Here is a 67,805-nt window from a genome sequence, read left to right on the forward strand (position 1 = left end):
CAATCAATCTCACCCAATTATCCTCCTTATTAACATTTACATCCCATTTTTTCATGCAGGTCACATAATCTCTAGCATAGCCTTTTCTAGCAGTAGCCTCCCTTTCTCAGCAGCAGAAAAGCTGGTTGAATCCATCTCATATCTAATTATTTCTGTTAGTTCATCCATATTTACAGAGAGCAGAGCCCTGTGTAGCTTCACTGAGGGGATATGTTCTGGGCTGTGAGATGCTAAGTAAAGAGTTGGTTTGAAAGAAAATGAGCATTCACAGCAAATAATAACCTGAATGAAAATATGTGGCCTTCCTTTGAGTAGAAAAAGACAAAGGAAGTGACAGATATATCTACAGTAAGGTGACCAGACATCCCATTTTTGGCAGGACAGTCAAGCTTTTGAGCAATTTGTCCCACGTCCCGTGGGTTTTTTTAATTCTCCCGGTTTTTTTAAGGCTGCCGCACTGCCTTCTGGGGTGCTCCCCAGCATCTTTCCCACCAAACCAAAAAGCTGATCTTAGCTTTCCTCCTGTGACAGGGCAGGAAACCAGGGAGTGCCGCAAAAGGCAGTGTGCTCCTGCGGCCGCGTGCGTGCGCGTCCCACGTTACAAAGGTGAAAATCTGGTCACCTTAATCTACAGTTCAGATTGTAACTGGTCTAATATCAGCCCAGTTTGGATCATATCCTGCACCTACATATAACAGAAGAACATAACTTACCTCTAGCTTTATACTGTTGGCTCTAACTCCCAAGCTCCAACTGACCGTTATAAAGCTGCAGGCTCCAGAGAAGTCAGCTTCAGTCAGAGTGAGGCCGGGGCCAGGTTCAAACGTGCCCCTGCAGCTCCCCCCTCTATATGGAAATTGGATGGGGGGCAGCCCCACACCCAACCTCCAGAGTGGGCAGCCCAACACCTTGCCCTCCAGAGAGGGGGCAAGGCAAGCCAAATGGAGGCCAGGTGTGGGGCTGGGCCCGACTCACTCACCTTCAACTGTGCCCCCCCCGCCCAATTTTAGGTAGATAAGCCTCTAACGAGACACTTTGTGAAGTTAGTGACTGGTGAATGTAATCACTATGACATAATAAGCAACCACCCAGAATGTTGTATTTGGCAATAGCTATTTAACAATGTTTTACTAGTCAGATTTTTGATATCCTGCTGATCGAGAATTTAACCCCACTGGGAAGACTCAGGAGCCGAGCCAGGCGTGAGTTTGGCCTCAGGCATAGAGAAGAATGAAATGAGGTAATGCAGTCATTTAATTGACTTGGCTTCCCAACTCAGGAGAACTGTATTTAAGCCTCAACAAAGACATTTGTGTCTCGCCACTGTGAATTCCCAATGTCAGCCCAAACCAGGAGGGAGGGAGGATTCAGCATTTCTGGGACTTTGCTGGTTTGTTATGGTTTCAACCATCCTGGTTGTCAGTCTCTCCAAACGTTAGGTCAGCGATTCCCAAAGTAGCACTCACTGATGTGTCTTTTGGTATCCATTTGCTTGGAAACTGAAAGCAAACAGCATCTTTCCCACCAAACCAAAAAGCTGATCTTAGCTTTCCTCTCCCTCCTCAGCTCAGGAGATATCACCTTGGTACCAGCCAGCATGGTGTGGTGGTTAAGAGTGGTGGGCTCTAATTTGGAAAACTGATTTTGATTCCCCACTTCTCCATATAAGCAGCAGATTCTTATCTGGTGAACTGGATTTGTTTCCTACTCCTACACATGAAGCCTCCTGGGTGATCTTGGGCTAATCACATGTCTCTAGTACCCTCTGAACCCCACATATCTCACAAGGTGTCTTTTGCGGAGAGAGGAAGGGAAGGAGTTCATCAGTTGCTTTGTGAGTCCTTTTGGTAGAGAAAGGCAAGGTATAAATCCAAACTCTTCTTCTTCTTCTCTCAGCCCCACCTAGCTCATAAGGTGTCTCTTGTGGGGAGAGAAAGGGAAAGAGTTTGTAAGTCACTTTAAGACACCTTTGTACCAGCCAAATGACATAATGGTTGAGAACAGTGGACTCTAATCTGGAGTACTGGGTTTGATTCTGCAGTCCTCCACATGAGTGCAGTTGTTGGAGTGAAGCTATGGAAAATGCTGCTCTTTCCTCTTTCTAGTGAGCCTTTTCTAAATTTGCTCACATCAGCTATCTGCCAGTCTGTTCTGGCCTAAGATCTATCAAAATATTTGAGGTCAACTAATCAGACCTAGGCCGAAAACTCTTTGTTTTTTGGTACAGTCTACATTCTGATTGGAGTCTACCAAGAAATACCAGGGTTGCTATGCAGAGGAAAGCAATGGCAAACCACCTCTGGCCCTTTCCTCACTTACCTTAAGCCCCACGCTACTCTCCTCAAGTAGCGCGGGGTCCCCTGGCACTCCCCACTACAGGGGCGGTGACAATGCTGCCGTCCCAACGCTGCCACTCTCGCGTCCCCTCAGCGTGCAGTATCCCTGGCGCTCCTCGAAACGGTGCCTTTTGATGACCCCGCACAGAGCGAGGGGTCATGGGGACGCCCGGGCGCACGCCAGAGATGCTGCGCGCTGAGAGTAGCACGCAGCAAAGGGCAGCAAAGGTAAGTGGGGAAACGCCCTCTGTTAGTTTCTTGCCCTGAAAATCCTACTGAATTGCAATAGGTTGGCTGTGCTTTCACAGCACTTTACACAAACAATCAGACAAGACAAATGAAATAAACACAACTTATTTTCAGTGCATGGCAACCCCTTATAGACCTGTCCTCGAGGAATTCTAAAATGGCTGCCAGGATTAGTTTTCTTTCTTTTTCCCAGTCTCCAGAAGATTCCTCCATTCTTGTGTTAAAATCAAGTGGCATTCAAATAAACATTGGGATGTTTGTGCATTTTTCTAATATGTCAAGATCAGAGTCTTAAGACTCATGTGGTCAATGTGCAAGGTTGTGCTGTGTGAAACAAGAGGTGATGACAGAATGAAAAATGTTTCTGAGAAAAGGACAAATAAATGGTAAGGGAAAAGAGCAAGAGAGGCCACTCAACGACCGGCTGAATAACCTTGCTTGTTTGTCCTGTCAAGAGGGAGGGTGTGATGTCCACGAAATAAGAAATTTTGATCTTGGCACATTGAGATTTATTCTAACCATAGTTGCAAACCACCCCCTCCCCAACACAGTCCCTCAATTAAGGGAAATGAAAATCTTTGATTCAGCATCTGACCTTTTAGCTCTGAAGTGGTCCTTTAAAAATTCATAAAAGTGGGCCTTGGGGATTCCCCCTTGAAAGGAAGACTGAAGAAGTAGAGCTTAGCACTTCTCCCCACTTGTCAGATCGGCCTTGCTGGGTCACTGGCTGTGTGCTCATATGACAAACCTTGCCAAATGCCTTCTTTTTATTACTATCAGTGGTGACTCTTGGATCGTCTCTGACCTCTTGGGCAGCCCTAAAAATGCAAAGCTAGCAACACTTGTTACAAAAAGTGAGTTTGCATGCCAATAACTCCACATTTCTTCCCCTATGGAGGATATTTGCGGAAGAACAAGGATAACAGGGGAAATCCATTATTCATTCCGCACATGTAAATTTAGCACAAGGCTTCCATGGCTACCTTGCAATATCCGTTATAACAGTAAAGCCATTATCTAGTACATCTGCCATTGGCCATAGATAACTGAGTGTCCACACAGAACTACCCATCTTCCTGAATGTAAAGTGCCTTGCCAAGGAGAACGAATCTATCATATCCTCCCTCCATTCTGTTTCATCACAGGTTTGCTGTGATACCTATATTAGGAACCCAAGGTTTTAGCAAACCTTATTTTGCCTTCAACCAGTGGTGGGATCCAAAAATTTTAGTAACAGGTTCCCATGGTGGTGGGATTCAAACAGTGGTGTAGTGCCAATGGGGCTGGGCAGGACACTACGGGGACGTGGCCAGGCATTCCGGGGGTGGGGCATTAATAATTTCTCTGTTACTGTAAAAAACTCTTACTGTAAAAAAAGTTCCTAATTTCCAGCTGGTATCTTTCTGTCCATAATTTAAACTCATTATAGCAAGTCCTATCATCTACTGCAAACAGAAACAACTACTTCTCCTCTAATTGATTGCCTGTCAAATACTTAATACTTTCAAATACTTAATTTTGTTTCTCGAAATCAAAAGAAGGATACTTTCCTTAAACAAGGAACTTTACCATATTTCTAAAACATGTTTTTAAAACAGCCCAACAGGGAGAATTATCCCGGTTTCTACCTTCGCTCACCAGCCACATAGGAAACAACAGGACTTTATGATTTTTGGACCTAGTGGAATTTTTAACGGAAAAGCAGACCCAATTAGTAACCCCCTCTCGGCACACACAAATAATTAGTAACCCACTCTCGGGAACTGGTGAGAACCTGCTGGATCCCACCTCTGCCTTCAACCTAGAAATTGCAATGCATATCTTGAAGTGGATTTCTGAATCTGGTTTACAAAGGCAAACTGTGGCTGCAGAAACCATAGCTTGCCCATTTTGAAAACTTTGTTAACAATTCTATGCTCAAACGAGGAAGTGAGAGAGGGAATCAGAGCACCTGAAGGAAGAATGGAGGGAGAGGTAGGAGCACACAGAGTTTAGGCACAGTCCCTGAGCTGGACCAGTGTTTAATCTTGACCGTAGTCGTTTGTTTTGCTGGTTTCACCTGGGAGGATGTGTCTGATTATGTATAGTCTCCCTGCTGGATTTTGTTTCCTGCATTCATTTCACTGGAAGAAAATAATAGTCACAAGTATCACTTGACATCACTGCGTGCAAATGGTTCTCAAATTAGAACAATGGCTTGAGAGATATCAAAAACATTTGTTCCATCAGTAGTCTGAGTGTATGGAAATCACATTTTATATGATTGCATTTACATGGGGATGAGAGATGCACACTGTGCATCTAGCTAAGTAAAAGATTATTTTACTAAAGGATCAAGCCATAGAGATACTATAATTAATGAGTTTGGCATCCTTCTGGTTCATAGTAAATGGTGCAATTTACCTTCTGCATCTCTGCTGGAAACAGGAATTTGGGGATAACATTTAGGTCCAGCATTTTAACACATGCTGTGGTGACCTGTTAATATTTTAAAGGACATGCAGAATATCACCCAGATGTCTCTGGCTTATGGCTATTCTGCCCTGCCATTTCAGATTTGGAAAAATACTTTTTTTCCAGCTAGAAACAAAAGCAAGTGGCACGAAACCCCATTGCTCATTAGCATAAAGTGCATGAGCAGAAGGATATGAGAGCATTCCAGCCTAAAGGATATGAAAGGATTCTATCCAAGGGGAGTATAAGGCCTTTGCTATACAGAACACGTCCAGAGCTGATGGTAAAGTGATGTGCCCGTGTAACCCATGCCATTTTAATATTTGTATTCATTTTTTTGGAATGCTTGGACTTTAGGGCCTAGGGAACAGGAGCTCACTGAACACGAGCAGTTGGTAAGTTTGCTCATATATTACCAACTACAAGAGCCTCCCCCCGCCCTCCCAGTTAATCTGCCTGCAGCAGCAGAGGGACGGGCCAGAGCTTGACTGAGGGAATTGATCATTTCCTTAAAGGCCCAAGGTGGAGAAAGACCAGCAGCAACCACAGCCATCACAGAAAAGCAGCTGGAGATGAAGCAGCCCTGCCCTTCCAATTAATATTTTGGACTTCCCCCTTCTTTTATTACTGGGCACTGTTGGTATTTGTTTAAGGTGAACAGATTTTCACCTTTTTAAAGCGGGACGCATGCACATGCGGCCGCAGGAGCGCACTGCCTTCTGGGGCGCTCCCCGGTTTCCCGCTCTGTCACAGGGTGAGAACCGGGAGCACCCCAGAAGGCAGTGCAGCAGCCTTCCAAAAATCGGGACATTTTAAAAAACCCCGCGGGACGCGGGACAAATTGGTTAAAAGCGGGACTGTCCCGCCAAAAGTGGGACGTCTGGTCATACTATTTTTGTTACTCTTCCTGAAGGGCTTTAAAGATTCTGTATATCTGAGCTGGACTATAGTTGTAGCCACTGTGATTTAGTTTTCATTGTAATGATAAAGTTGTTGCGTTCATATTAAATGTTTGTTACTGTGAATGTTGTTGTCCTGTTGAAGCAAGTTCACATTTGTTTAGCAAGCCACAAGGTGCTGTCATTTTATTGATTGTAAATTCCCCCCCAAGTCTTCAACAAAGATTTATGTGGCCAGGGATCTGCTAGGTTACACTGGGATTTTTATAAAGGGGAAACTCAGACTCCTTCTACACATGCAGAATAATGCATTTTCAGTCCACTTTCACAATTGTTTGCAAGTGGATTTTGCTATTTTACACAGTAAAATCCAGATGCAAAGTGGATTGAAAGTGCATCATTCTGCATGTGCGGAAGAGGCCTCAGAAATAAGAGAGTCAATTTTTCAGTTTGCTAATTACCATCCATACATCTATGGGAGGGAAGGCAGCATGTATAGACTGATCTTGTCAGATCTTGGAAGCTAAGCAGGGTTGGTACTTGGAAGGTAGACCATAGAGAGAAAGGCAATTGCAAACCACTTCTGCTGTTCAGTCCTTGTTGGGATCAACATCAGTTAGCCATGACTTGTAAGCACTTCTCACACACAACCATGCAGGTATGTTTAAGATAACAGTCCAGATTTTTTTTGAAAAAACAATATTGAAAAGAACTGTTTTTCACTTACAAAATGTTAAATTAAAACCTTTATGTGTTAAATTAAATTTTCACTTACAACATTTTCACTTACAAAATGTTAAATTAAAACCTTTATGTGTTAAATTAAAACTTTCATGTGTTCCCTCTGCAATAGTTCATGTCACTCTGGGGAACAGTGCCCTTTGGAAGTGAAAGGTTAGCGTCATTCTCCCGACCTTGCGTGGCCCTCATCTGAACTGAACAGCGCATGTCTTTAACTAACCTTTCAAAAGTTATCTGAGATCTATGACTGTGATGTCTCCTTACATCCTGACTTCATGATGTTGGGGTGAGGTGATACAGCCCCATGGTCATTGAGATATGCCTTGTTGGGGAAGTTTTGAAGAAGTGGGAGCTCAGTGATTTTGTGTCTTTTTCCCAATTGAGGCAAAATGAATTATTCAGTTTTAATTTAATTCTGGCATGACATCCTTGAGGATGGGATTGAGAGCAGAGAAAACGTAGGTTATTAAAGGCCTGCTGCTCCTCTATCATAAACATGCAGAGGCGTAGCAAGGGGGGAAAGCGCCTAGTGCACCGGTGCATCCTCCGCCCCTGCCCCAGAATGCCCCTACCCCCAGAACACCCTTGCCACACCCCCACAGGGGCACGCGCCCAGTGCGTCGCCCCCCCCGTCCCCTTGGAGCTATGCCTCTGTAAACACGTGAAGCTGTTGTAATCTGTGTTAGAGCCTTTATCTAGCAAGGTTAGTACTGTTTATTTTGACTGACAGCAACTCTCCAGGGTCTCAGGTGGAGGCCTTCCACATCGTCTATTCATGATCCTTTTAATTGGGGATGTTGGGGACTAAACCTGGAACAAATGTTCTTCTATTGAGCAGTGACCCTATTTGAAACATTGCCTGATTTGTAATGCCGCTGCAGGCTGGCCCAGTAATTTACTTGGTTCTGGGATGATGTCAAGCTCATGTAGGGGTGCTGACACCTTGTATCTTCAAGATCCAACAGCACAGGGGGGTAGGGAATGAACACTCCTAGGTAGGTCTACTCATAAGCAAATCCCTTTCTATAATGGGTCTTGCTTCCAGGAAAGTCGAGGGCTGGAATCCTAGGCATACTCACAGAGCACTGTGCCCTATCAAACCCCATTACACTTTTGAGTATGCCTGTGTAGAGGATTGCGCTGTTAGTCTGTTACAGTATAGCTCTCACACCAGTGCAAATTGGTTCTTTTGCAAATGTACTTTCTGTTCCAGAATAACTTTGAAGAAAATCTGCTGATTGAAATTCTCATGCAAGTACTTTGTAAATACCGACAGAATGCCATTATTTATTTCCATGGTTAACTTACTCTAATTCTTTAACTTCTTTAAAAATTCGGTATTTCCATTTCTATTGCTTACTTCTACTTACTTCTACCACTTACTCTACTCTACCTACGCATTACTCTACTTACTTGTTTGTTTGTTTGTTTGTTTGTTTGTTTGTTTGTTTGTTTGTTTGTTTATTTATTTATTTATTTATTTATTTATTTATTTATTTATTATTGTAGCGAGAGTACTTTTGTCACTTCTACCCCGAAGGGCTCTGGGCGGTGAACAACATAATTATACAGCATACAATTAAAACCCATTAAAATAAACACAGCGGTCAGTATAATAAAACAGCGTCAGCAATAAAACCCTTATTAAAACCCTCCCAAAGGGGGGGGGGGAAAGGGTCCCATAGATGGTAAAGGGACCCCAAACACAGGAAACTAAAGTGGGGGCACATCAGCGGCTGGACACTCCAAAAGCCCAGTGGAACAACTCCATCTTACAGGCCCTGCGGAACTCACCAAGATCCCTCAGGGCCCGGACGGCTGGAGGAAGAGTGTTACTAGATTTAGGCTGTAGAACAGCATTTCCCAACCAGGGTTCCGTGGTACCCTGAGGTGCCGTGAGCATGTCCCAGGGGTACCACGGCAATGCAACCGCCTCCCCTCACTTTTGTGGTGTCTCCAGCTGGCACCAGCAAGGACATGATGCTGACCCAGGGGGCAGGGCCTGCCACAAGGTCAGCAGCCACTCCCCCCCCAGTGAAGGTGGGGGGTGGTGGCAAGCAGGAGCACTGGGAGGGGAAGGTGGGGGGATGGCAGGGGTATCGTGAGATATGGAGAGTGAGGTCAAGGGTACCATGACGTTGAAAAGGTTGGGAAACACTGCTGTAGAATGTACTTGTCCTGTCTATTGCATGTAGGTTCACACACAAAGAACCTTTATTGGCATAACAATATTATATAGCATGTAGGTTCAAATGAGTGTAGATTAATTGCTAGGACATGTGCATGTGAATGCTTGCATGTATGTACAAATGTGTAGGAAAGTGAAGTTGCTTTTAAAAAGGCATTTCCATCCACACAGCAGATGGTTCCAATCAAATGGTGCCTGCTGCTAAGGCCAGGGCCTTTTCTGACATTAACAGCACTGCTGCCCATTGGGGGTCTTGTTTCCACCAGCCTGCCTCTGCAAGACTGAATCCACCGGACAGCATGGGATAATCAGAAATGGCCGTCTGTTATGTGCCCCATTAATTACCCCCTGCCATTCTGGAGCTGATTTTGATGTAACGGGCTCAGTGCGATAAGATTAATCTGGTTTCAAGGGCAACTTTCTCGAGCCATCTCCCTTCTTTTTCTCTTCACCCTAATCAACATAAGCAGCAATAATGGGCAGGATTAACTCAAGGATTCTTCAAGGGAGGGGAAAAAAGTAAAATTAAGAGAACATCTTAAATATGGAGCAGGCTAATTAAATTTATGCATCCATGTACTGAATTATGTAATGCAGCTTAATGAATGAGAGTCCCCTGAAGACAGTCCTGATACACGAAATGATGAGCTCTGCTTTAGAAAGATTGCTTCCCAATGAAAAATTCTTCAAAGCTTCTGCTGTGTTTTCTTCTCATTCTGCTTCATGAAACTCTGTGAAGAACCCCATGACTTTTTCATGAAATTAACCATGTGAGTTTTAATGAAATTAAAAGCCTCAAGAAAGAGAAGGGCCCTTTCCGCACAATACAAATAAAATATTTTCAGACAGGGAATAAAACATTTCCTTCATGGAGTTCCATATGGTTTTTAGCCCAAAGCATTTTATTTCCAGCACGGATGTAAGTAAAGGGGTTTTTTCCCCTCAAATTCAAACCCCTCCCATTACATGTCTGAAGCTCCGCCCCAATTTGTGTTTTTTTGTATTTTTTTGTGTTTTTTCTGTTTTTGGCCTGCAGGGGGTGCGGTTTTTTGGCTAGCAGCACCAGAATTTCAGGGATTTGTTGGGAGACTCTCCTGATGATACCACCCAGGTTTGGTGAGATTTGGTTCAGGGGGTCCAAAGTTATGGACTCCCAAAAGAGGTGCCCCATCATCCATTATTTCCAATGGGAGCTAACAGAAGATGGAGGATACACTTTTGAAGGTCCATAACTTTGGACCCCCTGAACCAAACTTCATCAAACATGGATGGTCTCATCAGGAGAGTCTCTTAAAGATACCCTGAAAGTTTGGTGCTGCTAGCTTAACAATTGCACCCCAGACAGCAGGCATCCCCAAATTTCTTCAGATTCTCCTTTTAAATCCACCCCCTTCAGCAGGGATTTAAAGGGAAAATCTGAGGTCCCCAGTTTAAACATTGAAAGTGATGCTGTTTCAGGGTGGGGGATAATCCACCCCAAACCAGCATCACTTTCAATGTTGTTTTAACTAGGGAACCCAGATTTTCCCTTTAAGGTGGATTTAAAAGGAGAATCTTTAAAAAAACGAGGGGGGGGGGAGGAAATTACAGATCAGTCAGTTTGACATCTGTTCCTGGTAAATTAGTAAAATCTATCATTAAAGATAAAATTATAAAACATGTAGAAAAGCAAGACCTGCTGGGGAAGAGTCAGCATGGCTTTTGCAGAGGCAAGTCCTGTCTTACAAACTTAGTAGAGTTCTTTGAGGGTGTAAACAGGCATGTGGATAAGGGGGAACCAGTGGACATTGTCTACTTGGATTTCCAAAAGGCTTCTGACAAAGTTCCTCACCAGAGACTATTGAGAAAACTCAGCAGTGACGGAATAAGAGGGGAAGTCCTCCTATGGATTAAAAACTGGTTGAGGAACAGGAAGCAAAGGGTGGGTGTAAATGGGAAGTTCTCACAATGAAGAGATGTAGTGGTGTCCCCTAAGGATCCATTTTGGGACCAGTGCTCTTTAACCTATTCACAAATTACCTGGAAGGAGGGGTGGGCAGCATGGTGGCCAAGTTTGTGGATGATACAAAATTATGTAGGGGGTGAGAACCGCAAAACATTGCGAAGAGCTCCAAGCGGACCTTGATAAATTAGGTGAGTGGGCTAAGAAATGGCAAATGCAGTTCAATGTAGCAAAATGTAAAGTGATGCACATAGGGGCAAAAAATCCAAACTTCACATACACGCTACAGGGGTCAGTGCTATCAGTCACAGACCAAGAAAGGGATTCAAGCGTCTTAGTGGATAGTTCCATGGGAATGTCAACTCAATGCATGGCAGCTGTGAAAAAGGCAAACTCTATGCTGGGGATGATTAGGAAAACAATTGGTAACAAAACTGCAAAGATTGTCATGCCCTTATATAAAGCCGTGGTGCGACTGCATTTGGAGTACTGTGTTCAGTTCTGGTCGCTACATCTTAACCTTACCCCCTCTCAGACAAAAACTAATACTTCACAATTGATTCACGAATACCCTGAAAATACCAACTGGCTGAGAGAGAAAGCAGTCGGTCATTAATTAGGCTGGAAACCCACATTAGTTTGTCCAGACTGTGTTGGTTGGCACTTCATTTGCATTTTAAATTACAAATCCCAGCACAAATCAGGTCTGAAAGACAGAAAAACACCCCCCCACCCCCCCGAATATACTGGAATGCAATGGGCTGACTATGACATCACCTAGATCGTCTGTAATGTCTGAATGAACAAATCATGGTAGATGCAAATTAATGGCTAATGTAGAGCCAATCTACTAATCCAGGAAACACTGTGTAACGCTGGTGTATCTCTGGCAATCACAACTGTCGCTTCAATTTGGACACCCAGATCTGAGCACCTGGAGTGCTTTTGCCTAGTTAAAATGAGCTGATTCGTTTTAATTAATGCTGAGTTGTAACACACAGTGAATCAAAGATCGTAAGACGAGGCATGAAATTGGGAGGCTGTGGGGGGAAAATGAATGAAGCAGCAGAGCAAGCACTTAGTTGTCTGCGCCTGTGTGCACGCTTTGGTGGCAGTTTTCCTGCTATCCAAGGAGGAAGCGTTTGGAAAAAAAATGCCCATTCTGAAAGATCGTATTAAATTATCTATACCTGTATTCGATAACACTCACCATTTCATTGCTTCATTTTGTACGCTAATCCAGCCAGCCTCTGGAGCTGGAAATATTGCACAGTGAGGGCTTCAGGTAAGCAGGACACACCAGCCGAGAAGGACAAATATACAAGAATGTCATTTGCTACCAGGCAGGAGTTGTAGATATTCTTCTTCCCCTTTCATTTTTTTACAGCGCTGGTCAATTTCACAGCCCATAGCAAGACTGAATGGGGAAATTGGAAACGTCTGCAGAATCGATTTGCAGAAGTGAGGTTCTATTTTCTTTTACAGCTCTTTCATCAGAGTTGCTACCGCTCCTGTGTTATGAGGCATTATTATCAAAAGCAGCCTGGGCACTGGTGATAATTGCCAAGAGGGGGTGAAGCCATTCTCTTAAAGTGGAACCACACTGCTGCAGTCCTGAATTGTACTTTGCAGACAACGCTTAATTTCAAAAACAAGGAGCTAGCCTGAAACAGCCACTTTTATAAAAAGCATTTGTTGATCTTTTACGTTTTGTGTATTAGTAATTCCCACAGTGATCCACAGTTCTTTTTTTTTTTTTTAGCCCAACTAAGGCATTTTCGGCAGGAGTTGTTCACAACCTATCTTACCGCCAAATGCTATGTTTATTTCTTTTAATACTTCAGGTATTTTCCTCCATTTGGTTCCAGAAATGCTTTGCAAACTTTTACTGTGAAGGGTTTTTTTCCTATCCATTTCTGAGCCAGCTTCTCTTGAGCGTGGGATCATGTGGAAACAGTCTTTATTGGAGCACCTTCCTTATGAAGAGAGGCTGCAGCGTTTGGGACTCTTTAGTTTGGAGAGGAGATGTCTGAGTGGGGATATGATTGAAGTCTATAAAATTATGCATGGGGTAGAAAATGTTGACAGAGAGAAATTTTTCTCTCTTTCCCACAATACTAGAACCAGGGGGCATACATTGAAAATGCTGGGGGAAGAATAAGGACTAATAAAAGGAAACGTTTTTTCATGCAACGTGTGATTGGTGTTTGGAATATGCTGCCACAGGAGGTGGTGATGGCCACTAACCTGGATAGCTTTAAAAGGGGCTTGGACAGATTTATGGAGGGAAGTAGATGTATGGTTACCAATCTTGATCCTCCTTGATCTGAGATTGCAAATGCCTGAACAGACCAGGTGCTCAAGAGCAACAGCCGCAAAAGGCCATTGCTTTCACATCCTGCATGTGAGCTCCCAAAGGCACCTGGTGGGCCACTGCGAGTAGCAGAATGCTGGACTAGATGGACCCTGCTGGCTTGGTCTTACGTTCTCACGTTCTTAAACATCTGGCCCTTATCCATGCCCCCATGTAGTCGCCCAACCTCACCTTCAGCCAGTTTCTCCTCCCCCTCCTCCTGTTTTCAATTTTTTTTTTCCCTATTTGTCATATCACAGTAGCAATGTAATGTTAGCACAGACTCAAACCAGGTTGATTGTATCAGCTTTGTCAATTTAATCTCAAATGAGCAATGTAATGCTAATGCAAATATACACTGTGCCTGCAGTTAGGAGTGAGTGAAATTGACAAGCTAAGTTGTTTTTGCAGAAGAAAATTGACAAGGTACTGCTGCAGTAATGATCATGCAATACAGCAGCTCTAATTTGGCTGAAAAATATTTGTGTGTGCCTGGGGGGGAGGGGGGGACTACATATTTCTGTTCCTTCAGGTAATGGTGACTGATCCAGTAGTTCGTTCGTACTTTTGTTCTTTCCATTTTGAGTGGGTAGTTCTTAATGGCTGTAATGGAGGTTGTAGCCTTAGGTCTGTCACAAACTCTCAGCCTGACCTACCTCACAGGGCTGCTGTGAGAAAATGGTGGAGAAGAGAATATTATAAGCCACTTTGAGTGGAGAGGAAAGTGGGATGTAAATAAATACATGAAATGCAAATATTTTCCACTTATTGTGGTGGGTTTTCCAGGCTGTATGGCCACGGTCTGGTGGATCTTGTTCCTAATGTTTCGCCTGGATCTGTGGCTGGCATCTTCAGAGGTATATCACAGACTTCCCTCTGTGATACACCTCTGAAGATGCCAGCCACAGATGCAGGAGAAATGTTAGGAACAAGATCCACCAGACCGTGGCCACACAGCCCGGAAAACCCACAACCAGTTGAATCCAGCCATGAAAACCTTCAACAATACATTTTCCACTTAGTTTAATCACTGCAGCTTCCACCATGCTATGCTTCCACTCCAACCAAAGACTATTTTAAAAAATCCAAGAGTATTATGCAAGAAAACTGAATTACCATTTGCCCTACCATCGTACATCAGATACTGCATAGCTACTTCTTGAAAAGAAGGGTATGCCATTGCTGTATTACAGAATATCTTGTGGTGGTAACTTTATAACAGAAATAATCATGCCTTTATTACATAGACTTTTATCCTGCCATTCCTGCCAGGGGTTAATCACCCCAGCCACACAGGAACCAATTCAAGTGGTGATCTAAATCAGCCAATGGATGCAATGTACTGGGAGACAGGTCAAGATCTGACCTTCAGGGTGTCAGTTAGGTTTTGTGGGTTGAACATTGTGGTAGTGAGAGAAGATAGTTTAGGGAAAGATTCAGCATAGCAAGAGATTGTTCTCAGAGTCCTAGGATTAGAACCATCCTGAATCTGAGATAGTTACAGAATTACAGCAGAAAGTTGCCGATTGTGTGTTATGGGTTATCAAGAGTGTAACAAGGAGTCCATCTAGAACGTGTTTTTCCATGGCACACAATATTTACACTTGAAACCTTGAATCATTTTTCTTGATTGTTTATATTGAGCTCAGTGAATGTTTCTGAATAAACTTTGATTTTGTTCACTCTATACTTCTCACTCTCCCATTACTTTAACCTTTCCCCAAAACTCTCTTCTCTTCCCAGAGCCCTCAAATTCTGTGTTATCTGTATGTTGTCAACTCATAGCTGACTTATGGTGACTTTGTAGGATTTTCAAGGCAAAAGACATTCAGAGGTGATTTGCTATTGACTGCCTGTACGTGGGCTCAGAGTGTTCTGAGAAAACTGTGACTAACTCAAGGTCAAGGTTTACCATTATTATTATGATAGAATGATTGTGCCTAAAGTGGCTGAAGAAGACATAATAGTCGAAAGTATTGTTTTTTCCCCTGGGTCAATACTCCCACCTTCCATTGACCATCAGTCAAGGATGTTATCAACATCCTGATGTGTATACGTTCATCTATGAATACATGAAACCGATCTACGGAAGTTGAGTATTTGAAAGGCATCAGACATTGGTATCCTTCACTTCTACACCATTAGTGGATCTCTTACTGCATTACAGAGGCTTGATATTATTGTATTTGGGATCTCCTGTGTGTGCATTGTTCATTGCTTTGTTGTTGTTTACAATATGTATGTTTTTGTTGTTGATTAAGAGTTGTGGTTCTGATATATAAATGTTTTAATTATTTTCATTAAAAATAGAGTTTTTAAGTTCGCACTAGAGCCAGACAGGTTTTTTTCCCTTCTGAAAACTACCGTATATACTCGCTCATAAGTCCAGTTTTCCGGGCTGAAAAATGCCCCCCTCGGCTTATACGTGAGTCACGGAGGCTGCCCAACTGGCTGGGGAAGAGGGGAGATCTTCCCCTCTTCCCCAGTCAGCCCAGCGACCTCCGTGCAAGAGAGGAGCCCCAGCTAGCAGCTCCCATACGAGGGCTGCAGGCTGGGGCACCCCTCATTTCCACGGAGGCTGCCCAGCTGACTGGGGAAGAGGAGAGATCTCCCCTCTTCCCCAGCCACTATTGGAGTCAGATCAATTGTTCACCCATTTCCTTGTCTCCTATCCCTTGTTCTGTGTTTGGTGCCACCCCAACAAACTCTGTGTTTTATAGTGGAGTGTTGATACTGTATGTTGTTGTGATGCCTGGGTTCTGTTGGTGGGTCTTCAGCCTGGTCTGTGGAGAGGTACATGGGAATGGCACTTTTGATGAGTTCATTTGGACTACACTATTGATAAGACTCTGAAAGTTTGTTGTATTTATCTGTCTTTTATGGACAATTGTTTTATTGTAATTTGGAATGCCAATAAAGGCTTGTCTACTTCTACTAATTTACCAGGAACAGATGTCAAACTGACTGGCCAATAATTTCCTGGGTCCCCCCTAGATCCTTTCTTAAAGATTGGTGTGACTTTGGCCATCTTCCAGTCTTCAGGGATGGAGGCTGATTTCAGGGATAAGTTGCATATTAAAGTGAGAAGATCAGCAATTTCATGCTTGAGCTCTTTAAGAACTCTTGGGTGAATGCAATCTGGGCCCGGGGATTTGGTAGCATTTAGTTTATCAATGGCTGCCAGAACTTCTTCCTTGTCTACCACTACCTTCACTAGTTCCTCGGATTCGCCTCCTAAGAAGCTTGGTTCAGGTACAGGAATTTTCCTCACCCCCTCTTGGCTGAAGACAGATGCAAAGAATTCTTTCAGCTTCTCTGCAATCTCCCTGTCATCTTAAAGACTGTAATCATTCCAGACTCTCTGTCTGTCTGTCTGTCTGTCTATAACTAGAGATATTATAAATAGACATATTTGTTATCAAGTATGCACAAATGTAAGTTAAAAACACATGGCCTGAAAACCAGGCTACACCTTACAAGTCAGTAAAGACTGCCTGTAACAATTCCAAATGCTACTGCTCACTCATGTCAGTGACACACATGCCTTTCAACCAGACGGTTGCTAGGGCGACGGAGAATCTAGGGCCTTGCCCCCTTTGCATTGCCGAGCTCAATATCTGCAACCATCACAGTGCGGTCGGGGAAGCAGCAGAAGCCTCCATTCCAGCGCTGACACAATTGTGGTTCAACGGGGGACAGTAAAAAGCTTTCCGGACTACAACTCCCAGCAGGCAATTGGGGGCAGGTTCGTCGCAGAGGAGCGCGGAGGACTACATTTCCCAGCAAGCTGCGGATCAGCGCCAGCTCTCCCCCATCCGCGCTCGCGAGCGTGGCGGGGCGTTCTTCGCGGAGCCGACGGAGGCCGCGCGGGCGGCGCTGCGATCAGCGCTCGACGGAGACGGGGCCCCAAGTGGAAGTGGTGGCGGCCCCCGCTGGTGGCAGCCTCGCCTGGGCATGGCTGCCCTGGGAGGTGGGCGTCGCTGGGCCGGGGCCTGTGCAGAGGGAAGGGGCCGCCCGCGGGGGGCTTTCGAGGCCTGTTTGTAGACACCCCCCCCCCTCCCTGCGACTGTCCTAGGGGTGGGGCTGCATGAAAGACCCCTAGGGAAGGCCCGAGTCTGTGTGGACGGATGGGGAGGAGGGGTCGAGGCTTTGAGGTGGGGGCTCGAAGGGAGGGGATCGCAGAAATCTATGGGTGGGAACATATTTATTGCACTTCTATAATAATGTATGATTGTATAATATAAATGTATACTGTATACGGGGTTGTTATTCTGCCATCATAGCACTCAGGGTGTTGTATTTGAGGGGTTTCCAGGTAATCTCAGGTGTTGTCCAGGTCCACCCATGCTGAAATTTATCCTGCTCCTTCTAGTTTAGACGCAGGGCCCTTCCTCTTAACACACTTCACTTGGGATAAGTAGTCACGCATTAGTCAAATGCAACAGGAGTCGAGTGGCACTGTAATGAGTAACACAACTTATTTCAGTGTGAGCTTTGGTGAGTCAGAACATTTAGTGAAGTGAGCCCATATTTGTGGAAGCTGATTCTAAAATATATTTGTAGTGCTGTGGGGTTCTTGTTTTATTTTTACCCTTCACTTTGTAGCCTTCAATCTACGTGATGACTTATTACCTTGTGCTTTAATGTCTTACATGGGCATCCTTCAGTGTACATGATGTCTTTAACGTTCATTCAGATTCTACTACAATGTACTTCCCACCCACAATTTACTTCTTGTTTATGCGGTCCTTTATATTATGTGCTTTAAAAAGGTGAGTCTCACTTCTTGAGGCACCTCTTGGCCCTGTCAGTGCATAAAGGAGAGGGTCCACAAATATATTTGCTATGGCAACTGCCCTTTTCTCCAGTGGTGAGTCTGGTGGTCTCCTGATGCTAGAAAGAGAGAGGAGATTGTCTGTGATAACATGTTTCTCTTTGGGCTGTTTGGAGAGTCTCTTTGATGTGATATAACATCAAAGACCCTTCCTTGATGGAGACTTGGCAGAGGTAAACACAAACGTTAACTGGCTACCAAGGTCAATAAGAAGTGTGCAGTTCCTCAATTACTGTAATGCCCCATACTGTCTTATAAAGTTTGTGAAAGTTAGAAGGGTAACTGTTTATGACTTGAACAGGATTGTTAATTTGTCTGGCTTGGTGAAGGTCTTGTAAATCTTTGGTCTTTATAGAGGGACCAGGAGAAATATTCTGTTAGGATCCAAGTTGTGCTGAATTAGAAATTGTGCTGTAGCCAGTGTGGCAAGTTATCTCTCTCTTCCTCTCCTTGTTTTTTTTTTTCTGTAAAGCATTGTGACTGCTTCCTGTTTGGTCAGTGGTGGAACCTGAATTCTAAATTTCAAAAGCCTTTTCTTTTCTGTGTTACAATCCCTGCTTGTTTTCATTGCCCTAACAGAACAGGTTTTGTACTTGAATGTTGTTCATCTGTCAGTTCATTGAGCACTCCTTATGTGCTGTTTAGGCCATGTTCCTTTTCTTATTACGTGGCAGAAGTGCTTCAGGCATATTGGATTCAATATAGTTATATCAGTGATTTTAAGTCCTATCATAAGTAATGTAATATGGGCAAGCTCTGCTTTAACAGATGCTAAGAAATGGGTGAGTATAGCAGCTTTGTTGATAAATACAAAAGATCAACAAGTCAGCCCTTTTCTACCAGTATGTTCCAGGCTTTACGCTTTTTTATTTAATTTAAACGTTTTCTTTCCTCCTCATTAGGGTCTACAAGGCGGTCAATATAAAAACAATTAAAAATACAGTTAAAATATAAAATTCAATTAAAGATATGAGATTACAGCACTAGAAGGGGAGACAGTACTTTTAGTGAGGCTTTGCCAGATGAAACTAAAAGGTTTTCACCCATTGGTGAAAGACACTGATAGAGGGAAACCAAGAAATCTGGCAGGGGTGTGGGGAGAGTTCCAGAGTTTTGTGCCACAATAGAGAAGGCCCTTTCTTGGATTGCTTTCCATTTCATCTTAGACTGCATGGGCAGCCAAAGCAGGGCCTCTGAGAATGACCAGAGTGAATCAGTAAGTTTGTATGGAAGAAGGTGGTCCTTAAGGGATTTAAAGGCTTTCATGGCCGGATTCAACTGGTTGCCGTCTGTGTGGCCGTGGTCTGGTGTATCTTGTTCCTGTTAGATAAAAGGGTTTAATTCCCTTTAAAAAACACATTAATCATTTGACCATTATCAGTCATCAGCAGTAAAGTAAGGTGCTGATAAGGTTTTAATGTCATCTCAGTGAAGCCAACCTTTGTTATGGAATCCCTCATAGTTTTATATTGGCTATTACAACTTGGATAGATTTTATTTTAAGTCAAGCCTGGGAAGAATATTGATTTTATGCTGTCCTCTTCAGAATGCTGTCCTCTTTATGCTGTCCTCTTCAGAATAAATGTATTTTCCTCTCCATCCCCAGCAAAGGATTAGAGGCCCAAGCTCTTTGAGGTTGACTGGGTATATTGACCATGAATTACCACATCTAAATGTATGGTTCACCATGCTACAGTGGCTTTGCTGAAGCGGTGTACTTTTTGTTTGCTATGTGTAAAATTAATACAAAGTAATTTTGTGGAAATTCTTGGAGCTGAATGCGTACAGGCTGTACTTTCAGCTCAAAGTCCCTCCTAACTCTCTCTTCCACCTATTTCTGCCCACTTTCCTTCAAGATTTAGTATTTTAATCAACTGCCACATTGAGTTACGAGTAGATTTCAATGGGGTTGATATGTTGTTTTAAATGCTGCTTTAAATAGATTTTATTATTTTCAATTCAATCCTGAAAGCTGCCCTGAGCCCATGAAGGGAATGTGGGCATTTAAAATGAATGAAATAAAACAAATAACTAGCTGGCCAGCAGTGCTTCTTAGGGGCAGGGCTTAGATCTGAAAAGTGGATGTATTTTCAGTGTGCAATATAATCTCCACCCCAATTGAAGGATGGGCTATCTGCTTCAAACATGATCATCTGGCTCCCCGTGGAGGCGTGAAGCAGAAGCATCAGATGGGCTTTCCCCTCTAAGCGTCTTCTCCCATCATGGTCCTGCATATGGGTGAGAGGGTTGGAGAAACTGCCAGGCAGTTGCAGCAAACTGTTGAGCAAGGAAAGCCTCAGCGTATCTAATGAGCCATTTCTGCTTGCACAAGGCATAGCAGGAGCAATAAACTGTTGACCTAAATATATGTTTGTGCAATAATTATAATTTATAGTTTGAAAATGTTGGCAAAGAGTGTATTGCTAAAGAACGAAGAATCATGCCATGCCAAATGGTACCACTTCTGCGACCCTTTAACTGATTGAATGCTGCTTACTTGAGGTTGAACTCTGTTGACATTTGTTAAAGACCCGCCCAGGCCTTGGGAATGGTCGCAATGCCAAGCCTTGGGTTCTGAACCAGTACTCAAAACGCAAAGCATATTTTTTATTTAAAAGAGAAATTGTAAAGTAGTATCTTTTTAAAATGTGCAGTGAATACAAAATCATAAAGTCAATTTCCAGATCCACCAGAAAACAATAAAGTACACTTACTTACTAAAAGAAATATTGGCTAGAAAATATTATAGACGCCCTCAGTGCTAAAGCAAAGTTCTTCAATCAAAGTAGGAGTGAAGTAGACAATAGGCAAAGCAAAGATGGCTGCTAACTCTAATGAGATTAATTTATGGCATAAGCTGGCCTCCCCAAATAATTAATTTATGGCATAAGCTGGCCTCCCCAAATAATTTATGGCATAAGCTGGCCTCCCCAAATAATTTATGGCATAAGCTGGCCTCCCCAAATAATTATCAATTATACCACTAACTTTGGTATCAAGTTAGTGAGAAATCTCTGGAAGACGAGCAAGTTACGCCTGCCCTTTTGAAACTTTCAATTAGGGCTTTAGCTGACTGGTTAGATCCATAATAGTAAACTGTTCCTCTTTCTCTGAGGCCCCTTTATGTGTAACCTCCATAGGGCAGTGGTTCTTCATGGGGAGAGAGGAGCTGGTGCATACTTAGCCAGTGATGTGTGAGTTGTGTGCAGTGGTCAACCTCTGTGCTGCCATCAGAAAACATTTGGGGGACAAGGTAGGCAGGGATGTTACTTGTGGCTTGTAGTGGCAGATCTCAGTGAAAACAAAAAAGTAATCTAACCAGAAACATTGATTGATATCTGGGAGAACCAGCATGGCTTAGTGGTTAAGATTGGTGGACTCTAATCAGGAGAACCTGGGTTGATTCCCTGCTCCTCCACATTAAGCCTGCTGGGTGATCTTGGTCTAGTCACAGTTCTTTGAAACTCTCTGAGTCCCACCTACTTCACAAGGTGGAGAGGAGTGTGGAGAGGAAGGGAAAAGGGATTTGTAAGCCACTTTGAGACTCCTTCCAGCGGAGAAAGGCGGGGTATAAATCCAAAGTCTTCTACTTCTTCTAGGCTGCCTTTCCCCTTTTGGGCTCAGGGTGGCGTACAATAAGATTAATTTAAGCAAACGTCAACTACATGACTCTAGCCATGTCACCATTATTACTAACCCTTCCCCCCCCCCCTCCAATGAATAAGAAAGAACTGTCCACAAATATACATTATTTCTAGGAAAAAAATGATATAAAATCCATTATCACATTTATGGGTGCCGTATGTGCCAGGGATCAATCAAACCTACTTCAGCCTTATAGGCTTTAAGTGTAAATCTTATCAAAATATATTCTTTGTGTGGGGGTGTGCTTCAATCCAAAGCTGTATGTACTATGTCACTGAAAACATCCCCAACTGTTATTCATATGTAAAATATATCAAGTGGCCGAAACATCAGTTGTGATTGGAGAAGCCACGTTTGGACCAGACACATTAATCATAACAATAAAAGAATCTGATTTTCATTACTGAAATAATAAAGGGACCAATTAGATCTGTAATCATTTGCTGTTAAAAAATAAGCTTGTATATCAGTGTAGCAACACCTTTTGATAGATTGGATGTATTGGTAGCATATACTTCACCAACCCAATCCTTACATAAGTAATTCAGATCCATTATATAAGTTCCTTGTAAAAAAAACCATATCAGCTTTAAGATATTTTGACTTGGAAATAACCTTTTAATACTTCTTAAAATTCTTCAGGTCAGAGTGGATAAAAATCAATGATTTTTTGACAAAAAAACAAAATCAGATTTTTAACATTTAAATTGATTTTTTAAATAAAATGCTTTTTGAGGAAAAATCCATTTAAAGATAGTTTAAATAGCTTTATCATGAAATGAGTAGTTTTTAATTATGTAGCATGTGACTGTATATTCATGCAATATTTAAACTTTTTGGTAAATGAATTCCATTAATCCATTCACAATGGTATGCTCATCCAGAGGTTTTTGTAAGATTTTTGGGCAGTTTTTTTTCATCTAGAAGATATTATCATAGGTGCTAGGTTTTTCAGTTCTCAAAATTGTAAATCTGTGTCTGAAGAGATCACAGGTCCCTTCTTTATGGTAAAAATGTATTTATTTTAATACATATGGAATTGAGAAAAAGACTTTAATCCCATTGTTCCTTTGCAAATGTATGTATACAGAATCAACTTGCCTCTATAAGTGCTGTTTCAAGAGGTTCAATTAATAGAAGATTGCTTGGAGTGGAATAGATCTGCACAAGGAGCTAAGTGAGAGGAGGGAGGGACAAACAAATGAAAGTGAAATGTTTTGAGCAGAATACTCCACAAGTCTTGGGATCTTTGTGTGTGTAGCCTGGAAGAGAAAATCTACAATGGCAGCAGGTCGTAAAAGAGACTCAGTTTGGGCAACATTTTAATGACATTCCTCTACCTATGGGTAAGACAGGCTTGCATGCAAAATGCAAATATTACAACAAAGGACTGCAAGACCTTCGGATCCGAATGAAACTGAAGGCAGTAATTTGCAATAATTTCATAGTTATCTATTTATGTATTTTAACAGTATAACCAAATCAGTAATTTTTGATATAACTGTGAAACTAAAAAGGAAGCCTACATCTGATTGCAAATGTTAAGATTATACCAGCAAGAATGAGTCTTTATGTAGAAAACCATGTCTTAAATCAAGTCTTACTGACCAGTAAAATTCGATTTGAGTCAAATTAAATCTGCCCGCTTCAGGTCACTAACATTTCATGATAGCATGTTGAACAGAACATTTGAAAATAATCTGATTCACAGAGCCCAATTTCCTGCCACAGAAAAGTTACAAAGAATCTCATGGAGAACCTTGCCACCTATAAAGTACTTAATTTAAAAATATTTTTTTAAAAACATGTGAAGTAAAACACAAACAAAAAGAGGAAAAATATCTTTGTAAACTAACCACCACTTATGCAAAAAATTATTCATGTCCCTAAAGAAAAAAGAAACAAAGAACAATCCAATTGAACTCCAAATCTTTTTAATTTTGCTTCCAGGTAAGATGCCAGAGTTTCATACAGCTCTCAACTTTCCCATCCATTTAACTGTATTGGTATATATGTACTAATGCCAATAATGACAACGTAAATCAAATTAAAGGGAGGAATAAGGCATACATATGTTCTTTAAAGCCCAAAAAGTAATTTAAAAAAAAAGGGGGAGAGAGAGAGAGAAAGGGAAAAATACAGCAAGACACCCAGACTGCTATCTATAAGCTGGCAGTAAGACTGGACAGTTAAAACCTGATATTGGAGACACAGAGAAGAAAAATAAATTTAGTTCAACTCTTAAGTCAAGCTGATTAATATAGAAGAGCTAATCTAATATTCTTTGAATGATTGTAACTAGCTTTCCCCCCAAAAAAGCCTTCAACTCGGTATTAATTTCTCTACCAAACAGCCTTAAAGGTTTGAAACAATGGAACATTGATCTTGCAGACTAGTAAGAAGTGATTCTGTAGCCACTGGAATCTGAAACGTCGATAGTGCCTGCAGAAAATGACAGAATATTTAATATAATATTGCGGATTCATATATCTTACAAGACTTGGTGCTGTTTCATTGATACTTTTTTGCTGTAATCTGGATAGAGTAGGATTTGATTTTTGATAGGACCTCCCAAAAGATCCTTTTTTTTCTGTCTTGCAAAGGAGAGGAGGTCTCTTATACTCGCTCTCAACAACTACACAATGACAGGAGCTGACTTATTTGTGTCGCTAGATACGTGAGGGATCCAATAAGCTTATTCAGTTTGCAGCTGAAAATCTGATGGAAGCTGCAAACTCGCATTAAAAAACTTCTCCATAAATTCCGCCAGCATTTGCTGGATCACCTTATCAGGCTTTTCTGAAATACACAGATGTTAAACTGATGAGTATAGCTCTCGAGCTGGGATATAAAGCTGGAGAAGAAATGAAGATACGAAGCTGAATACATACAAGACTTGTCAGTTACCTTTTGATCTGTGCTAAAACATTTTGTGTTGATCTTTCACCAGAACAGAGCAAGTTTCTGCAAACGCTGAATGGAACTCCTGCTTCAAGCACAGTCAGTGGTGGGATGGATCCCTTTCATGCCTGCAGCCTTCTCCAGCAGCTCAAAACCATGTACGATGAAGGCCAGCTGACAGATATTGTGGTGGAAGTGGATCACGGGAAAACGTTTTCTTGTCATCGTAATGTTCTTGCTGCAATTAGCCCTTACTTCAGGTACGTCATGTTATTTTGTTAGTTAACTCCTCTATTGTTTCCAATGTTCATTGAAAATAAACCTAAATGAACCTCTTGTGAGACCTGAAAGACTAGTAATAAAATGGTACAGACTAGGTCTAGTCCACAAAAGTTTACTTTCGGATAAAAATTTACTAATCTTTAAAGTGCTGCTAACAAGACTTCTGTTTAGGATTATCTCAAGTTGGTCTTTCTTGTAGTTGGTGCACTGAATAAGAATAAACTGGCAATTATTGGTTTAAAGGCTAACTTGGTAATGGAAGCTACTTCTAAATGATGAAACTCCTTGATCATTTAAACTCTGAAAAGGATTCGCTGATAGATTTCTGTGAACAGAAGGGCTATTTTTGCGCTATTTTTGCTAATTCCACACCATATATTGCGCACCTCGGATTCAGACTTCATGCTTTTCTGTAGGGTTCCTGTTCTCCAGGAGCAGCATTTGGGAAGTTTTCAGTCTATAGTTGGATGGGGAAGATAGGGAAATCATGTTCGATTGAAACAATCAATGCCATTTGATAGTCTAATAGCGAAGTTTGCAAATCTTTTGATATGTAAGTCTGGTGACTGGAGCTGTGACTAGAAAAGACAGAAATTAAAACACAATAAACCTAAAATTAATACAGCAAGTAAGTCAGATGTGCCTTAACGGCAAAGAAAAATGAACTGAAACTTCCCAATGGTGACCCAGAGCAGCTGACAGAATTCTCCTGTACTCCATTTTATGCTCACTATAGTCCTGTGGGGCAGGTTAGGCTGAGAGCAAGTGACTGGCCAAAAGTCACCCAGCAAGCTTCCAAAGCAGTATGGGGGTTTGAAACGGGGTCTCTCAGATACTGGTCTGATACACTAAACGCTACGCATTGGATGCTTCTTGCCTGTTGGGAAACTGTGTTTCTCAGACACTGAGCTTGATAGTATGTGTGCCTACCTGCTGTACATTGTCCGCCCAAAAAATAAAGCGTGGTTGCTTTGGTTATGTGTGTGTGTTTTGTTACGTGGTTTAATTGTTTTCTAACGCTCTATTGCCTGTTTTGGCAATGCAAAATTAACCTTAATTAACTGAGGGCTCCTACCAAATTAATACAGGCAATTAGGCACAACTCAGGCACCTCATAATTTTCAGCAGCGGTTGCAAAAGGCATCTTGTTTGTCATGCTGCATTCTGTCTTGAGAACAGATGTTGTATTAGATACTCAATACAGGGTGCCTTAAACTTGGTTGTTTGGTTGTTTGGTTGGTTGTTTCAGAGCCAGTCTTATTTTAACTATCTTGTGTACCCCCAAACAGATACAGACTTAGTACCATATTTTCCGGCGCAAAAAGGCGACTGGTCATATAAGACAACCGCCAACTTTCTGGCTCCTGATTCTCATTCGCCTCCTCTACCAACCATCCTCTCCAGTTTCTTCCCTCCACCGGAACCCTCGCTTGCTCGCCACGTCCCTATTTAAATAGGCCTGCATGGCCTTCTGGGGAGTCCCGCAGCTGTGGCAAGGTTCCTGCCGCCTCGCGCCCCATGTCGCCCCACCCCCGTTGCACCCTGCCTCGGGAGACCGAGGCAGAGGTCCGAGCTGCCGCTGTCGGCGCGTCCCGTTCACCGCCCCGCCCCCGTGCTAATTGGCCGGCCTCCGTTGAGGCTGTGGCCATCCGAGGTGCTGTTGCTGCCTCCACCGTGGCTCTGCCCCGCCCCTGTCGCACTTGGACTCGGGAGGCCGAGGCAGAGTTCTGCGCCGCCGCCGTTGGCGGGTCCCATTCGCCGCCCTGCTCCTATGCTGATTGGCCGGCCTCTGTTGAGGCTGCGGCCATCTGGGGTGCCATTGCCGGCTCTGCCCTGCCCCCTCAACCGATCGGCCTCTATTGAGGCCGTGGCCCCGCAGGGTGCCGCTGTCTAGCCATCCGGGCTGGGTACGGCAACGGGGATCGACACTCAGCGTATAAGACGACCCCCAACTTTTGAGAAGATTTTCGTGAGTTTAACTGTAAGAAAGCTGAGGTTTGCTTAGTTGAATGTTGAGTGATTCTTACAGATGTGTGTTCTTCTTTTCTAGATCAATGTTCACAAGTGGCCTTACTGAGAGTACCCAGAAAGAAGTAAGAATTGTTGGTGTTGAGGAAGAGTCCATGCATTTAGTACTGAATTACGCCTATACCTCCAGAGTGACACTGACCGAAGCCAACGTCCAAGCTTTGTTCACTGCAGCTAGTATCTTCCAGATTCCTTCCATCCAGGACCAATGTGCTAAATACATGATCAGTCATCTGGACCCCCAGAACTCCATCGGAGTGTTTATCTTTGCTGATCACTACGGGCATCTGGAGCTGAAAGTCAGTTCGCAAGATTACATTCGTAAAAAGTTCCTGAGTGTCACCAAAGAACAAGAGTTTCTCCAGCTGAGAAAAGACCAACTCGTCAGCATCCTAGACAGCAACGATTTAAATGTGGACAAGGAAGAGCACGTCTATGAAAGCATCATAAGGTGGTTTGAACATGAGCCTGACAAAAGAGAAGTCCATTTGCCCGAAATTTTTGCCAAATGCATCCGCGTGCCCCTCTTGGATGCGAAATTCATAGAGAAAATCCCTCCCGTGTTTGCACAGGCTATAGCCCAAAACTGTGTACAGAAAGGAAAAACTAGTGCCAATGGCTATACCCAGCGGCTCGGAATGACTGCTTCGGAAATGATCATGTGCTTTGATGCTGCTCACAAACACTCAGGAAAGAAGCAAACAGTGCCTTGTTTCGATTCTGCCACAGGGAGGGTGTTCAAACTATGCAAACCGCCCAATGATTTGCGGGAGGTAGGGATACTCGTTTCTCCAGACAATGACATCTATATTGCTGGGGGGTATCGGCCAAGCAGCAGCGAGGTCTCCATAGACCACAGAGCAGAAAGTGACTTTTGGATGTACGATCACTCGGGCAATCGGTGGATCCCTAAAGCCCCGCTGCTGCGTGCCAGGATCGGCTGCAAACTGGTTCACTGCTGTGGTAAGCTCTACGCGATAGGCGGTCGTGTCTATGAAGGAGACGGGCGCAACTCGCTGAAATCCGTGGAGTGCTATGACAGCCGAGAGAACTGCTGGACAGCCGTGTCTGCAATGCCTGTAGCAATGGAATTTCATAACGCAGTGGAATATAAAGATCATATCTATGTTTTACAGGGTAAGATGGGTTTATGTATCAGCAGGAGGGCAGAATCTGCCGATGGAATATTTGTGGGTAACAGTCAAACTCCAGAGTAGTTGGAGTGGTGTCCTCATGCCCTTCTTTATAAAGCGCAAAGTCAAACTTGGTGATCCTGGTCATATTTATCTTCGTTTATGCTTGCTAAATCCTTTGTTCTCTTAACATTGAGGTTACAGAAAGACCCCAAAACAAAGTTGTATGTTTATTAGGCATCTGGAAGCTTCAATTTACAGCTGCCCTGTTGTGTGCAACCCAAGGGCTGAAGTGTTGGCATGCCTGGTGTGTAGGATAAACATGAGATTTCTCATCACAGTATACACATCGGGTGGAAACCAACAAAACAATGTATTTGGTCAAATGGCCTTTGCAAATAAGTGCAGAAAAAGTTACTGGTCCATAACAGTTCTTGCTAGTAAAACTGCCCATGTAATTAGAACTTTTTAAAAACTCCTCTCCCTGCCAAAATCTCAGAATTTAAAAGAACTGATATTGAATGGTACTTCTGAGACTACAGATTTTTTGAAGAGAAACTCATATGATGCTTTTCCTATACCTTGAAATAGCTATAGAAGCAGCCACATGCTCATATAGACAGAACAGAAAGATATTCCTTTATGCCATAGGTGTCAAACTCGCGGCCGTCCACATGTTATGAACTACAGTTCCCATCACCCCCTGCCAGCATCATGCTGGCAGGGGGTGATGGGAACTGTAGTCCATAACATCTGGAGGGCCACGAGTTTGACACCTGTGTTTTATGCTAAACTGACCCTGATCTGATTTAGCATACTTGTTTTGGCTTGTATTTAATCTCTCTCTCTCTCTCTCTCTCTCTCTCTCTCTCTCTCTCTCTCTCTCTCACACACACACACACACACACACTCACACTCACACTCACACACACATAAATCAAGCATTAAAAAGTACCCCTTGTTAATTTCATAACCTGTTAGAAAGAAATATTTTAACAGAAATATTTCAGACCTTTGTGTGGAAATTATTTTTATCGGAATAATACTTAAATACGTTGAGGATTTTCTACCTTTACAATAATTTACATTAAAAGGAAGAAGCAGAAGTGTTCAAACGCCTTCAAACCTGTGAAGAGTTATCCAGGGCCTGTTGTTCTTGTTGTCATGTTGCGGCCAACTTGTAGCAACCCCATGGAGTTTTCAAGGCAAGAGCCATTTAGAGGTGGTTCCCCATTGACTAGTGACCTTGGTTATCCTGGGTGGTCTCCCATCCAAGTACTGGCAAGGGCCAACCCTGCTTAACTTCTAAAATGTGACAAAATTGAGCTAGCCGGGGTTTTCCCCTCTAAGCTTTCTGAAATCAGTTTTAGCGCACCCAAAGAATGATGCGGGATATGCCTTGCACATGGTTGCTAAATTCCATTGAAATACATAAGTTGACCATCTTCCCTGGGACCTCTGACATCAGTTTTCCTGTGGCTTGCCATGGCATTACATGCATTATTTATTAGCCTTGTATCTGATCGGTGATTGCAACATCCTTTCTGCCGTGCAAGAGGAGACATATAAATGAGTAATTTAGCTTTGGTTTTGCAAAGATAATCATGTGCATTTATAACTTGGTTTTCGATTTGAGTCATAATTCTTTTATGGTGGTATTCTCCACACCCCTGTACCATTTAGAAGAAGAAAGAAGAATTGGTTTTTGCACTGCACTTTTCTCCATCTTTCAGGAGTCCCAAAGTGGCTTACAATTGCCTTCCCTTCCTCCCCACATTTACAAACCTGTGAAACATACAAGTACTCTTGTACTGTTTCTGGAAAAAAGAAAACAACTTTGAAAATTTCCAAGGTTGTCTGATGCTGTATTAGCAATGGCTGAGGTGTCTTTGGAGACACTCAAAGGCCGTTTCTGCATGGCCAAATAACCGCCCTTTGGAAACACCGTCCCAAGGGGTGCTGTTCGCACAGGAGCTGCGCGAAGGTGCTGCTTTAAAGCTTTTAAAGTTTTTGAAAAGCGGCAGCTTCCTGCCGGCACCTTCCTGTCGCCTCCACTGACCCTGGAGGTCAGAGGGCAGCATGGGTAGGTCCCTGCAGTCCTCCAGAGTGATGCTGGACAGGCGGGTCAGTGGAGGGGGCTGACCTAGACTCTTTGACAGGGGAGCAAGTCAGGGCTGTTCGCACAATAGCATGTGAATAGCCTCCGAGCCTCCACTGGCACAATTCATGCCGGTGGAGCTGCATTTTTGCGCGTGTGCGGAAACTGCCAAAGATTCTCCTGTCCTCTGCAATGGCATTTGGAAGCTGGAGGAATGAAGTATTTTACCTTGACTATGGTGCCAGGTACTACCATGAACTGGAGAGGCTAATGACAAGCAGGAGTCAGGAAATTAAAGGGAAGAAGAACTCGTACCCATCTTGAGCAGGGGACCTTGTTGACAGGACAGGCTGAGCAAAAGTAACTTTGTTATGTTCTAAAAGGAAAAGGTGTGAAAGCACATTTGCTCAACTACACTTTGGAGATGGGTGCATCTTGTGACTACAGTGACCTTATCCAACCCAGAATGGATAACCATTTTTTTGTGGTTGGAAGGGTTACTTAAATTACATTTTTTTGTGGTTTTAAATTTCAGCTATTATTTCTCTTTTTAAAAAACAACATCTTCAACATGAAATCTGTGGCTAGCATATCTGAAGATCTGAAGATGCCAGCCACAGATGCAGGCGAAATGTCAGGAGAAAATGCTACTGGAACACGGCCATACAACCTGGAAAACCCACAACACCCTAATGAAATCTGAACTTTGCATTATCTCTTAAAACTCCGTCTGCCGGACTGCTTTGTAAAAAAAACCTCTTCATTCATAGTTCTATTCAGTCATTATTTCATTCATTCCCCATTAACGTTACCAAACATTAATTAAGATCTCCTTGGTGTGGTGGGTCTTATTTTTGCAAAGGGACTAGAATATAAACAGCATCTTTGTAACCAGTATGTTTTTGTTAAATGTTTATTATTTTTGTTTATTGTATGTATTATTGATGTTGCGTGCTGCCCTGGGCCCGTAAGGGGGGAGGAACGTAGCAAGTCTAATCAATAATGATAATGAACATCTTGTTGCGAGGGAGGAAGGGCAAGGAGTTTGTAAGCCCCTTTGAGTCTCCTAAAGGAGAGAAAGGGGGGATATAAATCCAACTCTTCTTCTTTGTCAGCCAAAATGTAGTTGATCAGATGCGTGTTGCACAAGACACCTGACTTAAACTTGACTCTGGTGTTCCGTTTAAATTGGCCCGTCGGCCATTGAATGTGCAGCGATGGCATGCCGCAGATCTGTAGCTCAGGCTCATTCCGCACATTCAGAATAATGCACTTTCAAACTGCTTTCAGTGCTCTTTGAAATCTGCTCTTTGAAGCTGTGCAGAATAGCAAAATCCACTTGCAAACAGTTGTGAAAGTGGTTTGAAAACACATTATTTTGGGTGTGCGGAAGGGGCCTCAGGCATGCATTCTGCTGTATGCTGCATATGCAGTAGGATTGTATGCACAAAAGCCCAGTTTTAATGCTTGGTACAGAGGCCCAAGACTCTTTTGTTGTTCCCACTCCGTCATCAACCAGTAGTCAATTTCTTGGCAATGCAGAATTTCTCAAGTAAGTTCATTTGTTCTGCCAGGGTTATGTTTAAATTAATCTTCATTTTCCCAAACATTGAATGTTAATGTCGAAGGCTTTCACGGCCGGAATCACTTGGGTGCTGTGTGGTTTCTGGGCTGTATGGCCGTGTTCTAGCAGCATTCTCTCCTGACGTTTCGCCTGCATCTGTGGCTGGCATCTTCAGAGGATCTGATGTCAGAAGATGACATCAGATCCTCCTGAAAATTAACCAGGTATCCCAATATCAAGTGCTACCCAAAACCGACTTATACAATTCGAGAAACTCCCCCACAACTATAAAATGTTAATGCTTAGGATCCCTTGATCAGCATGGCCTGTGATTTGTATGATGCATGGTTTTACTGCGTTGTTAGTTTGTAATACGTAGCAGCAGTCATAGCACATGAGGATGCTGATGGGGATGTTCTCCTCATTGGATGTTTTTTCTTTGTAAAGAAGGAATTTTCATAAAAGGGTAGTAAGTTCTGAAACCATGTTTGTATAGATTTCATTTTAAACAGCCTATCTTTGAAGTAACTTAGAATTGAAATTGCAGCTAATATCTTTGTTTACTTCATTTGTTCACCTATCCCATGGAGGCTTAAAGTAGAGGACAGAAATAGAGGAAAATATAAACAACGTAATACATATAAACAGTGCAATAAACGTTTTGTAATATGTATTATGAGAAGTGCAGAAAATTTACAAAAATTGCAGCTCAAACAATGCAGCTGAAAATAAAATAAACAATGCAAGAATAAGAATTTTTCAGACAATGAAGTAGCAATCCTGTTTACATTGTAAAAATGGCGTCCTGAACAATTCTGTTTTATGGGTTCTGTGGAATGACAAGAGTAAGAAAATTCAGTTGTGAAAATGATTTGGGTTTCTGCATGCAACTTCTTTACTACAGCTTGAGTTGCTGACTGATAACTGCTCCAGTACTTTCTCTGTTGAAGGCTCATGATACGCTTGAGCAGTATAATAATGAGTAAGTTACTGCTAAAACCTTAGGTGGAGGTCTTTCACATCACCTCCTACCTGGTCCTTTCAGCTGGAGATGCCCGGGGTTAAACCTGTACCTTCTACCTGCCAAGCAGATGCTCTACCACTGAGCCATAGCCCCACTCCTTGTCTCATTCCTTACAACAATATACCACCTGGTGCTTGACATGTGCCTGGCACTGTTGATCCTGGTCTTGCCAGAGGCAGAATATTAACTCTGGTTCACCCTTGTTCTGTCACATGTCACATGCTTGCAGTTCAGGCGGTTCCAGCTCTGGAAAAGTTTATGACCACTGGACTGGGCTGCTTTGTAGTCCATCAACACCAGTAAAGGAAGCGTGCTTTGGGAGATGGAAGACACAAAGTCTTAAAATGGAATGTGCCCAATAATGCTTTGTATCTCGTTTCTTCATTCTGCCCTTAGGAGAATTTTTCCTCTGCTACGATCCTCGAAAAGATTATTGGGGTTTCTTAACTCCCATGACCGTGCCTAGGATCCAGGGTTTGGCAGCTGTCTACAACAACTCCATCTACTACATTGCTGGAACCTGTGGAAACCATCAGCGTATGTTTACCGTAGAGGCCTATGATGTCGAATTGAACAAGTGGACTCGAAAGAAAGACTTCCCGTGCGATCAGTCCATTAACCCCTACATTAAACTGGTTGTCCTCAAAAATAAACTTCACTTGTTTGTGCGAGCTACTCAAGTCACTGTCGAAGAACACGTCTTCAGAACCAGCAGGAAGAATTCTCTCTATCAGTATGACGAAGTTAACGACCAATGGCAGAAGGTGTATGAGACTCCAGATAAGCTCTGGGATCTCGGACGTCATTTTGAATGTGCTGTTGCTAAATTGTATCCACAGTGTCTTCAGAAAGTTATGTGATGATTTGCCCCGTTTCCATTCGTAAAATGCCTTAGTAACTTTGGTATTCGATGCTAGCGGAAAATCTGTTTTTAAAAGAAAAACCAATCCAGTTCTGTCAGTATTTAATGTGAGTTGAAATTGATGGCTTTTTTTTTTAACACGGGGATGGGTGCTCTTTAAAGATTGCAGTGGGGAGAAGGGAATTAGTGGTTTAGTTTCCTAATGGATGTTTTCCTGTGGAGTAAGGAGTGGGTTACAAAGTGCAATTATCAGCATTTTCTCTGCTAGTCATTTGATCATGTGTTAGCGTATCAGTTTGACTAAAAGCAAGAGTAGATGGACTGGGGTCACGACACACTCCACTGAAAGCAAAACTAATGTTGAATAGCTGAAGTGAAGAAAGCAAGTTTGAAGTAACTTCTTATTTAAAATACGGGTAAAATCTGAGGCAATATCAGTAGTTTGCTATTTTAAATTCAGTGACACTAAGTAGGCAAATACCCAGTCTTTATACCTCTTCCATGTGTATAAAGGTACTGAAACATTTGTTGTATTTATACATTGTGTTAGCTTTGGGGGAAACATAAGTTTGCAACGATGCATAGAAACTACAACGCAAGCTACCTTTTAAAAAAATACAAAAGGTTACGTCAGGTGGCTGCATCGCTTCCCTTCTGTGGGTTTAATTTGTGTGTGGGGGTTTCGTACACTTCCAGTGGCGTAATAAGATATAGCCATCTTCTGCTAATTAAATACAGAGCTTCAAATGCAGGTGAACGCGTCAGTCACTCCATGAAGGGCTTAAACCCAATGGTGCTAGTACATTTTTAATACTTGTTAAGTCTGGAATGGGTCAACTGAGACTGCCAAGTTTATGGTAGTCGGTTAGTGTTACTGTGTCTAGTCTTAAGCATGTACTTTGCTGCTTTGTGTGTGAACCTCCTTTTTGAACTTCTTGTGGACCTAGTTCTTTCGTAGGATAGGCTAAGTAGTCTTAATGGTTGTTACTTTGGCAGAGTCGGTCAATCTGTTAAAAGGCTAAGCGCTACATGCACTTTTTGTTTTTGGTCCATCCCGCGATAAGTTTTGACAAGGTCGTGTTGTATGCTGTTGGACAGCCAAAACTGTAGCCAAGTGGGATTTGACTGTGGGGGGAGCGGGGGAAGAAGACTAGACCATTTGCAAAACTTTGTTTTCCTTGTTGCTGTTGTTCCGGGCGTGTGCTTCACTTGCAGCTGCCGAATGGTCATGAAACTATGTTTGCCTCCAGTCAGCCCAGCATGGAAGCAGTTTTGGCTGCCTTCTGGGGCCCTCAGTCCTTCTGTCCATTGCCTAGCATCCTGCCCTCCAGTTGTTTCTGGAGTAATGTGAAAGTTTGCACTACTGAGCTTTCCTGGTGACCGAGAAGCTGCTTTTGGAAGCCTGCAGTTGAAAATATTCTTTTGGGTACCGAATAAGAGTCCACTTTCTCTGTGGCTGTCACATATTTGAAGTGATGGAGTAATAATTTTAAGATTTCATGAAATCTTAGCATGACCTATCAAACTTGAGCATCAAGGTTAATGGTAGATCTCCTGTTGGTGGTTCTTTGCTAGCAGTAACACATTTTGGAGTACAGCTGTTGGAGAATAAAGTATGTCCTACTTTCATTAATCCAGTTTTGTTTTAAAAGATGATCTGGCCATATACGAAAGGATGGTTGTTAACTTTTAATTGACCAAGTAGTCAACCCTTGGCTGAAAAGGTTAAATCTAGAATAATGTTAGGGTACTGACCTAACTTTTGGCTTGTGATCCCCCAGTTTTTGGCTTGTGATCCCCCAGTTTTTTCTTTTGTGTAACTATGGATCTACTTGACTTTAAATCTTGCACAATATGTTGAACACACAACTGTGAAATCATCAAAAGCATGATAAACTCTCTATTGCATACCTCATCTTCCAGAGATTCAGTGAGTAATGTTTTGTCTTGGACTTCTTTTTTTTTTAATAATTTTTATTAGTTTTTCACATTGACAACAAAAAAGAGAAAAAGACTGGGAGAGAAAAGGCATTGGTGATCCGGCCACCCTATTCACAAAACACAGACTACATACACTTAAATGGCTTCCTACTCACACTCTGCTGTCGATCTTATCCATCACAGTTCTTCATTGTTTGATAAACTTTTAGCCCGATTCTTCATTTTTCTTAAACCTTTTCTAATAAATCAATTTGAAGTTTGAGGCACATTATAGAAAATACGAAAACAAAAAAACATCTAATCCTCCTAACCCAGGGGTAGGGAACCTGCGGCTCTCCAGATGTTCAGGAACTACAATTCCCATCAGCCCCTACCAGCATGGCCAATTGGCCATGCTGACGGAAAAACTGATGGGAATTGTGGACCCTGAACATCTGAGCCGCAGGTTCCCTACTCAGGACCCTATTCTAACAATTTCCCACAGTCAAAATATTTTTAAACATAGATTCTCCCACCCCTCCTTTATCTTCCTTTGCTTGACCATATTATTTGAAGTTACCCTCCTAACTTTATTTGTCCTTAGTCTCCAGTAGGCCCATTCACTTCCCCTTTTATTAAATCATTGATTAATCCTACAGAACGTTTTTATTTAAGGGTTTTTTTTAATTTTCTTAAGATTTCTTTGGCACTCTATTGAAGTAATTCTTTGTTATTGTCCCCTGTAAGGGACAGGTGTCTTTGGCTTCTTCAGATAGCTACAGATATAATAGGTCTGGCCTGTAAAACACCATTAGGTTTCTGTTGTGATCCCTTAAGAGTGGTAAATCCCCCCCCCCCCCATGGCCTATATCCAACTGTGCATTTTTTCCAACAGACCAGATGGCAGTCTTTGCAAATTCCACTCGCTTCCAGCATACTCCTTCTTTGCCCCCTTTCCTTCACAGTCTCTGAGGGTCATTATTTTCAGAGTTCAGTGGGTTGCGGCAGGAAGGGGTTGGGGGGAAAGTCCAAGGCTGTGACGTCCAGAGCATTTGGATAGCAAACTGGTAAAAAACCCCTAACACCTGTGAACACTAAAGCGCAGACAAAAGGCAAGTGACGTTGGACAACAAGCTTGCTTCACCAAGCACTCCTAAAGTAGCCTGGGAGCAAAATTGCACAGTCAAACACTTTTCACTAGAGGGGAGTTTTGGTTCTCCTGAACCAGGGGTTAAGGCTTTGATATCCTACGTATGGTTGTTAAGACTGAACTTTAAATGACATTGGGTTCTGGATTCCTTAGGCTTTCTTGAGGATGCTGTTAAAAGGTATATTTGATTGATTTCATGTATTAACTTTATTTCTTACTCCTTATTTGGCTGTCCTAGTTTTCATGTAAGACTCTTAGCTGCAAACTTTCTGAAGCACCCTTCCTTACAACGTTGAGTTAGTTGGTTTTTGTTTTTGTGCAAAAAAGTGTTACGTATCTTTCAAGAAGTTGAGTTGAAAATTTTTTACAGAACATATTGCTGCTTTTTGACAATCTTCTCTATTTATTTAGTGGAAATGTCAATCTGACTTGAAATTTTAAGAAGTTCGTTTAAGTTAGCAAATGACCCTGTCATGTGATGTACCGAAGTACAATATGCTGTAGGTATTTCTGCAGTAGGTTTATTCTTAACTTTCATTTTTTAAAAATCTGCACTAAATACAAAGATCTTTTTGTCTAACCATTTACACTCTGGGTGGGGAGAGGGACGACTGTAACATGCTTGAAAGCTAACTCTAGAAAACTTTTGCCATGGGGGTGGGTGGGTGGAAATACAGTGAGTCTTATGCATGAGTAATTGTTTAAGCAGTAATATTAACCAAGAATCTATTAGTTCTTCACATGCTTTTAAATTATCCAGTGAGAATTTTTTTTTCCTTAATGTAAATCTTGTTTTTTTGGAATCAACTTTTTTCAAAAGCAACCCTGCACAGTGCGAGAACAGGTGATGCAAACCTAGACCGGATTTACCACAACTGTTCTAACTTACACAGGGCCAGGTTTGTCATGCTTTTCCCACTTAGCCTATCTTGTTGAGTGATCAGTCTTCCATCTTAATGCATTGTGTGTGGGGTGGTGGTGGTGGTAAGGAAACATGCTGGAAAAAGATCTTCTTTTTCATTCAAGATTTTGTTCTCTTTTCAAGGACCAGTCTGCTGAGCCGCTGCTTGTGCACATGGTTCACAGGTTGCCCTTTAGTCATTGCGCAGCAGCAAAGCCTAGTGCCGTGGTGGCGAACCTTTGGCACTCCAGATGTTATGGACTACAATTCCCATCAGCTCCTGCCAGCATGGCCAATTGGCCATGCTGGCAGGGGCTGATGGGAATTGTAGTCCATAACATCTGGAGTGCCAAAGGTTCACCCCCACTGGCCTCGTGGGTTGGACCCCCCCCCCACACACACACCATTTCCAGTCAGTTGTGTTGTGTGTGCCATGCATGTGGTTTGCATAATATCAAAGAAATCCCTGTGTTCTGAAATCTATTTTAAAATGGCATCAGATGTTCAGCGCTCAGGTATGTTAGTAAGAAGTACTGTAGTCCCCTGACTGCAAATGTGTGGAATTTTAAACATTTTGCCATAATTGCACAATTTTGCATTTTTACTTAATGTCATGTTAGTTTTCTTATAATAAACCTGTTCAAATATAGTCACCTTGGCTGGTTGTGGTTTTTTTTTTTTTTTTGCTTTTTGGTCTTGATTTTACAACATTTTTTTCCCAAGCGTCAGGTCCATTACTGATGTATAAATGTAATATATTGTTCCTGTGCTAAAGTCTAGTACTCCCTACCCTCTGCTCACCTAAGATGAGTTTGCAGTGTTTTGCAATGATTCCAGTCATCTCCATGGTTCTATAGTCTGCCTCAGAAAAAGATGTTAGTAGGGTTGCATATTCCTCCACCACAAAATTCAAAATGCCGGACCTTCTTTGTTATAGAATGCTCCCCCTGGGGCCTAGTGCTCACCTCGCCCTGCTCGCCCCACCCCCCCCCAATCCATTTGAAAGTAAAAATACATTTTGGCATTCAGTTTAACTATACAGCTATAAGTGCTCTTGTTTCAAAATACCATGCTCAGTAATGCACAAAATAATCGTTTTGACAAAGGCAGTGTATAAAAATGAAAGATAATTCTCATATTCATTTGGGACTATATTCTAATATGGAAGCATAAAATTTTCTTCACCACTGCATTTCAACTGACTGTACTAACATCTTTTTTTCTGAGACAGAATGGGCAGGAAAACAGTGGTTGACTTAATGCTGATGTGGGCTGATCCATGCATTGTCACTCATGTGGATGTTATCCTGAGCTTCCTTCCAGCAGTTGTTGAAAGCTGCAGTCCCAGGTGCAAAAAGCATCTTGAGACAGTGTTTTTGTTAAAAAAAATAATGCCTCCAAGAAGATAGCAGAGTATTTCCTCTCCTCGCCCTATCATTTGCTCCGGATTACAGCTTCCTGCAGTTTGTTTGAGGTAAATGAAATTGAAAGAAAACATTCTGAAGAATGAGCATCATATACAGTTGGATTATCAGAGGCGAAATATGCATCCAAATAGAAATCTACAGGGTACCTTGCAGGGAGAAAACAAGCTTTAGCCTAAAACGTTTGAAGCAAAAAGGTGTTCTTTCTACTGAAGAGTAACCAAGCATTATTGGAAGGTCTTTCTCAGTTGTCTATGTCTTGCAATAGACCAGGAATAGACTGGCCATGCTGGCAGGGGCTGATGGGAATTGTAGTTCATGAACATCTGGAGAGCCGCAGGTTGCAAACCCCTGCAATAGACCAATGGAATAGAACACTAAAATGTATGTCTTTAACCATGGCCAGTTATGCACAAGTGCATGATAGGGGTGAATGTCCGTTGCAGCAAGATTTCTTTCACGGATGTATTTTCTTGAACCCCATTTTCACTTTCCATTCTTTCCACCACAAGCAAGACCACTTCTAGCACAAGTTTTAATTTGCTTCACTGCCAGAGCGGGCAGGTTTGCCAATGAGCACAACTTTGCCTCGGACAAGTTCCCTCTGCCCATGGCCAGCCTACCTAGCTCCACCCTTCTTACTCCCTTGCGCTGCTGACATGCCTTCCTCCTCACTCCACCCATCCATGTTGCTGGCTCCTTCCTGCTTCTCTAAATGCTCACACTGATATATATATATCGATACTATTTATTTATTTATTCATTTATTTATACCTCGCCCATCCCCGAAGGGTTCAGGGCGGCGCACAACAATAATCAAGCAATACAATTTTTTAAAAACAGTAATAAATAATTAAAATAGAATACAATAAAATACTAGGACAGAACAAGAAAAAAGATGGCAACTAAAAACCATTATTTTCCCCGAGGGCCAGTATTTGATAGGTGTCAACCTGACCGGACTCCAGAAAAGGCCTGGTGGAATAGTTCTATCTTACAGGCCCTGTGGAATTGATTCAGATCCCGCAGGGCCCTGATCTCACTCTTGAGCTTATTCCACCAGGTAGGGGCCAGGACAGAGAAGGTCCTGGCCCTTGTGGAGGCCAGCCGGATATCCTTCAGGCCAGGGATCGCCAGAAGGTTCTCCGAAGAGCGGAGGGACCTGACTGGGCAATATGGGGAGAGGTGGTCCCTAAGATATGTGGGTCCAAGACCACTGATGGCCTTAAAGGTCAAAACCAACACCTTGAAGATGACCTGGTACTTGATAGGCAGCCAATGAAGCTGGTAAAGGACCAGTGTTATGTGGTTCCTGCTAAAGACTCCCACCAGGAGTCTAGTGGCCGCATGTTGAACCAGCTTCAATTTCTGGATCAGGTTCAAGGGAAGGCCAGTGTAGACTGAGTTACAATCTGGAGGTGACAATCTGGAGGAGTCCAATCTGGAGGTGACAATAGTAACGAGGGCTTTTCCAAGGAACAATACAAGCAGGAGGTCCACCCTTGGTCTACTTCCATCTTCCACATGATTGAGAAGGTTTCCTAAAATTTTATTTCAAACAAGCCTCTACTCTATTTTAAAACAAGTCTCTCTCTTCTCAGCAGCAGCAGCAGCAGAGAGTGTGTGTATATCTAAGTGTGTGGAAGAAAAGGGAGGGGAGGGGGAGAGAGTATCAGCTCTAAGACATTGTCCCCTTCTTCAGCAGCATGTGGTCCAGCAAATTACTTTGCCTCTTTCTTGGAGAAGGGGCTTATTTGTGGAAAGCTATATCGCTCTTGCTGGAATTTAAAGGGCTTTAACAAAGCCCTTCATCTTGCAGTTACTCGATGTGATGAGATCTATGTCTTTAAGAGAGAGGTGATGGGTGGAATTAAGAGAACCACAGGCCTCAGCAAGCAGCTGTGGTACAGGCACTGGGCTGCCTCCTCATGTGTAAACAGAGAAACGAGAAGACCACACTACAGCTCCACTGTGCATTTAAGAACCCCGAGGTGAGCATTCCATGTATAAAATGGGCCAATACATTTTATACCCTAAACTAATAGCATAAACTTAAAGTGAATTTGTCAATCCAAAATGATGTCAAGACTGAAAAACTGACTGTTGCATCTCTTTCCCCTTCATTCAGTAAAATGGTGGTGCAAGGTTACTTGTGGAAACTGGCTCTGTGATGAAGTTGCCACCTCTTTTGCGTCACAGAAAATACAATTGCTCCAGCCTTTCCCAACTTGAAGGGCAATTTCAAACTGAACAAAGTGCTGTCTAGACCAGAGGTCTGTAATCTGCGGCTCTCCAGATGTCCGTGAACTACAATTCCCATCAGCCCCTGTCAGCATGGCCAATTGGCCATGTTGGAAGGAGCTGATGGGAATTGTAGTTCACGAACATCTGGAGAGCCACAGGTACAGACCCCTGGTCTAGACTATTGTTTGCTGTTTGAATACTGATAGAGAAAAGGAATGCAGTTTTAACATCCAATGTGTATTATTTTACAATCTCCTATGAAATAAGGAGTGGGTGGGAAACCACCCTGATTTAAGCCTGGCATATGAAAATCACCAAGATCTTGAAGAAACTAGGATCATGTTCAGCCAAAATGTAGCTGACATTTTGACAGAACTATGATCAGTATCGCGTAAATTAATTTTTTCATATATGATGCTGTTTGGTGAGTAAGCTGGCTACAGTAAAATCCATCATGTTTCTATAATGGGGCACTGCATCGTTCTGGGATTCCTGTTAGTCCCATATTATGAGAAGCCATAGTGAAGGGATATAGTGCAGCTAAAAAGATATAAAGTAATATTGCACATCCTTGTAAAAATCTGAAAGGTGTTGGATAGGGGCAAATAAAGCTTCACATAACATTTTAAAACTTTTAAATAAGAAAGGAAAATACTCCACAAATGCCATGTGCCTCTCTTGGTAGGGAAAGAGGTGATGAGTTATGAATGTTTTAATACTAAAATGCAAGTAAAAAACATCTCCCATATTTTTAAACAGCAACAAGATTTAATTAAATATACTATGATAAATGTTTGGTTCATTCATGCCCTCCTGGTTTGCAGAGAAGTAGATGTGCCAGTGTAGTGCTGCAAATAAGCAGAGTCTAGTGGCATCTTTAAGGCTAACAAATTTTATTCCAGTATAAATTTTTATGGGCTACAGCTTACTGACAAAGCGAGTTATGTCTGTGAAAGTTTATGCCAGAATAAAAACATGTTATTCTTTAGAGATATCACAAGACGAGAGTTTTATCATACTTTGCTTTAACAAGTGCATCTCAGGCACCGCTGTGGGAAATGCTGCACTTGTAAACATAACATAAGAAGAACTCTGTTGAATCAAACCTGTAGTCCTTCTAGTCCAGCATCCTGTCTTGCAGAGTGTCTAACCAGCTATTCTAGAGGAGCAACAACTAGGCAGAGACCAAGGTCTTACCCTAATGCTGCCTTCTACTGCTGTGTGATGGAATAGTACTGTAAAACTAGCAAAGTCACATATGACTGTGAAAAGCATCTTTGCCTTTTGATCTCCTGGAGGGAGGACAGGAAGCCATACAAAGGTGCCAGAATGAAACTTCAAAGACCTAAGTTACCTTGTGGCCTGAACAGAGTTTTCCTGAGAAGGGGAAAACAAAAGTTTTGGAATTCCATCTTGAGACGTGGTCAGAGAAGCATCTCTGGGCCATGGGTTCCCGGAATGGGGACAAAGAACCAAAAGGAATGTAACCAGCTGAGCAACCTCCGTGCATTTAAGTTTTATTTCTTTTATTTCTGTTTTTCAATAAAAATCGTTGAGACCTCAGCTGGTTGGAGTTATTATATGCTGGTATTGTGCTTCTGATTGTGAAGGTTCCCTTCAGTCACCATGGCTAGAAATCACAGATGTATCTAGTTCCCTTTTAAAGTCATCCATGCTTGTGGCCATCACTACATCCTCTGGGAGTGAACTGTATATTTCATTGAATAAAGAAGTGCATCCTTTGTGCATCTTGAATCTATTGCCCATCAACTTCCGTTGGTGTCCTCAAGTTCTAGTATTTTGGAAGGGGAAGAAAAAGTATTTTATAATATTCACAGTTAGATTTTCAGTTCCCTCCCTGATAATCCCCAGTATAGAGTTCGCCCTATTCACCACAGCTTCACATTAAACTGACAGTTTTCTAGAGCTATTCACTATGACCCCAAGGTCTCTTTTCCTTTAAACAAGTTTATAATCCATCAGTATATACTCTGACTGGATTTTTTGTTCAAGTGTGCATCACCTTACATTTACCTGCATTGAATTTCATTTGCCACATTGTTGTTTGCTCACTCTGTTTGTGGAGATGCTCCTTGAGTTCTTCTCAGTTGACTATGGTATTCGCTATCAATAATTTTGTGTCATCTGTGAACTGCTAACTCCTGACTGTTAACCTTACTCAGGTGAGTTACCCTGCCAAAAGCCTTTTGGAAGTCCAAGCACTTAATCTCTACTGAATCACTGCTATCTGAATTCATGTTTCCATTTTCCAACACCCCCGCCCCCCAGGTGTCTCCGCAAGGTGTCTCCTTGCAGACTCATGCTGATTTTCTTTCAGCAGGCTTTTATCCCCATCTGCACGTCCCGGTAGCAAGGGAAGGCTTCAAAAGCTTGAAGAGAACCATGCCAAGAACCCCCATTGGGTTTGATAGACTTATGTCACCCAAACAGGTGGCATAAGTCTCAACTTGCAGCCACTGAAGTAACGTGCTGAATGTCCAGCAGGGAGTTGACTAAGGTCAGCTCCTCCCATGCCCCCTCACTGTGCCAGTGGGGACGCTGGGATGCTGGCACGGCATCCAGCACCATGTTCCAGCACCAGGGAGGGCTGCAGCAGCTGCATGTCGGAGGAATTGCCCCTCTGCCAGGGTAAGAGCCCCGAGGAGGGCTCCCATGGGCAGATCTGGGGCCTCCCCCGGATGGGGCTTCAAGTTCCTGAATGTGCTTAATAATTCTATCTTGATAAGAGATTCTGCTAATTTGATTGGAACAGGCATTAGGCTAATTGGCCTGCGTTCAACCACTGCCTGCTTGAACATGTGCATTCTCTGTAGGGGCCCCTAGCCTACTGACTGGAATGTCGGAGGAGGTCAGAAAGCTTCCACACGTTTGGCAAACTATGTAAAACAACTGGGCATTTTTTATAAAGGAATAAGCTGAATTATAACAGAATGATTCAGGAAGACGTTTTGAAAGAGAATGGAATGGTGAACTATACTACTAATGTATTTTATCTGTTGTTTCTTGCTATCATCGCGTTAAATGTCTGTTTATTTAATACCATTTATTGCATTGTTTAACATGTCACATTTAATACTGATGCCTTGATTGATTTTGCAATCCTAGTTTTATTATATTGTTTACTAGATGTCTCCTCATTTTATTGATTATATTGACTTATGTAACGTAAAGCTCTTATATATTCTGCTTTTCGCTGCCACCAAAAATAAATTAAAGCCCACAAAAACTGATTTTTAAACGGTCACCACCCTGACTGGGGAACACACAGACACAGACAGAAAATTAAAGACTGAGACTGGGTTTAAATGGAACCAAAACTTAAAACTTTTATTGCTGGCTTTAACAGAGGCTTCTCAGGTAACTTTGAGAGGTTTAACGCTTGTTGGTTTTAGAGAGAGAGTTTGTTTTAGCTTAGCGGTTTCAGAGTAGGTTTGTTTCTTAAAAGCTTAATGGCTTCAGGCACTTTACTTCAGTTACTAAATGGACACTCGCAAGTGTCGCTTACTTCAGATTGTTCACTTTAGGAAAAGATGTTTCTTAAGATGTTACTGGAGGTTTCACACTCCCTCATAAAATAAAAACTTCAGTCTGCTGTACCTCCCCACAACAATCAAACAGCCTACGCCCAGTGGGATTCAGGCATAACAGCCTCCCTCTCCCACACTCCCAAAATCTGGCTTCTCTGCCACAGGAGCTGGGCCTCCCAAGACTGATGTTCCCTGTACTGGAGGACAGACTTTTAGACTGTTTCAGAGGTTTCCCTCAAAAATAAAACAAAACACCTGAGGGCGGACACATGCCTCCCCTTCAGGGATGGGGCGGTATAGAAGTTCCAAAAATAAATAAATAAATAAATAAATAAAATAAAATAGCCTCCTCAGCTATGATCTAACAACAGCAGTGAGAGATCTCTGCAGATTCTCTTCACTCTGTCACAAAAGTACCCGAAGGCACATACGCTCATACAGAGCCAAAAAGTCCGAAGACTCCAAAAAGAAGAACCCTTCAGCACTCTCGCTGACAGTATATATAGCATCTCCCTAGATTTCTCTGGCCAATCAGGGCTGGCCAGGGCTTAACTCTTTCAGGGGCGGGTCCACCCTGTAATCTGAATGCAGTATAAGTGCATTCGTCACAACTTACATAACCCATCTTGAGTCTGGGTGAGAAAGATGGGACTATAAAGAGCATCAATAAATACTGTGAAGATGGTAAATATTGGACTGATGCAGGATTTGTACTCCAGGTAAGGAAAGACCGGTCTGCAAAAGGAATATGTTATTTCCCTGCCAACTGCTTAGAGGGCCAAACTAGATGTCATGGAACACCATCATTTTAAAGCTAAAAATGGATGGTTTAAAAATGGCACAAGATGGCACCATGGAGGGACAAGGTGCTCTTATTCCCCCCCCCCTTCCTATCCCTTCTGAAGAGCCAAAATGGCCACTGGAGTGGGGGGGGGGGTGGCGGCGGCGGTCTTTTGGCATTTGAAAAGATGGGAGAGGTATGAGAACTTTGTTCCACAACACTGCAGACATGAGCCCTTGCGGCATTTTTACAATGCACTTTTATTTATTTTTTATTTTATTTATTAGTAGTTTTATATACCGCCCTCCACCTGAGGGCTCAGGGCGGGTCACAACAGGTTAAAACATACATTAAAACATAATTTAAATACCAATTACATAAAAACAGAACCCATTAAAAATGTGGATGGTGTCTGGTTACCCCCCTCCCGCCTTGTGCTCAAAGGAGGCCAGATGACACGGTAGATGTATTTTTAACCAGGCTGGCCAAACGCCTGGCAGAACAGGTCCGTCTTGCAGGCCCTGCGGAAACTCTGTAAGTCCCGCAGGGCCCTGATCTCCCTAGGGAGCCTGTTCCACCAGGTAGGGGCCAGGGCTGAAAAGGCCCTGCCCCTCGTTGGGGCCAGACTGATCATTTTTGGGCCAGGGATCACGAGTAGGTCCTCCTCTGAGGAGCGGAGGGGCCTACCGGGGCAATATGAGGAGTGGCGGTCCTTCAGGTATGCAGGTCCGAGACCACGAACGGCTTTGTAGGTTTTCAATTGGCAGCAGCACTCCCCTGCCCAACATGCCATCACATTTAGTTGGGTCCAAATTGTCCTGATAATTGTTCAAAATGCGTTCACACATTAAAAACAAGGCTTGCTTTGAAAGTTTTCATGGCGCTCTTTTAGGATGCTTTAATAATGCTGCTTTTGAGGGTTTGTGCCTAATTCCCTAGTTGGTGATATCTACCACAAGGGTCAAAGTACAGATTTTCAGATTCCCCCCCCCCCCCATTGGAACTATTTGCCCCAAATAGTGAAAGATGAACAGTGCCATTCTGTGCAGAGGTATAACATCCTAAGTCTGTTGGCTTCCATGGACTTGGAAGGGTATAACTTTGGTTAGGATAGTACTGTAAACCTATTTCCCCTTCTTCTCACCTCTCTGCTTTGACATGGATTGGGTGGCATAGGAGTTCTTCATCCTGGATCTCCCATATCACACAGATATTAGGAGCTGACTATCAACCAAGAATCCTTGGCAAAGTTATACCTGTATACAATGGATCAGTATTTGGAAACTAAGATAGCTCCGATGAAAACAGAATTGTTCTAGCTCACAGAAGCTTCACTTGCAACCCCCTCCCCCCCAAAACAAAACAAAAGCTTGCACAATGACAACATGGTTACAAACCATTGTTAAAGAAAAGAAAACTAAAATAGTTAATGGATGTGTGTGATAAAATCAAGCTTTTTTCTTTCCTTACCTCTGTAAAAACTAGCGAGTAAAATCTCTTGGGCTAGTTCAGTAGAATAAGCTTTTCTTCTCTTGGTTTCCTTTGGGGAACTCAGCCAACAACAGGGAATGGTGTTCTAAAAAAAACCCCTCACCCTCATTAATCAAAGTGGATTTATAATTTTGTCATGTGATTCAATAATGCAAAGCAGGCTTTGGCTTCATGCCAGTACAAAGCAGAGGCAACATGCCTCCATGAGAATTCAGGTGGTGTTGAATTTGTGTGTGTGTGTGTGTGTGTGTGTGTCGGGGGGGGCAGTTTCCCATTAAATCCCATCCTCCAAGGGTTAAATAGTAGATGGCGTGCAGGTAAGAACTGATTAATAAAACAGCCCCATTCAGTTTCTTGCATAATGACGCATAGGAAATCTTTCTGTAATTTACTTTGGTTATCTTCTAGCCCAGTGTTTCCCAACCTTTTCGAGGTCAGGGTGCCCTTGACCTCACTCTTCCTATCTCACGGTACCCCTGCTGCCACCCTCCACCTTCCCCTCCCATTGCCCCTGCTTGCCACACACCCCCACCTTCCCCTCCCAGGGTGAAGGGTAGCACTGGGGGTGGTGGTGGCTGCTGACCTTGTGGCAGGCCCTGCCCCATGGGCCAGCTCCATGTCCTTGCTGGCGCCGGTGGGAGACACCACAAAAATGAGGGGGGAGGGTGGTAGTGTTGCCGCGGTACCCCTGGGACATGCTCACGGCACCCCAGGGTACCACAGTACCCTGGTTGAGAATGGCTGTTCTAGCATAAGGAGTTTCAGGGTTAGTATCTCGCTTTTCAGAAGAGATAATAAGTGTGTCAGAACTGACAGGCAGGTGTGTGAGTGAGTGAGGCAGTCTAGCAATGTGGCACATGCAGCAAATGAGCACAAACCAGTCAGCCAAGGTCTGATCAATTTCCAAGATAGTGAGTGCAGGAACTCTGTGATAGGAACCGGTCAGCAGGTTTTATTTCTTTTCAGCCATCCAATAGGGACCGATCAGTAGTTGAACTATTTTCTCCCTGTTCTGCAGAGCTTATATTTTAAAAAAGATACCTGAGGGTGGAGGCTCCTTCCAGCCCTTCCCTCATTTTTGGGACTGAACAACTTAGCCAAGGCTGGTCCCAGACCCGAATTGCCATTAAGGGTCTGTGGGCAGCATAGAGAAGTGGGATTAGCCATTACATATTTATCCTACCCTTTCTTCAGAGAGCTCAAGAGATAAGATTTACCCTCTTGGATTTTCCCCTCAACGCAGCTCATGAGGTATCCCAAGAGAGCTGTTTTCCTCAGTCCTGGCCTGATACTCCAACTTGTTCTGTGCTGGTTTTCATGATATGGATGTATAATGTTTCCTCTCACTAAGACTTTAGTACAGTCACATTATGTTCAGGTACTGATGCATGCAGGGACGTAGGTATAGATTTTTTATGGGGGGGTTCGGGGGTGGGGCCACACCCTCACCCGCCCCTAGGGCATGGCCACGCCTCTCCACGCCCCGCCCCTGGCCTAGCGCTTATAAAAGCAGCTCTCCAAGGTCGGGGATGGCAGACTCCCCTCCCCTGCCCTCCCCTGCCCCTCCCCTCTGGGCAGAGGCATAGAGGGAAAATGGCCCTATGCAAAACCTGAGCTGGTCCCCCCTCCAGCAGCTGCTGTGATGCTGGAATCCACCCCCAAACAGCATCACTTTCAATGGTGTTTAAACTAGAGAGCCCAAATTCTCCGTTTAAATCCACCTTAAAGGGAGGATCTGGGGTCCCTAGTTAAACAACATTCAAAGTGATGCTGTTTTGGGGTGGATTATCCCCCACCCTGAAACAGCATCACCACTTTCCAATGCATGAAAGTGGTTAAGAGCAAGTGCATCTCTAATCTGGGAGGAACTGGGTTTGATTCCCTGCTCTGCCACTTGAGCTGTGGAGGCTTATCTGGGGAATTCAGATTAGCCTGTGCACTCCCACACATGCCAGCCAGTAATCCTGGGCTAGTCACAACACTGAGGCCTCTCAGCCCCACCCACCTCACAGGGTGTTTGTTGTGAGGGAGCAAGGGCAAGGAGATTGTAAGCCCCTTTGAATCTCCTACAGGAGAGAAAGGGGGGATATAAATCCAAACTCTTCTTCTTCTAAACTGAGGACCTCAGATTCTCCCTTTAAATCCATGCCGAAGGGGGTAAATTTAAATGGAGAATCTGGGGAAATTTGGGGGGTGCCTGCTGTCAGGGGTGCAATTGTTAAGCTAGAAGCACCAAACTTTCATGGTATCTTTAAGAGTCTCTCCTAATGATACCACCCAGGTTTGGTGAAGTTTGGTTCAGGGGGTCCAAAGTTATGGACCCTCAAAAGTGTACCCCCCATCTCCTATTAGCTCCCATTGGAAACAATGGGGGATGGGGAACTCCCTTTGGGAGTCCATAGCGTTTGACTCCCTCGGCCAAACTTCACCAAACCTGGGAGGTATCAATAAGAGACTCTCCTGATAGTACATGCCAGGTTTGGTGAAGTTTGGTTCAGGATGTCCAAAGTTATGGACCCTCAAAGATGTAGCCTTCATCTTCTATTAGCTCCCATTGAAAACAATGGAGGATGGGGCATTCCCTTTGGGAGTCCATAGCTTTGGACCCCCTGGACCAAACTTCATAAAACCTGGGTGGTATCAATAAGAGACTCTCCTGATAATACATCCCAGGTTTGGTGAAGTTTGGTTCAGGGGGTCCCAATTTATGGACCCTCAAAAGTGTAGCCCCCATCTTCTATTAGCTCCCATTGGAAACAATGGAGGATGGGGGCACCCCCTTTGGGGGTCCATAACTTTGGACCCCCTGAACCAAACCTCACCAAACCTGGGCAGTATCATCAGGAGCGTCCCCCAAATAATCCCTGAAAGTTTGGTACTGCTAGCCCAAACAATGCACCCCCTGCAGGCCAAAAACCGAAAAAGCACTAAAATGTTTTTAAAACCCACAAAACGGGTGGGCGGAGCTTCGGACATGAATGGGGGGTGGGTTTCAAACCCGAGAAACCCCCCCCCCCTTACCTACGTGCATGGATACATGGTTGTTGAATCTCAATAAAAGAATGACAAAGAAGACCACCCTGAAGTAACTTGCCTTCTCTGCTGGGGTTGTCAATGAAGTTACCCGATGATCTACTTTTCACAGGGCTTTTTATAGTGGGAGAATGGTCTGCCCATTAGTCCTACAAAGCAGGAGCATTGTGGAGCAGAGCCAGTAGACTTTTACTTCTGGGAGCAGGGTGGCCGACTGGTTTGCAGCCTGAAAGAGACGGTGAATTAAGTCAGGATTGCTATATAAGGAATTGCTTTACTCCACCATTGCTCTCTGCAAACTCGTCAGCACCAAAGGTCTAAACTTTGCTAGCTAAAGTTTACATAAATAGCAGATTCCTAAGCCAGAGAAACTGTATTACTCTTGTGACTGATGCAGATGTTTTATACTCCTTTTAATAACATACCCAAGGTCTTTTCTTCTGTGTTGTTGACCTCTGGCAGGTTACTGTTTATTGCTGGATGCAATTAGCCCTTGCTGTTATGGCACACACACCAGCCGTGCCACATTTGACCTCGCTCAACTCTGTCCCTGTAACCTATACTTTAAAATATATTGAGCATTGCCAATATTCACATGACATTTTTCGGCATGACAAGAACCAGATCTATCCCTCGACTTTGAGGAAGTCCAGTCTAAAGTCTGAGAGATGTGGGGAAGGAGAAGGCAAGATGGAATGGAGCAAGGCATCGTTTTCATTTGGTTATACCTCGTTATGCTTGCTAAGAGAGGCCACGTATTCACCAGAGTCCGTGAATTTATAAGTATTCACCTTTCTAGAGATTATCTTTTGAACAAAACAGCAGCTGTTCCCTGCACTTCCTGCCATGTTTGCTATATTCACACATTTTGGTCTTTTTAAAAGAAATACAGAACAGCCAGTGTACTGTAGCGTCTAAAATATTGGATTAGGGCCTAGGAGACCCAGATTCAAATTCCTTCCCTGAGGTAAACTACACAATATGTTTTGCTGCTTGTTTACCCTAGCTTGCCTGTGTTCTCTCAGTGGGGAAAGGAAGGGCTTTTCCCTCCCTACACTATTTTTTAGGCAACAAAACTGCTTGGGCTGGCTGGGGGGAGACAGGAGCCTTTCTTCACCCCCATGGTGCCACTTTGAGTGGCTCCTTTTTAAAAAGAAGTATGGCTGCATAGTTGCGGGGAACCTGGGCAAACTAGTATAAAGTGAATTGTAAAGTTACTTGCCAGCTGCCCTCAGTCTTCCCGTATCGGTAAACAACCTTTGCCATCAATATGAATTTTTATCAGAGGGAGGGACCAGGAAGGAAAGAATGTGATAATGTTTTTGGCTCCGATTTATATCTAATGATTAAAGAATATGGTAAAAATGTTAGTGATGCAATAGCCCCTGCTGGTTCTGGATCAAATCTGAGATCCTGGCAGCTCACTTCCAAACTTCAGAGGCACGGCTGAATTAATTTCTCAAGAATATTTCTGGGGCTTTTTCAGTGTTGCTTCTGGAGAGCCTAAGCTGCCACCACCGCTCAAGATTTTAACTGTGTGCTTCCATGAAGACGGGCGCATTTTATTTGGAAGCTGTAGAGCGGATATTTCTTATGCAATGGAATTAGCCTTGTAAGTAGGGATCATATGGAACCAGGGGACTTCTTACTGCCGTGTGAGGGAAAATACAGCGAAACTTTGAAAAGCACCCTAAGCAGGGGTTAAGCTTTGCTTTCTCCTGAGGTAAGAGAAACAAGGACCACAAGGCCAGCTCCTAGGAACAGCATTTTAAGGTAAGGCAATCAGTAGTTTTTATTGACTCAAGAATGAAGAGAGAGGCAAAATCCCTCCCCACAATATGCATGTCACTTGAACTCTGAGATGCACAATTTTCAGCATGTCAAGAAGTCCTCCATTTCCACTCTGAGGGCTGGAGAGATGAGGATGGATTCTCTTTATAAAAAAAATTGGTAGCAAAAGATGGTTAAAGGGAGTTTTTAACAGGATCTCGACAGTAGTAGAAGAAGACTTTGGATTTATATCCCCCCCTTTCTCTCCTGCAGGAGACTCAAAGGGGCTTACAATCTCCTTGCCCTTCCCCCCTCACAACAAACACCCTGTGAGGTAAGTGGGGCTGAGAGAGCTCCGAAAAGCTGTGACTAGCCCAAGGTCACCCAGCTGGCATGTGTGGGAGTGCACAGGCTAATCTGAATTCCCCAGATAAGCCTCCACAGCTCAGGCGGCAGAGCTAGGAATCAAACCCGATTCCTCCAGATTAGATACACGAGCTCTTAACCTCCTACGCCACTGCTGCTCCTGTCTGCCTCTTATACAACATAAATCCCAGTTTTTGTGTTCTGGTCAACAAAGACATTTCCTGTGGGTATGCTTTCTTGACATCTCTGCAGCAGTGATAGTCAAGTTGTGTTCCTTCCAGGAAGCACTGAGGTTGCTGAATTAGAAGATCAGTAATGGCAGAGAACATTCCTTAGTATGCATGACAACTGAAATTGTGTTACCATATACTGAATTGGGCTGTTGGTCTGTGAGAGTTAGCCATGGATCTCCAGGGTCTCAGATGGGAGGTCTTTCACACCACCTGCCACCTGTTCCTGTCATTTGGAGATGTTGGTGATCTGGAACTTCCTGCACATAAAGCAGATACTCCACCACTGAACCACCATGCCTCCCCCTTAGCTTACCTTCCATAACTAACCATCCTTTGCCATGTGCATCATTAGCAGAGCGCTGGGACTATACAATGATGTACTTCCAATAGGCTTGGTTCAGTGCCCCATGTGAACCAGGCAGCACTTGTTCCTCTGTAGGCATGATATGGACATATAGTTTATGTTTTAAGCCATTGTATTTAATCATACAAGTTATATGAGAGTAATTCACTGGGCACCAAGTGTAACCCCCATGCCCAGAATGGGTTGAACCAGTAAGGGGGTGGAGACTCAGAGCAGCAGAAAGGCTGCAGAGCTCTTTGGAGAAGACAAGGCTGCTAGACTCGGACCTTGATTTCTATAAGCCCTTAACACCTTGTTAAGGGTTTCTTTTTTGTGGTTGTAATGGGTGAGAGTTCTCCTGGAAACCACCATTATGTTGCATCCTGTTCATCAAGCCCTTGGAGTCTTCAGGAGCCAACCCACTTGCAAAGAAGAATTGGACTTGGCAGTATCACTGTAGACTGTAACTAGAAGGACTTGAAATGCAACCTGAACAGGACCTTGAATTGTAATGTTAAATGTTGATGTTTAATGTTATTTGTAAAGAGAAGTAAACTGTTTTGTTTAAATTTGGTTCTTTGCAACTTCTTCCAAGTACTGCCCCACAGAACCCACAAGCTGAGGTTACACAAGCACTTCAGAAGCTTACTTTAGTTGGAAGAAACGAAACTCATGGGGCAGCCTGACACTGAGTTTTTCAGGTGGTTTGGGAAAACAGGGCCCCACCAATGAGATAAGGAATTAGCAGAAGCTCACAAATACAGATAAAGGTAAAATTGAAACCAGTAGTTGTTATAGAAACCTTTTACGCAAGGTGTTTTTGACTTAAGTTTCACCAAATATGGGAATGGGCAAGGTGTGGTAAAAGGTGGGATGAGATGACCAGGTCTGTACGTCTTCTTGTCTCAAACCAATGGTCAGAAGACAAGGAGGGATGTTTCTAAGAGGGTATAAATTATGTTACGCAAGCAACAGCCCCTTGAACCTCCTCCCTGTTGCTAACAGAGGAGAGTTCCCTTTTCTGCGCAGAATTGAAAGAAAACAATAAATCTCTGAACACTGAAGAAGCTTTTGGATGGTTATTTTTGTAACCGGTCAGAGCTTTTGCTCTGTGGACAGGGCCTTGCCCTGTGCCTATCAGACATGCCCATAAGGAAAAGACTCCCTAAAGATAAAACTTACGAACAATTGGTTTTGAAAGTACATATAGATGGCTTATTTTTCCCCCCTTTAGAATGATAATCGTTTGCACACTAAGAGATGGCAAAATGTGGTATCTGGAGAAACTCAGTCAAAACCTACATTCCCCTGCTCTTGAAACAGGATTTCAAATTTGGGATCAGGATTTTACTCTTGTATTAACTAGTTCCTCAGTTATAGCTCTTTGCTTTCTTTACTTCAGAGCAATGATATATGGCTGTTGACAATAAAACCAAATGTGCCTGGGTTACTATTGTTTGGAAAGGGATATAAATGTTTTAAACAGATAAGATAGGCAGAAGAAATGTTTCCTCTACCCCAGCAGCAGACCTTTCCTCCTGTGGTAGTCAATGGTTTCTGTTGACTTCTATAGAATCAATACTACAGACAGATTCCCAATATGTAAATTCTGTTTGAAATTTGTCAGTATGTATTCTGAAATTTGAAAAGGTGGGAACCCAGTCTTAGATCTGCTTGAGAGCATTGGGTTGGATCTAGTCAGTGTTAAACTGGTGAAGAAGGAATTAGAGGTCCTCTTTGACCATGCTCCCCCCCCCCCCCGCTATGCTGGGGATCATGGAACTGCACAGGCAGATGTCATGTGGGATTAGAGCAGTGGTTCTCAACCTTCCTAATGCTGTGACCCTTTAATACAGTTCCTCATGTTGTGGTGACCCCCAACCCTAACATTTATCCATTTTACAGATGGAGAACACTGATGCAGAGAGTCTTAGGTGACCCCTGTGAAAGGGTCGTTCAACCCCCAAAGGGGTCACGACCCATGGGTTGAGAACCGCTGGATTACAGACTGTGATAAGGAAGGGAATTGGGCAGGACTGAATGAAAAATCCAACTATATCCTGTGATATTCATTGGAATAACAAACGATTTTGTTATTTGACTATGTTTTCTTTCAGGACTCTCACATGTCATAAATCTTAGCTTGTTAAAAAGTTAAAAAGACAGAGTCAGTACAGTGAAGTAGGTTGAAGTAGGTTGAAATGTTGGATTTGGGCCAGAGAGACCTGGGTGCAGCTTCTCAATAAGCCACAAGACTCATTGAACAATCCTAGATTAGTTCCCATTTCTCACCCCCACTGATCTGTAGTAGGATGACCACACACATAAAATAGGATAACCTACGGTACTTATGCACACTTCTTGAGCCCCTTGGAGGAAAAGGGTGAATAAAAAATGTAATAACGATAAAAAACAAAAATAAGTTCACTGTTATTTTAATATTGATAAAGAAATTGAGCAAGAGGTTAAAATGATAGAGTTCTAATGTTGAAAATTGGAAATAACTGTAAAATTATTACATTCATTTTTCTCTTAGTTAATACGTATTATTAGTAACATTTAACTTTTAAAATCATAGATTTAATTGAATGGTTAAGGGTTTTATGGAAAAGTATTAGGAAACTTTAAAGGCTCTCTTGAGAATAGGATATTATTAATGTTAAGATCCATCTTAGTTATTAACACATGCTTTTTCTTTTTATTAATTATGAAAAACAATAACATTTATTTTAGAAAAAGAAGAGTTTGAATTTATACCCCCCTTCTCTCCTGTAAGGAGACTCAAAGGGGGTTACAAACTCCTTCCCTTCCTCACCCTGCAACAGATGGCTTGTGAGATAGGTGGGGCTGAGAAAATTTTGAGAGAACTGTGACTAGCCCAAGGTCACCCAGAAGGCTGCATGGGGAGGAGGGGGAAAACAAATCCAGTTCACCAGATAAGAGTCTACTGCTCATGTAGAGGTGTGTGGAATTGAACCCAGTTCTCAAAATTAGAGTCCACATGCTCTTAACTGCTACTCCACGCTGGTTCATTTATTTTTAAAATTTAATGGGAAGAAACAAAAAGTGCCCTGCATTTTGCAATAATTTCTTCCTTGAATATGTCTGATGATCTGTGCAATTTTTTTTTTTTAGGAAAGATCTGTTAGGCATTGACGTTTGTCTCACGAGTAAACTGTTGTTTGGGTCAAACATTTATCTTTGAGCCCATGGAAGAAGTTATTTGACTTTTACTGAGTGCAAAGTACCTGTTTTATAGGATTGCACTGGATACAGAGGTTCTATAAAATGCCTGAGAGGACTGAGGTCTGAGAGTTTTTCAGTGATTGCATGTTTTCACTTTCTTCCTAGGTCCTCCTGGTCGCCTCTAGCTGCAGCTCAACCATGTCTCGGTCATGCAGTACCAGCTTGGGCTACATTCCTCCTGACGGGGGTTGGGGATGGGCCGTGGTCTTTGGTGCTTCCATCTCTGTTGGTTTTGCTTATTCCTTTCCTAAGGCTTTCACAATCTACTACAAAGAACTCCAGGCTATTTACAGCATTTCCTACAGCCAGATTGCATGGGTATCTTCTATCATGTGTGCCACAACCTATGGAGGAGGTGAGTGTGGAATCTGGTTTTTTTAAAGTTTTTTTTTAGTATATTCTTGAGATGGTCAAGTATGAACCTATCTGACGACTCTGGTCAATTTCAGGGGCCCTACTTCAGGAGCCCCTGCCATCCAAGGCTAGTTGGATGGCGACCTGAAATACTCTAAACTCTAGAACTCCCAAAACTCTAGGATTCCCTTTCTCCTCACTGAGATTCATCTGTCTCCCTTTATCATTGTCTTACACCATCAGGTAAAGATTTTTTTGAACGGTATGATGCTCTCTCACTAACTCTCACTTGGCCACCTCCATGTTTGTATATCACCATGTCTATATGCTTTGTTTTAATTTATTTATATTTATCTGTACTTTAACATGGTTTCGGATTGTTGACTCTCCCTTTGAGAACAGATGTGAAGTGAGAAAGAATGCAGCATTTTGCCGCTCCAGTAATTATTCATAGATTAAATAAAAGATTGTATGTGCATTATTGTGTTAATGGAGTAGCTGTGATACCAACTGGAGAGCAGGAGTTAAAAATTGTTAGTGCAGAACTTCTTGAGAGACTTATAAGCCTATTTGCAAGTAACTGGGCTAAGCAGAAGGATTTCCAAGGCCAAACTTACCGGAGTTTGGTTAGCCTATCTGAAAATCATCTTGTGAAGGTCTAAGCAAAACTACATTTAGAAACATTTGAAGTGAGACAATCGCAAGGTGGTGATGTAAGAGACAAGGTGGTGATGTAAGGTGGTGATGTAAGACAGCTGAAAAGCGAATCCCGAATTATGCCAGATTTTCCAGCATCGTTCAAGCAATGTTGACCCTGCCATCATTTTTTTTTGAAAAAGGTCTCCCTGTTCCCTTTCTCTCCCCCTCACTAACCTGCTGGCTGGGTTTCAGAGGCGGCAGGTGGTGGCAAGTCCGGCATTCAGTTTTGTGCTGGCTGCAACTGCAGGCCCATAAAGCATTTGGAGGCGGCTGGAATTTTTGCCACTGAGTTTAATAGACCTGAAGTTACTGAAAAAAAGGCTGGTATGGGGATTTGGCTTTCCTGGGGGTGGGGTGTCAAAGTTTTTTGTGACCATTAACCCACAAATTACCAGAAAAAAATGGTGCACACCCTTAATGGACGTCTCTTTTGAGTGTATGTACGAATTTCTATAATAATAAAAGGAGGCATCTGTCTGTTCTGTCTGTCTGTGGCAGGCACAACTCATCAGAAAATGAAGCTGGGAATCTCAAAACTAGCTACCAGCATGAGGATGATCTTCTGAATTGCAGAGCTAAAAATTAAGGGAATCATCCTGACCCAGGTTATCTCAAGAAAACACTAACCCTATAGTTAGAAGAAAAGGATGATGGCATAGGAGGTTAAGAGCTGGGTTTGATTCCCTGCTCTGCTACCTGAGCTGTGGAGGCTTATCTGGGGAATGCAGATTAGCCTGTACACTCCCACACACACCAGCTGGGTGACCTTGGGCTAGTCACAGCTTCTCGGAGCTCTCTCAGCCCCACCCACCTCACAGGGTGTTTGTTGTGAGGGGGGAAGGGCAAGGAGATTGTAAGCCCCTTTGAGTCTCCTACAGGAGAGAAAGGGGGGATATAAATCCAAACTCCTCTTCTTCTTCTCTTCTTTCTGTTGCTTCATCTGGTATTGCTGTATTGCTTTTGCCAGGAGGCAGAACTGCTCATTCACTGATCAAACTACTCTTAAATATTGCAAGTGTAGCAAGCTAGAGGACTGGCACGTTGAGTGATCAGGGCTGGGCCCCTTGTTCTTGATAGAGAAGGTCTATTTAAAGCAGGGACATAACAGGAATCCTACTGAAAGTTTCCTAGAAAGCAAAGTTTATTAAAACTGCCTATAATAGAGAATGTCTATTCTTGTTGATTGATTGTTGATAGGAAGCGTTTCTGTGGGTGGACCTGTGGTGGAACTAGAAAAAAAAGAAACTTCAGGCAGGTATAGCTGAGAAGCATGGGGGGGGGAATATCTTTGCAGGGTGTGGGGGGGGGGGGACTTGAATTCCAGCCCTTTTTTGGATGTAGGATTGCAACTCTGTAGGATTGCCTCTCTGTTAATGGTTCTGGGCCCCAGAAACTGCTCAACCTTGCCAATTTCTAGCATCAGCCATCAGCCCAACATCCACTCTTTCTTCCTATCCTAACATACTACCACAGCACTGTAAATGCACACATCTAGCTTTAAAATGGGCTTGGACAGATTTATGGAGGAGAAGTCGATCTATGGCTACCAATCTTGATCCTCCTTGATCTCAGATTGCAAATGCCTTTGCAGACCAGGTGCTCAGGAGCAGCAGCAGCAGAAGGCCATTGCTTTCACCTCCTGCCCGTGAGCTCCCAAAGGCACCTGGTGGGCCACTGCGAGTAGCAGAGTGCTGGACTAGATGGACTCTGGTCTGATCCAGCAGGCTAGTTCTTAAGTTCTTATCTGAGTTGTTCCCATGTAAATCCCACTGAAATTACTGAGATTTTTCCGTAGATAAATACAGGATTGCAATATAAATATTCAAATGTACCTGACTTGCATGTAAAGCATGTTTTAAATATTTTTTATTGTATCATTTTAATTCTACAGTTTATAATAATTTCCTTCGTTGCATTTTCAAACAATACATTTTCCCCCTTTTCTCCCTCCCCCCATTCCATCTTCCTCATAGTTTTGTCACACAAACAGCAGTAAGTTCAATCTCTGTACACGTAAAGCATTTTTGCTTTATAACCAGTTCATATGCAATGTTAGCACCTTTCTGGTTTTTATGTTGCCATACCTCTGGAGTCTGAACACACAAAGACGTTGGTAGTAGTTTCAGTGCAGGGAAAATGCAACACAAGGGCGAACAGTTCCTGGAGACTTGAAGAATGGATTCTCAAAGAAGAAGTACTCAGTGGGAATCTTAGTGGTCAGGAGCTGGAGGGCTGGGACTAAATAGGACAGCCCAAGAATAAACTGATGTCAGATGTTGAAAGACTGGCCAGTGAACACACCAGGCAACTAGATTCAACACTGATACCGCAGGAATGCCTATAGGGGTTGGTCTTGGCCCAGGAATATTCCGAGAAAAAATTTATCACAGCAAGGGGACAAAACACTTCCCTCACTTTTAATGAAGATATATGAATATATTTCCGTTGGGTATTGCTTTTTTATTGTATTATTTGTCATCATAATGAATTATTTCTGCTGGGCTTTTATTGTGCTTTAATTGTCCTGTCTGTTATGTAGCAGTGGGAAGGCCACAACAAATAAATAAGCCCTTATCAGTAACAACTGCATTATTAATTACATTTTCAAGGGGAGGAAATATCCACGGCACTTCAGGAATTACACGAATGATAAACTCAGGTTTTTGTGTGTGTTTGTTTAATTTATGATGATGTGGAAATCTGCAGTAGTTTGCTGGAACGTTGCATAGCTACATGGTGCTGAGGAGCTCTGCTAGAATGAAAACCAGGCTTTCGTGAATGTACCTGGAAAAACACTCGCAGAGAACAGAGTTCATGATTTAGCAGTACCAAGAAAGGATGATGGCAAGGTCAGAGACATACTTCTTCTTAATGCTGAATGGTGGGACAGATAACAGGCAGAGCCCTTGGAAACAGGATGCTGGACTAAACTGATCTCATGTGTGATCCACCGCAGCTCTTCTAATGAAGAAATATAATTTCATGATAATGTTTTGAAAGTATTCACGATTGGAAAGTTGTATCTCCTTTTATTCTGTTCTACATTCAACACTGCAAGGGTGGGCAGAGACTTGCTGTCTTAAATTACTGCCTTTTGCTATTTTCTGTACCTGCATAAAAGCTGCCTTCCTGGTATACTACCTAGAACCATTTTGCTCTTTTAATTCCCTTTTCTGTCCCGTGTTCAGTCCCGTGTTCTCTGTGTTACACTTGTTACCCACTTTATACCCTGTGAACTCTGATTTGGGCGTATTCTCATTAATCTCACTTCCTGGTAATGTTTACATTACCTGTTTGGTGAGTCTGATAACTGTAGATTAGAAATTGGTAAAAGCTTAACATAGTACCCCACCATGTAATCTTGAACAGAGTGGCCTTAATAGTGATATGCTGGTGTGCATATGTACCTGCCAGGGCACTGAGGTCACAGGGGGAGGCACCCTGATGGTACCTCCTCCCACCGAGGTGTGGGGGCGGGGCAAATGGGAGGGCTTGTCTGTTATTTCCCCCCAGGCTCTGGAATAGTTTTCCCTCAGTGATTTAACATGCACCTACCCTTTTGGGGTTTAGGCACATGGTAAAGACCTTCCTCTTCGCCCACGTATTTGGCTAGTCTCCCTGGAAACCCCCTGTACAGCTGTTGGTCAGGGGTGTGTGGATGTGGGGTGGAGTTGAGGTTATTTTAATGCTATTTTTATTGTTGTTTTAATTATATTTTATTCATGATGTTTTAATTGTAGTTTTTAAAAACTGTTTTTCACCTGTGTAAAATGCTTATAGATGCTGGTATAAGGCAGGGTAACATATATATATATATATATATATATATATATGTATATATATATATATATATATATATATATATATATATATATATATATATATATATATATATATATATATAGGTATATAGGTATATACATATATATATATATATATGGTATATTAAGGGTATATATGTATATATAGACATATATATATATTATACATAATATGATATATATATATATAATATTCTATATCTGTGATATATATATGATATATATATATATATATATAGGCATATGAGTATATATATATATATATGATATATATATATATGGTTCTGCATGTGTGTGTGTACTGTACAGTTGCCAATCTTGTGAGGACACAGCATCCATTTCGGTTAAATAAGAAACCCCCAATGGTGTGTCACAAATACATAGTTTTTAATATTTTGAAGCCCTAAATTATTCACAGAAGGAGCCAATGCACAGTGGGGAAGCTAAAACTCTTGTCTCATACGTACAGCATACACAGTCTGTTCCTGCAATCAATCAAGTGAAAGGAATATGGGAGCAGTTTACTGGGATGGTCTGTTTGCTAAACGGGAGAGGTTGGTGTAACAATTCACTGAAGCAGAATCAGACTGGAGTTTAAAGAGCATCTTCATTAAAACAAGAAATGCCCTGTTCAGGGTTCGGGGAGGGAACAAGGTCATAATCATGTCAGCTGCTGTGAGCGTTGCAAACAACAAGCATGAGGCCAAAGGGATGGGAGGCTGAAAGGGGGAGAGGGTTTGGGGAAGGGAGGCATCAAGAAGGAGGAAGACCTCAGTCATAGGACAAAGGAACATTCAAATCCATATCCCCCAGCTGTAATCATACATTCATCTCCAGAGATCTTGCAGTTAAATCCCCTCTACATTCCTACAAGAGCAACTCACTCCACAAGCAGCACTGGGTGCTCTAATGTAACCCTAGAAATGCCCTCTGAATTTCTTTGATGATGGGATTTATAGTGGTTTGCTCAGTTCTCACTTCCCAACTGAGACTGGGCAAGAGACATCAGTGGGCAGTTGTTATTTCCAACTAGAATGGGCGAGGGTCAATCTCAGAGCTGCCTGGGTGGGAATTTTATCTCCTTCCCACACACAAAAAACCTTCATTAAGCTGCCAGCTGGCTGTTTCTGGAATTCAAGGTTTCAAATGTGAGCGGTGGTTCATAGCTGACAGCGAAAAGTAGGAAAATTATTTGCTGCTAAGGAGAAATTTTTTTAAATGCTTAATTGTGCTGTATTTCCCATTGCTAAAACTGTATACATGTAGCTTTTGAAAGTTGTGACAATTCCATGGCCCCTTAACATTTGGTAGCAGCGTTCTGCAACAATGCTGTGCTGTCATTTACAAAATGTTATGCAGTCCATTGATAATTCATATGGAATTGGGAATTTATTAACCGTAAACCGGGACAGCCGGCCATCACCCTCAGTGCACCTTAACTCAAGCTATGCAACAAGCACGAAGTAGAGATTTATTTATTTATACTTAATTCATTTGTACTCCACCTTTCTCATCATTTGTACTCCACCCTGTGGAAAGTGAGAGCACTTCTGGCCCGACTTTTGCCCCAAAGCAGGGCAACAACAGGACAGAGTGTTTAAAACTGTGCATACCGCAAACCTCCATTTTTAATCTACTAAAGAAATGACCCCTTATATATCCTGACCTGGTTAGAATTTGGATGGGAGACATTCAAGGACTACCAAGGCCGGATAAGTGCCCAAGAAATCATATTACACAAGACAGGTCCAACAATGAAAACAACAACCTGTATGGCTGTCCCATGGGTAAGTTGGAATTTTCCCATCCACATGTCTGCTATTTTCCATGATTTGCCTGCAACAGCTTCTATTGGAGAATTTTTTTAAAAAAAAATGCAGTTGAATATCACTTTACACATATTTTTATAACAGGGTCTCTGAATCCCCAGCTTTCATTTACAAATAAAGTCTCTAGCCTCTTCGGTTGCAGAGATATAAGGGAAAAGATTGATAGCCACACGTAGAGGTTAGAGACTTACTCTTTTTTAAACTGAAATTTGGAACTCAGAAAACCAGTTACACATATTTTTGTGATAGTATATTAGTATATTGATATTCAATTGCTGACTTTTGAAAAAAAAATCAGAAAAGCCCAAGTGGCTTGAAGGAAGAGGGACTAAGGCAGGAAAATTGGAGGCAGACCTGCTATGCGGATGCCCCATTGCCAGTGTGCAGTATTGGCAGCCACATGACTGGTGACGCAAGCACACAAGTCTGTTGCTGTGTGGAAACCACTAAGGCAACCCACAGTGGTGGGATCCAAAAATGTTAGTAACAGGTTCCCACGGTGGTGGGATTCAAACTGTGGTGTAGCGCCAATGGCTGGCCATAACAGGTAGAGACGCCTTGCTTAGGCATTCCGGAAGGGCATTCCTGGCGGGCTGTGGCAAGGACACAGCTGCTGTGCCGGTCCTTGGGCGGGAAACTAATGCATGCAGGCGCAGGCTGCCACACACACCGGTGCACCTCCTGCTAGACTGCTTCAAGTTCTGCGTGCTACTGCTGAGAAGAGGAGCGTAACTAAGGCAAAAATCACATGGCAAAATCCTCACCAAATTAGTGAACCCTCTTGGCACAATAACATAAATGAATACTCAGTTAGTAACCTACTCTCGGGAACCTGTGAGAACCTGCTGGATCCCACCTCTGGTTACCCATGTCTGCTCTGATTGGCAGTGGCTCTCCAGGACCTCTAAACTGGAACCACCAGGGATTCAACCTGGTCCATCCGAATGTAAAGCAAATGCTCTTCTACCACGCAATGGCTAGTGTTCCCCTAAATCTTATCACAATCAACTGGATTTTCTTCAAAGTCAATATAGTTAGCATCATCATGCAAGTTGTTCAGTGGGTTGCTGATGCATTTGAATGAACTGATACTGATAAATGCTGAAGGTGGGCAAATGAGTAGTCTAATCTTGTACACATTTTGTTCAACGTGACTTACTTTTAGGGCCCCAGTGAGTATTTTATTTAATGAATACAGCTGCTAAAAACAGCTTTCTGCTGCTCTATTTTATCCACCAGCCCTTTCCCCACTTGCTTTGAGGATGATCTGTTAGTCTTGGGAATCAATTCTGCTGGAAGCTAACAGCACCATTTTTATTATCATTTATTATTTCAGGGAGTTTAATTGTTTTAACTGTTCCTGATACAAAATGTTTATTTGATTTGTTACCTGCCCTGAGCCCTGTTGTATAATGTTATTGGTTTGACCAAACTTTTACCATCTTTTCCTTTGTTGGAGAAAAAGGCAGTTAGGTCCTAGGAAGCTACTTTGATCCTCCTCCTTGTATTTGGGAGCCACCCTGACAGAAGCAGCCTGAATCGCTCAGACTAGTCCAAACTTGTCAGACTTGGATTGATATGACCCAGTTTGATATCAGTTGTGTATCCCAATGTTCCAGGCCAATGATGAAATGGAGAGGCAAGAGATCAAAAGAAGTAAGCTTTAATTGGAGGGCTGTGTTACCCAGAGGCGTACCTAGGAAAACTGGAGTCCTGGGCAAACCTGAATTTGATGCCCCCCCCATGGGCGGCCACCCTCCCCCACCGTGACCAAACAATGATTTTTTCCACCAGGTCGTTTCAAAGTCACCATCACATTATAGAACATCCCCACAACTCACAAATCTGAACACAGCAATGGGCCATGCCACACAGCAGAAATAATTTTTGGAAAACATTTTCAAAATGCTTTCAAAATGTTTTATTACTGCTATGAAAACATTTTATGGTGTTGTATCCAGCCCCCCAATTGGGGGAACAGCATCACTTTCAATGTTATTTAAACTGGGGACCCCAGATTCTTCCTTTAAGGTGGATTTAAAAGGAGAATCTGGGCTCCCTAGTTTAAATAAGTGATGCTGGAATCCACCCCCAAACAGCATAATTTTCAATGGTGTTTAAACTAGGGAGCCCAGATTCTCCTTTTAAATCCACCTTAAAGGGAGAATCTGGGGTCCCCAGTTTAAATAGCATTGAAAGTGATGCTATTTTCTCCCCCATCCTGGATTCTCCCCCACCCTGAAACAGCATCCCTTTCAATATTAAAACTGGGGACCTTGTTTCCAATGGGAGCCAATAGTAGATGTGGCTACCCTTTTGAGGGTCCATATCTTTGGACCCCCTGAATCAAACTTCACTAAACCTAGGTGGTATCATCAGGATAGTCTCCTGATGATACCACCCAGGTTTGGTGAAGGTTGGTCCAAGGGGTCCAAAGTTATGGACTCCCAAAGAGGGTGCCCCATTCCCCATTGTTTCCAATGGGAGCTAATAGAAGATGGGGGCTACACCTTGCAGGGTCCATAACTTCCAACCCTGCTAGTTTAACAATTGTACCCCTGACAGCAGGCATCCCCAAATTTCCCCAGATTCTCCTTTAAATCCACTTCCTTCGGCATGGATTTAAAGGGAGAATCTGAGGTCCCCCAGTTTAAACATTGAAATTGATGCTGTTTCAGGGTATGGGATAATCCACCCCAAAACAGCATCACTTTCAATGTTATTTTAACTGGGGATCCCAGATTCTCTCTTTAAGATGGATTTAAAAGAGAATCTGGGCTCCCTAATTTAAACACCATTGAAAGTGATGCTGTATGGGGATGGATTCCAGCATCACAGCAGCTGCCCATGGGGGGGGGACCCTCAGATTTTGCACCGGGCTCCATTTTCCCTAGCTACCCCTCTGCCTGGAAGGGAGGGAGAAGGGACTGCTGGCTGCCAGCTGGGAGCCCAGCCGGTGAGGGGGCAAGGCAGGGGAGTCCGCTGTCCCTGGCCTCTGAGAGCTGCTTTTATAAGCACTTATAAAGCACTTTATAAGCACTTCATGAGCACTTTTATAAGCACTGAGGCTGGGGGCGGGGCTTGGGGAGGCATGGTCATGTCCCTAGGGGTCGGTGGGGGCGTGGCCTTACCCGCAACCCCTCCATTAAAAATCTATACCTATGTCACTGTTTGGGACCAAACTAAAACTTTGGGGGGTAGGGTTAAAAAGCGGCAGCCTGGGTGAGGGGTTTCCATTGGGAGGAGTGTGTCTGCCAGCTTTCTTGAAGTTATCCCACCCCTCACATAGCATTCTTGCTTAGGATTGCCTTCCTTGATGGCCTTTTTAGTTCTATTTTGTGGTGGTGGTGGGGATTATTGGGTTTCGGAAAGCTAAAGTTTTACTTCCCTCTTCCCCCACACCCCTCCCCCGCCAAGCCCCCAGTGTGATAATAGTGTAATTATTTCAGGCAGATTATTAGCATTAAACCGAAGACGTAGATATGGGGAAGCAGTGCAGGAAACCATGTTAAGCGGTGTTAAACCCCGCTGATTTTCATGGGAAGAACTAAAGCATGATCCTTTACCTAGGAGTAAGCTTGGTTGCTGGCAATGGGGCTTGCTTCTGAGTAAACCCTGCTGGGTCTTGATTCACCCATTCGAAGCGTTGCATGGTTGCTTCAAAGCAAAGCCGCTGACTACCACCAAGCTTACTCCAGAGTTACACGCACCTTGGAGCCAACAATTTTTTCTAAACTAAAACCTCAGAATTCAGGTTAAATTGCCATGTTGGCACTTTACGATAAATAAGTGAGTTTTGGGTTGTAGTTTGGGCACTCGGTCTCGAAAAGGTTCGCCATCACTGCCCTAAGGTCACGAGGTTAGCTGCCTTGTAGCTGACAGGTAACATATATATTTTTCCTATTCTGTAGTATTTAACACAGTACCTACCTAACCAGGACAGAATTATACTGGGCAATACTTATTTATTTAGGAATGATCATATTTCCTTGTTAAAACACAGCATTTCTAGTACATGGATTCATAGATGTCTTTATAGCGTAAAACACATCTCTGGGATTTATATTTTACCAACAGTAGATATGTAAGGATAGAACAAAAACCGCTTCTCAGAAACAATCACTTGGGTTTCAAAGGGTCTTTATTGCCCCAGGAAAAGGGTCCTTTGAGAAAAAAGGGGGGAAACCCATGTTCTTGTATTGCTGGCTTTTAAAGTCAAAGAAGTTCTTTTCCCACATTCTGTTAGTGATTTTGCATTTTACAATGGGACTGTGGTAAATCCTGTTCATTATCTCTGTTTACAAAATTCAGCAAGCAACTACTAGGTGGCTTGCTGGGATGCGATTAAAGAATTTGTTCCCTTGTGAAAGATGAAGGGATCTTTGGTTGAATACATATTTAATAATATAGAGTCAAGGCTTTGTAAAGAAAGAGCCTTTTCTGCTACTACTACTACTGTCAATAAGGCTACGATGAAATGAATTCTACTAATGGTCACTCTATAAGTATATAAGCTCATGATTAGGGTGATCTTGACCAAATTTTATTTTTCTGGTCTGACACAATAGGATGCTAAACAGTCGGCCATGGTTAGTGCATGGATTGGAAACCTCCAATGGCAAACTACTTCTGCTCCACTATTATTATTATTTTTTTAAAATCCTCTGTGAAATGACACATCAAAAAGCAATTTTCAGATAGCCAGTTTTCAACTTTGTGACAAGAACGCTCAGCTACTGGGACAGAACTTTGTGTATTGCAGTGGCTCAAGTTTTTTTTTATATAATTTTTTATTGTATCATTTGAGTTTTACAGTTTATAGTATTTTCCTTCTTCATACGTTTTCAAATGATACTCCCCCCCCCCTTTCTCAAGTGGCTCAAGTCTTGAGAGGCAAAATTAGTTGGAACGAAATCACAGAATGACCACTGCAGGATGCAAGCTTCAGAGCTGGCAAGCTTAGGTGTTTTTTTTTTAAAAAAAACAAACAAACAAGAAAGGAAGGAAGATACAAAATTAGATGTTGCAGGCAAATAACCTGAGGAATATAATAGACTAGAGAGAGTTATGGACTGTGACACTTAAGGTAGCGTTTAGGATCTGGGAGATCCAAGTTAAA

General features: G+C 42.8%; 1 protein-coding gene across 1 annotated transcript; it reads left to right on the forward strand.

The window, feature by feature from the left end:
* Positions 1-17,003: 17,003 nt before the first annotated feature.
* KBTBD8 (kelch repeat and BTB domain containing 8) lies at positions 17,004-35,448 on the forward strand. The gene is made up of 4 exons (XM_048490264.1): positions 17,004-17,132; positions 24,592-24,802; positions 26,875-27,989; positions 33,068-35,448. Exons 1-4 carry the CDS (start codon positions 17,117-17,119, stop codon positions 33,529-33,531), a joined length of 1,806 nt encoding a protein of 601 aa, XP_048346221.1. The 5' UTR covers positions 17,004-17,116; the 3' UTR covers positions 33,532-35,448.
* The last annotated feature ends 32,357 nt before the right edge of the window (positions 35,449-67,805 follow it).

This window comes from Sphaerodactylus townsendi, linkage group LG03 (assembly GCF_021028975.2).
Source record: "Sphaerodactylus townsendi isolate TG3544 linkage group LG03, MPM_Stown_v2.3, whole genome shotgun sequence".
Classification (NCBI taxonomy): Eukaryota; Metazoa; Chordata; class Lepidosauria; order Squamata; family Sphaerodactylidae; genus Sphaerodactylus; species Sphaerodactylus townsendi.

Bases quoted from the DNA above. Each gene is read 5' to 3' on its own strand.
- KBTBD8 (XM_048490264.1), top strand. The intron at 24,803-26,874 runs GTACGTCATGTT...CTTCTTTTCTAG, and splicing joins GCAATTAGCCCTTACTTCAG to ATCAATGTTCACAAGTGGCC. The intron at 27,990-33,067 runs GTAAGATGGGTT...TTCTGCCCTTAG, and splicing joins TCATATCTATGTTTTACAGG to GAGAATTTTTCCTCTGCTAC.